This window comes from Hibiscus syriacus, unplaced genomic scaffold (assembly GCF_006381635.1).
Source record: "Hibiscus syriacus cultivar Baekdansim isolate YM2019G1 unplaced genomic scaffold, ASM638163v2 tig00112495_pilon, whole genome shotgun sequence".
Taxonomy (NCBI): Eukaryota; Viridiplantae; Streptophyta; class Magnoliopsida; order Malvales; family Malvaceae; genus Hibiscus; species Hibiscus syriacus.
Window position 1 is genome coordinate 540,628 of NW_024063345.1, and position 60,948 is coordinate 601,575.

At 32.8% G+C, this 60,948-nt stretch overlaps 4 protein-coding genes and 1 pseudogene across 5 annotated transcripts; 1 reads left to right on the forward strand and 4 right to left on the reverse strand.

The window, feature by feature from the left end:
• The first annotated feature begins 4,986 nt into the window (after nt 1–4,986).
• On the forward strand, nt 4,987–7,947 carry LOC120180414 (amino acid permease 3-like). The gene is made up of 7 exons (XM_039185741.1): nt 4,987–5,007; nt 5,902–6,037; nt 6,134–6,367; nt 6,450–6,543; nt 6,648–6,868; nt 6,978–7,117; nt 7,195–7,947. The coding sequence occupies exons 1-7, from the start codon at nt 5,002–5,004 to the stop codon at nt 7,846–7,848; spliced, it is 1,485 nt and encodes a 494-aa protein (XP_039041672.1). The 5' UTR covers nt 4,987–5,001; the 3' UTR covers nt 7,849–7,947.
• Nucleotides 7,948–9,990: 2,043 nt separating this feature from the next.
• On the reverse strand, nt 9,991–12,080 carry LOC120180393 (protein KRTCAP2 homolog). Its single transcript, XM_039185721.1, has 5 exons — nt 11,971–12,080; nt 11,537–11,695; nt 11,244–11,295; nt 10,737–10,803; nt 9,991–10,299 (listed from the first exon to the last, which is right to left on the reverse strand). Exons 2-5 carry the CDS (start codon nt 11,690–11,692, stop codon nt 10,227–10,229), a joined length of 348 nt encoding a protein of 115 aa, XP_039041652.1. The 5' UTR covers nt 11,693–11,695; nt 11,971–12,080; the 3' UTR covers nt 9,991–10,226.
• Nucleotides 12,081–35,411: 23,331 nt separating this feature from the next.
• On the reverse strand, nt 35,412–40,604 carry LOC120180357 (ankyrin-3-like). Of its 2 annotated transcripts, none has more exons than XM_039185698.1 (4): nt 40,171–40,604; nt 37,863–38,138; nt 37,362–37,499; nt 35,412–37,041 (listed from the first exon to the last, which is right to left on the reverse strand). In XM_039185698.1, the coding sequence occupies exons 1-4, from the start codon at nt 40,471–40,473 to the stop codon at nt 35,497–35,499; spliced, it is 2,262 nt and encodes a 753-aa protein (XP_039041629.1). In that variant the 5' UTR covers nt 40,474–40,604; the 3' UTR covers nt 35,412–35,496. The 2 variants fall into 2 exon arrangements, with proteins under 2 accessions (XP_039041629.1, XP_039041630.1); XM_039185699.1 differs by lacking the exon at nt 40,171–40,604 and adding an exon at nt 38,245–38,293.
• Nucleotides 40,605–51,327: 10,723 nt separating this feature from the next.
• LOC120180391 lies at nt 51,328–52,146 on the reverse strand (annotated as a pseudogene).
• Nucleotides 52,147–56,278: 4,132 nt separating this feature from the next.
• LOC120180383 (tetratricopeptide repeat protein 33-like) lies at nt 56,279–58,593 on the reverse strand. The gene is made up of 5 exons (XM_039185714.1): nt 58,331–58,593; nt 57,723–57,861; nt 57,493–57,524; nt 56,924–57,010; nt 56,279–56,491 (listed from the first exon to the last, which is right to left on the reverse strand). The coding sequence occupies exons 1-5, from the start codon at nt 58,562–58,564 to the stop codon at nt 56,357–56,359; spliced, it is 627 nt and encodes a 208-aa protein (XP_039041645.1). The 5' UTR covers nt 58,565–58,593; the 3' UTR covers nt 56,279–56,356.
• Between the last annotated feature and the right edge of the window lie 2,355 nt (nt 58,594–60,948).

Here is a 60,948-nt window from a genome sequence, read left to right on the forward strand (position 1 = left end):
CATCTTGATCGTACAAGAGGCTGTTAATTCTATGATGAACCTCAAGGGAAGGAAAGGTGCAATGATTGCCAAAATTGACCTACAAAAAGCCTACGACAATGTTAGTTGGGAATTTCTTAAGAAAACTCTTCAAGACTTTAATTTTCCTGAAAGACTGGTAGAGACGATAATGTTTTGCATTACTTCATATTCAATCGAACCGTTATGGAATGGGGAAATTACCAAAATTCTGAATCCTAAGCAAGGTCTCCGTCAAGGTGACCCGCTATCGCCATACTTGTTCATATTGTTTATGGAAAGACTTTCCCATATCATCATGAAGAAAGTAGAAAAGGGCTTATGGAAACCGTTTCAGTGCTCGAGGGGTGGAGTTAAACTAAGTCATTTATTTTTTTGCGGACGGTCTACTGTTGTTTGCTGAAGCGGACTCTAATCAATTGCAGTACATGAAAAACTGCCTTGACGAATTTGGCCGAGTAGCTGGAGTCGAGGTAAATCTCACGAAATCAAAACTTTTTACCTCACCTAATATTAGTTCTAATACAGCTTAATGTTTAAGTGACTTGTGTGGCATCCCCCTTACGGATAATTTGGGAACCTACTTGGGAGTCCCTATAATCCATAAAAGAGTCAATTCATAAACCTATGGCCCTCTTATTGAAAAAGTCATGAAAAGATTGGTAGGCTGGAAAGGACGAGTCCTATCTATGGCGTAAAGAAAAACGCTTATCCAAAGCGTCTCAAATGCTATTCTAATACACGATGCAAACTTCAGTGCTCCCAGTTTTGATCAGTAAGAAGCTTGACATAATCGATAGTAATTTTTTGTGGGGAGGTGACATAGAAAATGCTCACAATCATCTAGTTAGTTGGGACAAAGTATGTCGATCCAAAAAGATGGAAGGATTAGGCATTCGTAAAGCAAGATTAATGAACATCGCTCTTATGGCGAAGAACAACTGGAAACTTCTCACCAAACAAGAAAATCTCTGGTGCAAGGTGTCCGAAGGAAAGTATCTAAAACACAAGGAGTTCTTAGAGACAGAATCAAAAGGAAACAGCTCTTCCACCTGGAGGGGTCTACTACGCACGCGCAATTTAATTAAACAAGGTCGTAGATGGCATATTAAATCAGGTGCTCAAGCTAAGTTTTGGCAGGACTGGTGGGTAGGAAAAGATCCTCTGTAAAATATTTATCCTTTAATGGATAACCCGACCATAAATGAAGAGGTGGCTAGTTACATTGATGATGACAGATCTTGGAACATCCGAGGAATTCAACACTTGCTCTCTTATGAAACTAAAATGGAAATTGGAAGAGTTCTGATTCCGCAACTTTCTGATCCTCACGAACAAGATATTAACACTTGGGGTTTCTCCAAGGATAGCCAATTTACGGTTACTTCAGCCTACCAAATCATGTCGATCATGGAGATGGGTGGGCATCATGGGGAAAATCTAACGTGGGTATGGAGAACTAAAACCAGTGAAAGAATCAGATTTTTTATTTGGATGTCCTACCTCTACAAGCTTAATACAAATGCGGTTAGATGCAGAAAGAATATGACTCAGGATGCTAACTGAAAAGATTGCTGAGATGAAACAGAGTCAATAGACCACATTTTACGCTCGTGTGACGCATCAAAGTTCGTTTGGGAAGAGCTAAAAGTGAAGGAGCAGGACAACCAATTTAGTTCGATGGAGTTCAGGATTTGGCTGAAGAAAAATTGCCTTTCAAAGAAGGTCGGGTTGGAGGGATTGGAATGGAGTCATTTGTTTATGGCAATAATTTGGGGACTGTGGAAGAGTAGGAATGAAAGGATTTTTAAAGAAATGTGCATTGATCCTTTTAAAATTATAAATTATGCTAAACAGTTTGCAAGAGATTTAGAGAAGGCTATGTTAAAACCGCAAAGAAGGATAATGAACGATCCTTCTTGGGTCAAATAGAAAAAACCTCCTGCGGGATGATGGATTCTTAATACTGATGGTGTCTATAAATTGAATTCAGGTTTGGTTGATGCAGGTGGTCTGATTCGAGACATAATGGTGACTGAAAAGTGGGATTCATGTTGAGATTAGGGAGGGTCAATAGTTCGATCGCTGAAATTTGGGGGGCTCGACAGGGTCTCAATTTAGCTAAAAGTCTTGGTTTGAGAAACCTGATCCTTGAGATGGATGTTAAATGGATTGTGGACATCTTTAATGGAGAAAGAATGGATGATTTTCCAGAATTTGATATGGTTAACGACTGTTTAGAAATCATAAAGGAATGATGGGTGGTTGAAGTACGACATATTTGGCGAGAAGGAAACAAATGCGCTGATAAACTGGCGAACTTTGCGCTCATTCAAGAGGAAGATTCCTCCCTTTTACAATCGCCTCCAATTGAAATCAGAGCGATGTTGGGAGCTGACAAGAACGGAGCGAGCGAGTTAAGATTTTAGTTTCATATTTTCCATGTGTACCAAAAAAAGTATAAAGGATCATCTTTGAAAGTATTGTGATGTTCCAATTCCAAGTTTAGCTTCTCCAATTCGTTGATGACTCTTCCTTATACATAAATAAAACTTTTTTTTTAAAAGGTGTAATGACATTTTTTTATCCTCAAACTTTTAAAATTATTATGTTAGCTCTTAAATCTTTTATGTATCTTTTGGCCCTCAATTTTCTTGTTAGATTGAATTAAGTGACGAAAAAAAATAACATACCTGTTGATCTAATATCAATTAATTTATTTTATTTATCAACGTTGATTCAGTTAAATTATCTTATTGTGAAAAAATAAAAAGTATAGGTTTTTTAAAAGTATATATAAAAATATTTAAATTATTAAAAATTATAAAAAAAATATGAAAAACGTAAAAAGTAAAAGTTATTAAAAACCAGTTATTTGAAAAAAAGAAATAAAAGTTTAAGGGTCAAAAGAGAAAAAAGTTTAAAGGATAAAAGAACTTTTTATAAAAAGTTTGATGGCCGAAAATGCCATTAATCTTAAAAAATATATTTATAATTTTATATGAAAACTTAAATAATATACAAGTCCGTATTTTATTTTTAAATTTTACTTACTAAGGCTAATGCCATCAAACTTAATTAGATTAATTACAATAGTATATATAGTTTTGAGAGAATTCGTATTTTAATTTTAATTTTCAACAACTTTGCTCTTTATTCTAGGGGCGAAGCTGGACTAAAATTAAATATTAGGGGCTAAAGAATTTTTGTGTTTAAATTTAATTATTTATTATTTAAAGGGTTAAAAATGTAATTTTCTCATCTAACTAAGGGCTAATAGGGAATAGATTGAATTACCAAAATTTTGAAGGGACTGAAATTGAGTTAAACCATTTAACCAAGGGGCCGGGCCATTACCCCTTCCTGCCCGTGACTTCGCCCCTCCCTTATTCCACGTCATTCTCATTTATAGTTCCATCTCATCATTAAATGAAGAGAATTGTTCCAATAATGGCTAGGGTTTGAAATAAAAGTTATTCCATCTCATTTTCATTATTATGTTTTGGACGGATTTTTCCATTCAGAATTAGAACTTTATAACTTACATTTCTTAGAGTATATATATAAAAAGTAAATTAAATAGCTATATATAAAATAAAATATTTTATTTTATTTTTCCAATATATTTTATGTTTTTCTTTTAACTTTTAGAAAATAATTTATATTTTCTATTTTTTAGAAATTGAAAAAACACGTCTGGTAAATAAAAATAGAAAATATATTTTCTAAAATAAAAATATGTTTAGTTACATATTTTCTTAAATAAAAGTATTTATTAATATACTATGATCAAATTGATAATTTATTTTAGTTTCATATTGTTAAGTAAAGGATAACTATTTAAGCAAAAATGTCTACTTGGTGGGATGGTCAGAACTGGCAGCCTTTGCTTACATCAATTTCTCATGTTTATTTTGTCTGATATTTTAATAATCGGATTAGAGTTTAAATCTTAATATTGTTATCATTTAAAATTTATTTTATATATTTTTATTATAACTGAAAAATAATTAATTTATTAAATAATATTTTTTTTCTAAAATATTAATGAAACAGTTGATTAAAATTAATTCAATTTTAACTTGATTCTACAACCCTAAATAGTTTTTACTAATAAATCCAAGAGTTAATAAAAAATAGAAATGTGGGCCATATATCCATTAAAAAACACAGGGGAAGAGCATTCCTTGTAAAGAGCCTCGAAGTACATGGAATTGACAAGCATTTCCGCAAGAGGGAGGAGTTTCTCCAGAAAATGAAGGGTGTCCAATTTCACTTGGAAATATTTCCATTCTCTGGTAACCAAAAACAGGAATTAGATGCTGATTGTCCACCGTATTGGTATTTTTTTTTATACAAGGCACATTGAACCATGACCTATACTATGACCTTTACATTGCGTCGCCCCGATCACAATGGTGCATGGAATTAAGGAAATGTTGTAATGGGATTGTGTTCCAACATAGTTATGAAGAGGGCAAGCAGGTAGCGGATTGCATAGCCCATCTTCAACTGTGGCAGCGCTGGGTGGGGAATGAAGTTCTTGGCATTCTCCATTACCTGACATACGATGACTGCTGACTAACACTAGCCTTAGGATTATTACTGTGATTATAACCAAAGAAAGCATTTCATTGGACCGTCACTAATTAACAATAAATATTAAATTTGATTTTTTGGGATCATGAAAATGAAGAAAAGCAAGAACCTTATTCCCCTTCAATAAGGATGGAGGAGAAGCAATGACCAACAGAATTTGAATCAAAGGTGGTCCTTTAAAGACAATATTATATTAAACTATTAATTATTCTTACAAAAGCTCTTCCCTTCCACTATATAAGCAACCCAAATTTCATCACTGACACTCACACCCCAAATATTTAAAACAATTGTACAAATTTTCTTTTATATCTTCTTAGTTCTTCTGATAGGACTTGTTGGCATCTATCCTTTTAGAAGGGTGAGGGTTTCTAAGGCACACTAATGAAGGTATGAATACATTAATTAAGCTCATTTTGCTTTATCATATGGCGTTTAATTTTTTTTACTTTTTTTTGGATAATTAATTTTTTTACTTTATTCTCAAAGTAGTAATTAATTCCTATAAATCAGTTAATTATCATTTCATTTAGTTAATTAATTTGGTGATAATTAGTCAAAAGTATTAATTGTTGTTTAAAAAAAATTATTGAGTGATTTTAGTGATAAAATAAAATATTATTATTTTTAAAAATTTTAAATTTAAACAATTATATTTATGAAAGGTATATAATCAATAATTAAGAAATATACTTACTATAATGATGGAAGAAACTAAAAAGTGAGGTTATGTCTTATCGTTGAAATATGAAAAAAAATGAGAAGTGAAGCCTGTAGGAAAGTGCCATGCCATGCCTACTTTGTGGGGGCAAACCCAAAGATAGGCAAGAAATATTTGTGACATTTATTGGAGTTTTTAAAACATTGAAAGAAAGACAGATAAGCTAAGCTAATATGTTTGACCAAACCGAGTGGTCTCTGGGTCCAACAATTGAACACCTACTGGTGTATGTCATTTACACCACGTGCTTCTCTCTGCAACCCCTTTCTTTTTCCCATGGTAGCTTCTATATATAGGCTCCAACCCCATTGTTCTGTAACCCCAAATTCAATTCCCCATAGTTCTATCCATCTCACGGGAGAGACTTTATTGCTCTGAATCTTTGGAGGAAGTGTTCAAATCTCAGTTTCAGTGACTGCCATAACTAGACTTTGATGCATCAAACTTCAAAGACTCAACTTTAATTTATTTACAGCGTGCACAAACTCTGACAACCAAGTTTATAAGAAAAGAAAGCCTTAATTTTTTTTGGGTTTTTTTCCCCTTCCTTTTTCTTGGCAAAGATGGGAGACGATGGTGCTGGAAGAAACCACCTTTACAACAACCACCAAGTTTTCGACCTCTCCATTGATGTGCTTCCACATGTTCCACATGGTAGCTCGAAATGCTACGATGACGATGGCCGTCTCAAGCGATCCGGTACGATTCAACCAAAAGTTTACTTGGAAGTGTCTTCAACTTTTCTTTTTATATAACGGAAATCTTAATTTTTCACTGTTTTCGGCTTTTTGCCAGGTACCGTATGGACAGCAAGTGCTCATATTATTACTGCAGTCATTGGCTCTGGGGTCCTATCCCTGGCTTGGGCCACTGCTCAGCTTGGATGGGTTGCTGGTCCAATAGTGATGCTTATGTTTTCTTTTGTAACTTACTACACCTCCGCTCTTCTTGCTGCTTGTTACCGCTCCGGTGACCCTGTTGATGGCAAGAGAAACTATACTTACATGGATGCTGTCAGATCAAACCTTGGTAACTTTCAGTTCCATTACCAAATTGGGTTTTCTTCTTTGTTTTCATCCTTAACATCTTTGTTTTCTGCTGTTATTTGCAGGTGGGTTTAAAGTAAAGATATGTGGATGGGTTCAATACTTGAATCTTTTTGGAGTTGCCATCGGATACACAATTGCATCGTCAATTAGCATGATGTGAGTTCCCAACTTCATATCATGTTGATTTAATGCCAGAGGATGTTGGGTTTTTCTTGCATTTATTGAGGGCTAAAAGTTGTTTGTGTTTTGATATATAACAGGGCAATCAAAAGGTCGAATTGCTTCCATGCCAGTGGTAGTGGTGGCAAAAATCCATGCCATATGAATAGCAACCCTTACATGATTGCTTTTGGGGTTGCTGAAATCATTTTCTCTCAAATACCCGACTTTGATCAACTATGGTGGCTTTCCATTGTTGCTGCTGTCATGTCTTTCACTTACTCCACAATTGGCCTTGGCCTGGGTATTGCTAAAGTCGCAGGTATTAACAGCTCTACATACATGGGCACTTGAAAATCCTTGTTTCAGTTCTTCTTTGTTCTTTGAAACATAGCTTTTGTCTAACACATATAAGCTGTTTAATTTACCAGAAACTGGAAAAATCAGGGGAAGCCTGACAGGAATAAGTGTTGGAACTGTGACTCAAACCCAAAAAATATGGAGGAGTTTCCAGGCACTTGGAGACATAGCTTTTGCCTATTCTTACTCCCTTATACTCATTGAAATTCAGGTAAATATATTTATATATGTATATATAAGTCCATTTGAATTTGTTGAACTTAAAATGATATGGTGATTTTATTGCAGGACACCCTCAGGGCTCCACCCGCAGAATCAAAGACAATGAAAAAGGCAACAATGATAAGTGTTGCAGTGACAACTTTTTTTTATATGTTGTGTGGATGCATGGGATATGCTGCTTTTGGAGACTTGTCCTCTGGAAACCTTTTAACTGGTTTTGGATTCTATAACCCATTTTGGCTCCTTGACATTGCCAATGCTGCCATTGTGATTCACCTTGTTGGTGCATATCAAGTATACTGTCAACCCCTTTTCGCCTTCGTCGAGAAAACCGCGGCCGAGAAGTTTCCGGACATTGACTTCATTACCAAAGATATCAAGATCCCGATCCCGGGTTTCCGCCCTTATAATCTCAACTTGTTCCGGCTGGTTTGGAGGACAGTGTTCGTGATCATTACAACTGTGATCTCCATGCTACTTCCTTTCTTTAATGACATTGTTGGACTCCTCGGGGCACTTGGGTTTTGGCCATTAACGGTTTATTTCCCAGTTGAGATGTACATTTCACAGAAGAAGATACTAAAGTGGAGCACCAGATGGCTTTGCCTTCAAATCCTTAGCATTGCTTGCCTTATTATCACCATTGCAGCTGCCGCCGGTTCTATTGCCGGAGTTGTTCTAGATCTCAAGTCGTTTAAGCCCTTTTCGACGGCCTACTAGTTCAGTAGAATCGAACTGGTTTATGATCATTTATACCATTCGTGGACAGCGTTATAAAAAGGCAAGGGGAAAAAGTAATCTCCTAGGATAAAAAAGAAGGTTCATGTTCATATCAAGCTAGAATTTGCAGTTTTTAATTACCTTAAGTTCAACAAAAATGGAGGCCATTGGTCACCATTTCAACTTGTAACTTTCCATATCACTCGGTCCAAATGCAAAAAAAGAAAATTCGAACACAACATGAAGTCTTATGTGCTTGGAATGATTGAAACTTGAAAGAAAGACGACTTTTTTTCTTCTCCTGCGTTACTGCGAACTCCATTAACACTAACACCATTGGAAGTGCCCATTTCTGTTCAGCACAAAGTCTTTTCTGCATCTTACATATCTGATATGGCAAAAAAAGAAAGAAATAAAGATTAGAAAGATGAGTTACGGAGGTTTGAGTTTAATACAGTTAAATTAATTCATGTAATTACTCTTAAAAGGGTGCATAACATCTATGATATTTTATGTATTATTATTTAAAGGGTGATAATTAGTGGCCATGGCCAAAAGGATCAGATTCTGATTGTGACTATCCATAAACTGAACCAGGTGGTTAAAAGAAGCTCACTTTCAATGGCTCTCACATCTCCATAACAGATTGAACAGTTCAACCCTGGGAAAGCCACAGGTGTTGTTATTAAAATAAAAGGGCAAACTAGTAATTGAACTTTAAGGATGCATTCGAGTCAAATTGAGTTTATAAAAATTTGAGAGTAATCGAATCTAAATATATGCAAGGGGGAAAATATTGTTTTTAATATCCTTCAGGGAAATTTTAAATTTTTAATCAACCAAAAATTAACTTTGGGTAAGCGAAAATAGGTTACCCTTTCAAAAAGCAGCGGAAGACATTTTTATGTGAAATCAGAAGTAGAAGGAGAAAATAAAACAACAATAATATTTCGTTAAGAAAAAAATATATAAACCTTTATGTTGTATAAAAAAACATTTGGTGGTGGAAGTTAAGCGGCGATAGTGAGTGGTGAGGGGCGTAGGTGGACTGCCCCAGCCGCCGAGGGGAGCGGTAGGCCCTGCAACACTAATGGGTTGTTGGTGTGGTCATCTAAAATTTACAACCTTCATCTTTTTCTTTTATTTTCCTCCAGGTTTAGAGGGATTCCTTATTTACGGTGTCTTTAAAAATAATTAATTTTGGTGACATTAATAATTGGTAGTGATGATTAAAATCTAGGCATTTTAATTTAAAGGCAAATAGAAAATGAAAATTTTGAGTTATTTAACAATCATGAAATTGCTAAAATCATTAAATTATAATTTCATTAATAAAATAATATAAAATGTTTCTGTCTTCCTTTCCATTATTGATATAATCAATGTATTTACTTAAATAGTATGGACCGTTGGTATTCATTTTAATTATTTATTTATTATATACAAATTAGTTTTATAGATTCTGCATGTTCCATGTTTGTACCATCATTGGGAGGCTAAGGTAATTTTTGGTTCGACATTGATTGAAAATTCAGAATACCTTGAGCACAACTCTGCATGGCCAATTCAATCAAACCCCCCATTGTACCATTCAACTTCATAATCCGTATTTTTTCAGTCAGTACTTGCCGTTTTAATATTAAATCAATATTACATACATTAATTTTCTTTCCAATCAGGCTTTTAATTTGTTTCTATCTATTTCAATACAAGTCGGTTAATACAAAATTTAAATATTTTAAATTAATTTTTTAGTATTTTTTATAACTACTTCTAAAAATATAAATAATTTTCAAAGTTTGTATATGGATATAAATGTATGTAATTGAGGTATATTTGCGTACATAATGTAATTTATATATATATATATATTGATAAACTCAGCACTGATACACTAGAATACACTTGTACCAGAACAAAAACAGTATTTTTCACCTGAAAAGTATTGACTACCTTGATATGAAAATAAGAAAGAAGAATAAAGTTTGGGGATTGGAAACAAATGGAAATCAAAAGATGATTTGCAGTTCAAGACTTGAGTTCTTCTCTTGTAGCCATGGCTGCATTAAGTCATTTGCTTCCATACAAACAGGAATACACTCATACATTGTTTTTATTATATTAAAAAAAAACATAGCAAAATGGAGAGGAAAACAATAACTCTTCTCAAAATTCTTCATTCAGAGGAAATCAAGGGTGAGCTAATAACACGTGAACAACAGTGACCTCTAACGGAAAATTTCTATATTGAAATTACTGATGATCGTTGATTATATATAGTCCTAATAGCACAATGCCACAACCAAACAACCTTCTAATCAAATACTAACTTTTATTCTGAAAGGGAATGATCTTTAAACTCAGTGCCTCTTTGTTTTTTATTCAATTTTAGAAACAGTCACTCCTGAAATCTTGTTGATCTCATAAAGTAATCCAGCTGAGAACAAGAAACTGCATTGAACATGGAAATATAAAGTCAGCCATTAGTAATTTAGTACGAATATTGGTAAAACAAAATCCAGCTGAGAACAAGAACTTGCATTGAACATGAAATATAAAGGCAGTCATTTCCACAGGAGGGAACAAACTTATTAGGAAGCATACTTGACTCATTTTAACATTTTCCTTTAGCCATAAACCTAACATTTGTCAATAGCTTCAAATCCATCACCTGGCTCCACCAATCCATGACTCTATAAGATATATGTTCAAGTTCCAACAGTAACTACCAGTTTCTCTCTCGCATTGGGTTTATTCTCAACTGGTTTTGCTTTAACATATTATTCCATCCACATAATTTGAACTTACCAAATAATTCTGTTAATGGATTAAAATGTTTCTCATAAAGCATGAAGTAAAAAGATAATGAGTCACTTCCTTGACATTACCATGTCGTGATACACACACGGTGAACAGTGCTAGCAGCAATCAGTGCCACAGCTTCTGCTAATATGACTGCCAAAACAGAGAGAAATTTAAGTTTGTTGTGAAATCCAGCACAAAAGAAGCGATTGCATTGTAAAACTTGTTAGAATAACGAGCTAATACTAAGATTCTTAAATTCCATTTTCAATGAAAAATATCTTTCCATAAAGAAAAAAAGAATTCAATGTTGGGTTTTAATGAACTTCAGTGGCTATTACCAAAACAAGGAAATAATGGTTTTCAAATATCAAACCTTTGAGTTTCTTACTGCTGTTTAATTTCAGTAGTGAACCTCATGAGCCATGAATGCACTATGCATTCTATATTTTCACCAATGAAAGTTACATGACAGTATAAAATGTTAAAAGGCTTCTTCTCTCTGACGTTTATTAATAATATATCACAACAACTAATTTTAAAAAAAAACAAGCAGACAAAATTAATGAAAAGAAGGGTCTCTATATGCTTACCGGCACCCCAACCGGTCCTCATCCCATTTGCCTCCTGGAAATTCCCAATGAACTGAAAGGAGAGTAGGCAAGAAAAATACTGATTATAATGCTGAATCAAGCAATGTAAGGCCAAAAAAAGAATGGTATTCAGTTCTCAGAGCTCGGATTGCAATATGTTGGCGTTTACAACATTGACAAATACAATATATGATCAGATTAAAACCATAGTTGAGAGCATAAAGCCAGGGATGCAAAACTGGGTGATAAATAAATAGAATAAAGGAGCAGATTCAGGGCATCTGGAGACTCACTGTTAGTAACACAAGAAACAAGAGGGAGCTGATGAATCCACCAAGTATTGTGAAAAGCTCTGACGAAGCTAACTTCCCTGGATACATCTCTTGGAGTGAGAGAATCACAGTAAATAAAAGAAATGAATATAGCATCGAACTCCCTGATCCCGCCATGGCCTTTACATTGCATTCCAAAAAAAAAATCCCTTCAGAAATACTCTTAGAAAATAACTAAACAATCTATAAGCATGAGATATTGAAACGCGGAAATTAGATAAAACCTAGTGGAATAATGAAATAATCTAACGTCAAATTTCAGATCTCATCAAACAAAACTGTAATTCAGCTTGGCAATCAATAAAACCAGATCAAGAATTTAAAAAAGAAATCAAAGAAATGCTAATCATATAACTTTTTGAAGAAAAAAAACAAACGAAATTTCGAGGCCGTACCTTTTAAACCCTATTAACGCTCTGATCCTCTCTCCGCCGATGCGTAAAGATCTGAGAGAAAAGGGCGTTATCAGTTAAAAAGAAAAATGCAGTGAAAGCCAACTATTGGAAGGAAGGTGGTCAGAGGAAACAAAGGGCTAAATTGTTCAAACAGTTTTTAAGCATAAAACCATCGCTAAGGCCCAGATTGATAATAGGATCGTTTTTTTAATGCAAAAATAAACAACAAAATTATACTTTGACTTTTAGTGTCTATAAAATTTTTCATTAAGAAATATGCGTTTAAAATTTATTCCATTATAATTTTATGTGTCTAACATTTTTGTTATATTTTTAAGTGTTTACATAGTAATAATTGTTAAAAAATTGTTAAATAACACGTATAATAATTATTATATTTTAGTTTAATGTAAAATAAGTGTCCAAATTATAGCCTAAGTTAACTTTAGGTGCATAAAGATTTTTTCGTTAATATTGAGTGTCTTAACATTTTCAACATTATACTTTTAGGTGTCAAAGCTGAAACGATCATTAAATTTAGTCGTTATCTGACACGTGTCATGTTTTTATATATTTTTATAATTGTTACTTTTTAAAAAAAAAATATTATTTAATTTTTTTTAATTTCCCTCATCCCGCTTGCGTAACTCCCTCGTCTACGCAAAGAATTCTGCCTCCCTAGTTATATTTAGAACCCTTCCATCATCCTCATAAATCCCTTAGGTTAACTTTGGGTGAATGAAATTTGAGATTAGAGTTACGAATTTGAGTATTATGTTTTGATATTTAAGTTATGGATTCGAGTATTATGCTTTGAGATTTAAGTTTTGATTTATGAATTTAAGGGGATTGTGATGACAACAAAAGGGATAATGAGCAATGAAGGTCAGATGACGAGTAAGTGATCATTCAACAATGACAAAGGCAGTCTGTGATGACCAATGACAGTTGGTAGTGAGGTTAAAATAAAAGATTTTAACCAACGATAGCTGATAATGAGGTTGAAATAAAAGATTTTAAGGGTGTAAGTTAAAAAAAATAGAAAATTTTGTTTTTTTATATAAAAAATTGTTGAAAACATTTTGATGTTTCGATATAACAAACTAAGTATAAATGAATTTTAAAATTTTACAAAGATTTTATAAGTATATTCAATTCAATTAATCGAATATCAAATTATTACTCCAAGTCTTTCAAGATCAATTTCAAACCTTACTAAATGTGTAAAATTGTGTTTTATACTTAAACTATTTTTTAAACAATTTTCACAAAGTATTTTGAACCAAAATCAAGCCTAAAATCAATTTTTCAAAGTGATACACCGATGCACTCAAGGTTTTATGAAAACATCGAATGCATTTGATGCATCGATGCACCAGCCATGCATCGATGCACTCTGGCTATTTTGAAACATCGAATGCATTTTATGCATCGGTGCACTAAGTGCACCGATGCACAATGGGTATGCATCGATGCACTGACGCTCCCAACTGCTTTAATTAATTATTTTCACACTTAAACGGCTCTATTGACTCCACTAATCATCCCCAACGTTCAGAATCAATTGAAGGAGTATTTAAGCAAGTTTTGAAGCCATTGATCAACAAGAAATCATAGAGAAACAAGAGAGAAAGCATCAAACACTAAGTTTGTGCAATTCAAGCCAATTTTCCTTTCAATATTCATTTTGCTTTCAAGAACACCATTTGTGCTCATTTGTAATTATTTTTTAGTGTTATTTTATTGTTCTAGAATTGTGCAAACATCTTACCTTGTGAGAATTTCCTTGTAAGTTTGCAAATTTGTGTATTTCTCTTTGAAAAAGAGTGTGCTCAAGAATTGGGGTATAATTCTTGAGAGAATTGTAAGGTTACTCTTTGTCCTCAAAAGAAAGAACAAATTAGTGAATTTGTTGGAAAATCCTTAGTGTGGATAGCTAAGGTAGTGGACGTAGACTTTGGTTGAGAAAGTCGAACCACTCTAAATCGCTGTGCAATTACTTTCAATTTTCTTCAAAAGCTTCCACCAAATTTTTAATTACCAATTTACCCCCTCTTGGCCGATTCCATCGATTGATTAACTCAATAATTGGTATTAGAGCCTCACTCATTTGAAGGTTTAATCGCCTCTTGAGTCGATTGGAAAGAGTTACATCGATAATCAAGTCATCAATGACCTCCACTTCAAACGTCGACTTCGGTCTTGATTCGATGCCCGTCAATAAGCCTCATTTCTTCAATGGAGCTAACTATGCCTATTGGAAGAATAGGATGATGTATTTTATTCAAGCAAGTGACATGGGAGCATGGAATATTGTAGAAGACGGATATATCAAACCTCTCACTCATCCAAGGTTGTGGAGTGAATGAGAGACAAGAATGTTCCAGCTCAACTCCAAAGCCATCCATATCATATTTTGTGCTCTTGGACCAGATGAATATGGGAGAGTTTCATCTTGTACAACCGCCAAAGAAATATGGGATAAACTACAAGTCACCCATGAAAGAACCGATGAGGTAAAAGAATCTAAAATTAGTCTTCTAACACATAGCTATGAAAATTTCAGGATGAAACCAAATGAAGATATCAAAGCTATGACGAATAGATTCTCAACAATTGTCAATGGTCTCAAATTATATGGAGAGATCATTCCAAATGAAAAACTTATGAGGAAGTTAGTTTACTCACTTCCAAAATCGTGGCAATCCAAGAAGACGACATTTATCGAGGCTAAGAACCTAAAGTCCTTAACTCTTGAAGATCTAATTGGTTCCGTCCTCACTCATGAAATGATGCTTGAAGATGAGGTGGACATCGATAAGATTGACGAGACACCAAAGGAGAAGGAGAAGAAGAAAAATATTGGAGTTGCTCTCAAATCCACAAAAGATGAGAGTGATTCGGATGAAGATGACGATGACGAGGAAATGACATTGTTTGCCAAATGGTTCAGAAAAATGATGAGACCTTACCGAGGAAGAAAATTCAAACGAAATGAAGGCCTCAAAAATGAACCAAAAGAGAAGGACCCAATCATTTGCTATGAATGCAAAAAGCCGGGGCATGTCAAATATGATTACCTACAATTAAAGAGAAATGGTCAATCAAAGAATAAGCACAAGGCTCATGTGGCTACATGGAGCGATGAAGAAGGTTCCGATGAAGAGGAACAAGAAGTAGCAAACTTATGCTTGATTGATGGCATTCGGGGAAGATTCTAAGGTAACCTTTAACTCATTTGATTTAGATGATTTATCTTATGATGAGTTATTAGAGGAATATAATGGGTTGGTTTGGATTATGAGAAATTGTTTTTAAAATATAAAAATGATATTTCAAAATTGAAAAATGAAAATAAACTCATATCCAAAACCAACAACGATCTTGAAATTAAAATCAAAGATTTACAATTCAAATTAGAAGAGTTTGAAAAGAAAATTTCAGATTTGTTAAATTTACTTTCAAAGGTCAATGATGATCATCAAAAGAAAATTGATGATCTTAAAGCTTCTTTTGATAAAGTTGGAACAAAACATTTTGAAATTGGAGAAAATTCAAAATCCAACTTTGTTAGAAAAAGTTTTAAAAACTACAATCATAGAGGTCCCCGAAGAACCTCTAATGGAAAAATCGTTAAAAGTATATGGGTTCCTAAAGGACTCGTTACTACTAAAGATAAAGATATCCTACACAAATGGATACCTAAAGGGACTAGGATTTTGAAAACTAATGAATATGGACCCAAAGGAATTTGGGTACCAAAAATTAGAAATTAATCTATGTTTGTAGGAAAAGGAGCATTGCTACAAGGCACGGGAAACAAATTAAACTCATGGTACCTTGATAGTGGATGCTCAAGACACGTGACTGGGGACAAAAGCCGATTCATAGAGCTTAACGCCAAAAATGGAGGAGAAGTGACTTTTGGTGATAATTCAAAAGATCACATCGAAGGTATAGGTGTCATAGGTAATACCTCTTCCATACAAATTAAAAAATGTTTTATATGTGAATGGATTAAAGCATAATCTATTGAGTATTAGTCAATTATGTGATAAGGGATTCAATGTCATGTTTGAAACTAATTGTTGTAAAGTCATTGACATTGCATCTAATCAGATTATGCTTGTTGGTCATAGAATAGGAAACATTTACATGGTGCATTTAGATTCTATAGATATGACTAATTTATGCCTAGTTGCTAAGGATGAGCATGATAGTTGGTTATGGCATAGAAGACTAGGACATGCTAGTATGAGTGTTTTGCAACGGTTAATTCAAGGAGACTTAGTAAGATGGTTGCCTAAACTAAAATTTGATAATAATAAAATCTGTGATGCTTGTGCTAAAGGAAAACAAAAGCGAGTTTCTTTTAAATCCATTAATGATGTATCAACTAGTAGAGTATTACAATTGATCCATTTAGATCTTTTTGGACCATCTAGAACTACTAGCTTGGGTGGAAAACAATATGCATTTGTTTTGGTATATGACTATTCTATATATACTTGGGTTCTATTCTTAAGTACTAAAGATGAAGCATTAGAAAAATTCATCACGTTTTCAAAAGTAATCCAAAACGAAAAAGGTTACTCTATAACTAGTGTTAGGAGTGATCATGGAACTGAATTTGAAAATCTTAGATTTACTGACTTTTGTAATTCAAATGGTATTAGCCATAATTTTTCAGCACCTAGAACCCCCCAACAAAATGGAGTTGTTGAGAGGAAAAATCGAACTTTAAAAGAAATGGCTAGAACCATGCTTTGTGAAAACAATTTGCCAAAATATTTTTGGGCAGAAGCCACAAATACCACTTGTTATGTTGTAAATCGAGTAATGATTAGGCCAATTTTAAAGAAAACTCCATATGAAATTTTCAAAAATAAAAAGCCTAACATTAGCTATTTTCATCATTTTGGATGTAAATGTTTTGTTTTAAACAACGGTAAAGAAAACCTTGGTAAATTTGATACTAAAAGTGATGAAGGAATTTTTCTGGGATATTCCTTAAATTCTAAAGCTTATCGAGTATTTAATAAAAGAAATTTAGTTGTACAAGAGTCTATACATGTTGTTTTCGATGATAATCCCCTTCTGAGGAAGAATTCTTATTTGAATGATGATGTAGGTATTATAAATATAAATGACGCTGAACATGACATTGGAGAACCATCATCAAAGGAAGAAACGAAAGATGAGGAAACTCAAGATCCTCTCGAGAATCCAACCATTGAAGAAAGGGAAGTATCTTACCCAAGAGAGTACAACTATGTCAAGGATGGTGGGATTATAGGTTATCCATCCAAAGGGGTAACAACTCGATCTTCTCTTAGAAATATTTGTAATTATGTTGCATTTATTTCATGCATAAAGCCTAAGAATATTAAAGAAGCATTAAATGATGAACATTAGATTATGGTTATGCAAAAAGAGTTAAATCAATTTGAGAGAAGTAAAGTTTGGACTTTAGTTGAAAGGCCTAGTAATAAATCTACTGTAGGTACTAGATGGGTATTTAGGAATAAGCTTGATGAAAGTTGTAATATAGTGAGAAACAAGGCTAGACTTGTTGCTCAAGGCTACACTCAAGAAGAGGGCATGGACTATGATGAAACATATGCTCCCGTAGCTAGAATGGAAGCAATTAGAATGTTATTAACATTTGCATGTTTTCATGAATTTAAATTATATCAAATGGATGTTAAAAGTGAATTTTTAAATGGTTTTATAAAAGAAGTGTATGTGGAACAACCTCCAGGTTTTGAAGATTCAAAATTTCCAGATCATATTCTTAAATTGACAAAAGCGTTTTATGGTTTAAAACAAGCTCCTAGAGCTTGGTATGAAATATTGTCAAACTTTTTAATTAAAAAAGGTTTTTCAAAAAGGAAGGTTGACACTACATTGTTTTTAAAGCATAAAGATAAAGATTTATTAGTAGTTTAAATTTATGTTGATGATATAATATTTGGTTCTACTAATGATGTTCTTTGCCAAGAATTTTCTAAGCTAATGCAAGGTGAATTCGAGATGAGCATGATGTGGGGGCTCTCATTTTTCTTGGGACTCCAAATCAAGCAAAGAAAAGATGACATCTTCATCAATCAAGCTAAGTACGTCAAAGATATGCTCAAGAAGTTTGGATTAGAAAATGGAAAACCTCATGACACTTCAATGAGCTCATCAACAAAGCTTGACATAGATGAAGGAGGTAAATGTATGGATGTTAAATTATATAGATCCATTATTGGCTCTTTGCTTTATCTAACATCAAGTAGACCGGATATTATGTTTAGTGTTTGCTTATGTGCTAGATTTTAATCATTTCCTAAGGAATCACATTTACTAGCTGTTAAGAGAAACTTTAGATATCTTAAGGACACTCCTAGTTTAGGACTTTGGTATCCTAGAGACTCTAGCTTTACCTTGCATGCCTTTTCTGATGCGGATTATGGAGGATGCAAATTATATAGGAAAAGCACCTTCGGTACTTTCCAATTCCTTGGAAATATGTTAATTTCTTGGTTTTCAAAGAAACAAAATTATTTTGCATTATCTACCACTGAAGCGGAATACATTTCAGCTGGTAGTTGTTGTGCACAAGTTTTATGGATGAAACAATAACTTTTTTATTATGGAATTGAAGTAGGTACCATTCCTATCAAATGTGACAATACTAGTGTTATTTGTCTCACTAAAAATCCCATCCAACACTCTAGAACTAAGCACATTGAAATTAGACATCACTTCATTAGAGACCATGTTGCCAAGGAAGATGTAGTTCTAGAATTTGTTGATACTTTGCACCAATTAGCGGACATCTTTACAAAACCTTTAGACAAAGAAAGATTTTGGACACTTAGGAGAGAATTAGGTTTAACTAACCTATCTTCACTTAGTGTTTAAAATAATTTTAGCACTTTTAAGAAAAAATGAAAAATGCTTATAATAATATTTTTTGATTGCATTATTTGCTAATAGTTAGGGGGAGTTTATGTTCTTTGGTGAAAATTAACTTTATGTTCAAATGTAGTTTAAGGATTAATTTGATTGATTGAACATGATTAATTTTCAATATATGAGTTGCCAATACCACTAGAGCCAATCAATTTAGCATTTTGATTGTTTAAAATGGATTTTTAACATTTTTGTGCTTAATGCATCGATACACATAACAGTGTATCGATGCATCCTTGAATGTGCATCGATACACCATGAAGGTGGACTGATGCACGCCTTGAATGTGCATCGATGCACAAGGCCGTGAATCAATGCATTCGTCGGGTTTTTGGATAAAAACCCTAATTTTCTTCATCCTCTCAAAAACTCTTCAAAAACACTCCATTGCGTCGTTCGCCCCTTTCTCTCCCTAAATCTCTATTTGCTCAAAATCAACGAAAATTTGTCGGAATCTTCGAGCTTTTTATCTCTATATCCTGCTACTATCATTAAATCGTGCAACACAACATCTCATTCCTCTCAAATCTGAAATTTTCAAGGTAATGTTTCAAAAACCTTTATTTTATTGATTTTTTATCTTAGGACTAGTTTTAATTAGTTCTAGGATGAAAATTATATCGGGCATTGATTGTTTGATGATTAGAAACTAGATTTCACAACTAATTTCATCAAAAACTCACAAATTTTCGATAAATTTTTGAATTTTCAAAATTAAAAAAAAAATCGAAAATCTAAATTTAATTTTTAAATTTGATGTTTTTGATTTAATTATGTTGTTTTCATGAAAAACTATGCATGTTATAATTTTCAAACATTATTTTCTAAATAGTTTTTCAAAACTATGCCCATTAGGATTCGATTTAGAGAACCTTGATCTATTGTGGACTTAATTGAGTTTTGGGATTGATTATTGTGCATAAATGTAACACCCTTAACCCGTATATGTCTCAATATACTAGTCAAAGATGTCACATCAACTTGAAAACATTTACTGAACTAAAATTTTCGTAAAAATTTGTTTCTTTTGAAAACACTCTGGTTCTAACTTTAAAAATATATTTTAAAGTATATTTTAGCTTATAATTTATTTCTTTATTACAGGAAAATAAATTTATTATTTATTCAGTAATTTTACTAAACCATATCTTTTCGTAAAATCTTTTAAAACATAATAATGTAGTAAATTCTTGTCATACATAGATACCGATAAAACTAAATTAAGTAAAATAAACTAAAATAATTCTAGTTTATTATTACAAATTATTTAAAATAAATACGATAATTAGAAACTACTGACATAATCATACATGCCACTATAAGTCAAAAGAAACGTCATAGACATCTTACTGATACTGATGATATGTATGTCTTTCCAGAAAGATGCTCTGATAGCTCCTTACAGATCGTACTTATCCTTATTAGAACCTACGTATGAAAATCATCACGCGCTAAGTATAACTTAGTGAGGCAATAATAATCTAGGGTGAGTAAAATCTGAAATTTATCATAAACGTAAATAAAATAATTCAACTTAAAACATTAAACTGGCAAACCAACTTATCCAAGTCGATTTCTTCACTGAGACCTGAAATTTCTTTTTAAATCATGAACTCATGAAAATTCTGATAAATCATATCTAATAAAATAAGCACATCATGCTTTCTGTTAACTTAAAATCATTCACAACTTGCATATTCATTTTCATAGCCCAATGCATATTTATAAGAACATAAGATACGTGAGTAAGGTGCGCACTATGCACAACACGGTGCAAATCGTAACTGATATTGAGATATGATGCACTTCAGTGCCATCATAACCTGAATAAGCACCAACGGTGCTGGACATTGATACACGAATGTACCAAAGCTGATAGGATAACATTGATACACGAATGTACCAAAGCTGATATGATAACATTGATACAAGAATGTACCAAAGCTGATAATACTCAACTAATGGCATGCCAAGTGTACCCATAATTCTCATTATACATACAATGGGCTCATGTGTCATAATTAAATCCATAATCAAAATATCATGCTTGGGCAATTCATACCCTAAATCATTCATAAAACTGATATAAAATATTATGAAAATAATCTTTATAAATCATACTATAAATTGGAATGAGGTTGACTTATCGCAAGTCGTCCTCGATCAAAATAATTAAATAAATAATTGCACTCACCTTTGCCTCACTACAGAACTTGTATATAATAATCCTAGTCACGAGCTTTGTCCTTTCCTTTCGAATCGTTCGGATTGCTAGATTTAACGTAGTCTGACAATACCAAATTATAAAACAAAAATTGTTCGAACTACATATTAGTATCGTACTAATATAAGCTCGTTTTAACATTTGAAAATATATATAGTAAAATCGATAACTAAATCGATAACAACCATACTCATAACTCCATTATAACTTCAAACTTATCGAAACACTTATTCAATTCCATAAATAATTATTTTCAACATGATTCTTCAACTTTTACGAATTATAAAATCTAACCACATATTTTAAATTCTTTCTAGAATTCAACTTAACTTTTCCTTTAATTTCATAATAGCTCTTCACTATTATGATTATTTCCCATCAAATATATAAATTTCCAGCAACTAAAATAAAAGTTCAAATCAATAATTCAACACTCAAATGCTTACAATTTCATCCTAAACTTTCTTAGGCTTTTCAATTTCAACCTTACAACTTGATAAACTTGAAATTCAATCCCAACTTAATACTTAAACTCCAAAATCAGCACACTTTCCAGAATTTCCAGAATTATTCTAACTCACCCAAATGATACTTTTACATTTAAAAATTACTCTTCATCTTCTAATCCATTTCAACTTAAATTCTAAAATTTCCATATTCAGACAACTTGCACTATCTTTAAAGAATCAATATTCTGTGTTGATAGACACACTGGAATTTAATTCCGTTTCTTCCATTGAAAACTAGACTCGAATACGAATCTATCCATATAAAGAACTCTTTCTAATTCATTCTGTACAATTTATAGTGAATTTTTAAAGTTGATCAACAGAATCTGTTTTGTGCAGAATATACTGTCCGTTTTTCTGACCTTTCCTCAGTTAAAAATTCATATCTTTCTGTATACACATTGAAATTGATCTCCGTTTGTTTTAAACAAAACTATATTGATATAAGAACATAATATATAAAAATCATCTCCAAATAATTTTTATAGAATTTCTGGTGAATTTTCAAACTTACTGCCAGATTCCAAAATCTAAACTGTTTTCATTAATTTGCATCCTTGGTTCTTCTTCAATTCTTACAACACTTCTAATATCAAGAATTGATCTTTAATCATAAAAATCACACTTCCTCTTCATCCACCATAAATACCCATTTTCACATTTAAGCATGAAACCAAGAAATAATTATACCATCTTGTAGAGAAAATAGGATAGAACAATTTCCTATTTCACAATTTAATCCCAAAACTCACCAAATTTGATCAAAAATAGAAGAAAACAAATTGACTCACCTTGTCTATGGGTTTCAGCAGCTAGCTGGAGAAGAGAGAAGAGTTTCACGATGGTTCTCCAAAAATATCTCTAATTATTAACCTTTAAAACTAATTAAATGAATTTTTTTATTCCTTTTTGAACCAAATACCAAAATTGCCCTTAATAAATCTTGAAAATTACCAAATGCCATTGTATTATCTTCTATTAAAATATTCCTTGGTCAAAGATGATACAACTTGACTTTGACTTTCGAAATTGACCATGCAATTTTTAAAAATTGCATTTTAGTCACTAAAATTCCATTTGTTTGGTCAAATCTGAAAAATTGCACTGTTCTGAGCCAAATTTCTCTGATCGAAAATATGAAAATAATATTTCCAACCATTTTCTAACATCCTTCAAAATTTTGTAAAATTTCAGCTCGATCCGAATATCTGATTTCAATACTGAAATTTACTGCTTTATATCTTTTATCAAAATTCTCGTACCAAAAATATGATCCCCACTAAAATCTCTGTTTTAATCCAAAATTTTCATTTACAGGCATAAAATATATAACTTTTAAATTACAACCTTCAGTCCCTACACTTTTCAAAGTTTATACTTTAGCCACTAAACTTTCAAAACTTACATTTTAGTCACTGGTCAAATTTTGGGGTATTACAATTCCTCCTCCCTTAAATAAAATTCGTCCTCGAATTTTCCATATGTATTTACATACCTGAATTAAATAGATGAGGAAACGTTTTCTTCATGTCTTCTTCTCGTTCCCAAGTTGATTCCTCAACTTTATGGTTTCGCCAAAGTACTTTTACTAATGGAATCGTCTTATTTCTTAGTTCTTTGGCTTCATGTGCTAAAATCTTTACTGGCTCCTCTTCGTATGATACATCTGGCTGAATCTCAATTTCCTCCCGTGTAATTACATGTGAAGGATCTGATCGATATCTTCGAAGCATTGATACATGAAATACATTATGAATCTTGTCCATCTCTGGAGGTAACGCCAACTGATAAGCTACTGGTCCAACTCTCTTTACAATCTCGTATGGTCCGATAAATCTTGGACTCAATTTCCCTTTTCGTCCAAATCTTAGAATCTTTTTCCAAGGTGACACCTTAAGAAATACCTTATCACCCACTTGATATTCAATCTCTTTTCTTTTTAAATCAGCATAAGATTTCTGTCTATCTGCTGCTATTTTGAGATTATCTTGGATTACTTTCACTTTGTCTTCCACCTCCTTAATTAGATCTGGACCAATTACATCTCGATCTTTTAATTCGTACCAATTCAGTGGTGTTCGACATTTTCTTCCATACAATGCTTCAAAAGGAGCCATTTTGATACTTGATTGATAACTGTTATTATAAGCAAACTCTGCTAAAGGTAAATACTTTTCCCACGATCCTTTAAAATCAATAACACACGCCCTTAGCATATCTTCAAGTATCTGAATAGTTCTTTCAGATTGACCATCTGTCTGAGGATGATAAGATGTGCTGAAATTTAGTCTGGTTCCCAATGTCTCATGCAAGGACTTCCAAAATCTCGAAGTGAATCTCGGATCTCTATCGGAAACTATCGAAATGGGTACTCCATGTAGTCGTACTATTTCTCTGATATATAACTCAGCATACTTGTTCATAGAATAATCTTCTCGAACTGGGATAAAGTGTGATGTCTTTGTCAATCTATCCACTATCACCCATATCGAATCTTTCTTATTAGGTGTCAAAGGTAAACCTGTCACAAAATCCATGGTAACTTGTTCCCATTTCCATTGAGGAATTGAGATAGGTTGCAACAACCCCGAAGGTACTTGGTGTTCTGCTTTTACCTGCTGACAGGTTAGACATTTAGAAACAAACTCAGTGATAGCTCTTTTCATACCTACCCACCAATACCGACTCTTTAAATCTTGATACATTTTGTTTCCTCCTGGATGCATAGTCAAAGGACTATAATGAGCTTCAGAAAGAAGATCTTTCTTCAGTTCTTCGTCATCGGGTATGCAAATTCGATTATGATAATACAAACATCCATCAGGCTTAATTTCAAAATCTATCAGTTCCCCTTTCTTTGCTTGCTCCATTCTATCTAAACACTTCTTATCTTTATTCTGAAGATCCTTGATACGATCCAATAGGGCAGGTCTCAATCTCAATTCTGCAATTAATGCACCATCATCTTCCATTGATAGTCGTGCATCTAACGCTCTCATAACAGCAAAGGTTTTTCGGCTAAGTGCGTCAGCTACCACATTAGCCTTCCTAGGATGATAATCAATAATCACATCATAGTCTTTGAGAAGCTCAACCCATCTCCTTTGTCTTAGATTTAACTCTTTCTGAGTGAGTAAATATTTTAAACTCTTATGATCTGTATAAATATAGCATCGCTCACCATATAAATAGTGGCGCCATATCTTCAGAGCAAACACTACATCTGCTAGTTCCAAATCATGTGTCGGATAATTTCGTTCGTGCGTCTTTAACTGCCTTGAAGCATAGGCTACCACTTTACCTTCTTGCATTAAAACACATCCCAAACCATTATGGGACGCATCACTGTATATTATATAATTTTTTCCTGACTCTGGCTGTACTAGTACCGGTGCCTTAGTCAGAATCTCTTTAAGCTTCTCAAAACTTTCTTGACACTTTTTATTCCAGACGAATGGTACATCCTTTCGAAGTAGTTTGGTAAGGGGAGATGCAATTATTGAAAAATTCTTCACAAATCTCCGATAATATCCAGCTAACCCCAAGAAACTTCGGACTTCCGAAACATTTTTCGTAGGTTTCCACTCCACTATAGCTTGTACCTTCTTGGGATCTACTCTAATTCCTTCTGCTGAAATCACATGACCCAGAAAGGCAACCTCTGACAGCCAAAATTCACATTTTGATAATTTAGCATATAACTTTTTATCTCTCAACGTCTGTAGTACGATACGGAGATGTGTGTCGTGCTCTTCCATAGTTTTAGAATACACCAAAATATCATCAATAAACACAACCACAAATTGATCTAAATACAACTGAAAGACTCGATTCATCAAATCCATAAATGCTGCTGGAGCATTGGTTAGTCCAAACGGCATCACAACAAACTCATAATGACCATATCGAGTTCTGAAAGCCGTCTTTGGAATATCTTCCTCTTTTATCTTTAGCTGATGATACCCTGATCGAAGATCAATTTTCGAAAATACTGAAGCACCCTTGAGCTGATCAAACAGATCATCGATCCTCGGAAGAGGGTATTTATTCTTCACCGTCACCTTATTCAGTTTACGATAATCTATACATAATCGCATTGAGCCATCTTTCTTTTTAACAAAAAGTACTGGTGCACCCCAAGGAGATACACTCGGTCTAATAAAACCTCGATCTAATAGCTCCTGTAATTGCGCTTTTAGTTCTCTGAGTTCCGTTGGAGCCATCCTATATGGAGCCATTGAAATAGGAGATGTACCCGGGAAAACTTCAATTTTAAACTCCACTTCTCGATCAGGAGGTAATCCGGGTAAATTATCAGGAAATACATCTGAAAATTCTTGAACTGTCGGAATATTCTCTAATCGAATTTCAGATGTCTGGGTATCGAGCACATTTGCTAAGAAAGCTGTGCAACCTTTTTCCATCATTTTCATTGCCGTAAATGCTGATATTACATTAGGTAAAGACCCCACTTTTTCTCCAATTACTATTATCTCGGTACCCTCTGCATCCTTTATAAATAATCGCTTCATGCGACAATCTACCCAACCATAATGCCGAGATAACCAATCCATGCCCAATATAATCTCAAACTCATCAAACGGTAACTCCAAAAGATTCGCAGGGAATATAACCCCTTGAATCTTTAGCGGACAATTTCTGCTAATCCTTGTGACTCTAGCACTATGACCCAGTGGATTTATAGCTATCATATCACTATTGATGGGTTCTAACGGAATATTCTTATTTTTAACTAATTTCGAACTAACATAGGAACGCGTTGAACCCGGATCAATCAAAACAAATGCAGGCTCATCATAAAGATAGAAAGTACCTGCTATGATCTCTGGATCGTCACGATCCTCATTAGTCTTGATGTTGTAAATTCTCGCTGGAGCACGAACATCAGGCTGAGAGGTTGTCTCTGAATATCCCCTCCATCTACCTCTACCTCGACCACCTCTCGGAGGCATTGTCACTGATCGCTCTGTTTGAACAGATCTCTCTCCTGCCATTAGACAGTCTCTGATATAATGACCTGGGTCTCCACAACGAAAACAAACTCCTGATCCCGCTCTACATTCACCAGAATGATACTTTCCACACCGTGAACATAATGGGTGTTGTCCTTGAGACTGAGCTGATCTGCCAACTCCTGTAGTCATTGTTTGTACCTGACGCCCTTTTTCCTTAGCCTCATATCCTCTTCGACTAGGTGTACCAACTTCGGATTTACTCTGGTGCTGATAACCTGAATCTCGACCTCTTTTAGATTGAGATGAGAATGATGCTCCTGATCTTTTAGATTGTCGTCTCCGCTCTATCAGAAAATTCTCATTTTGCACCATTTCTAAATCTTTTGCTTTGTTCACCACTTCTTGAAAAGTGGTTAAGTTCGCAACCAACAAAAGTTCTCTGAGTCTGGGACGGAGACCTCGAATAAATTTCTGACATATATCTCTCTCGGTGAAAACCATCTCTGAGGCATATCGAGCAAGTTTATTAAACTCACATTCATACTCGTAAACAGATTTACCACCCTAGATCAGATTAAAGAAATCATGCTTCATCTGAGTAATAAATTGCTCTCCGATATATTTATTCTGAAATGCTTCTAAGAAAAACTGCCATGTGATCTGATATGGAGGAACACGTATCGTCACGTTCGTCCACCATATACGAGCCTGACCTCGTAACAATGAAACTACTCCCCCCAATCTCTCATCCTCCATACAATGAAGACTGTCCAATATTATTTTTATATCATTCAGCCACATGTCTGCCACTACTGGGCCTTCATTTGCTTCACCTTTAAATTCTGTAGCTCCTAAACTTTTTAGTTCTTTCGGAACCGATATTCTTGGAACTGGAGGAGGAGGTGGAGGCGGAGGAAGAGGAGGTGCTGCTGCCAGCTGATATCGAGCCAGTATAGCCTCTAGAGCTTGTAAGAAAGTTCCCTGATCTGGTGCGGGTACTCCTTGATGTACATGCTCTCCCTGACGTTGGGGTACGTGCTCTACCTCGTTACTACTCCCACTATCGGTTCCCTCGGGAACATCTTGTTCGGTGGCCTGTCTTATGCCTTCCGAACCCGACATCTAAACAAAAGCACAAATTTACGTTAGTAAGGAGCAGCATTATAAATAAAATCATCATACCATATCATACCAGTAATTTCGACATCCTAGTGGCATGTGTATATTTTCGATATATTATAGGCTCGGTTTTGGCCGAGAATCGGCTAAATCTGTAGCTCTGATACCAATAAATGTAACACCCTTAACCCGTATATGTCTCAATATACTAGTCAAAGATGTCACATCAACTTGAAAACATTTACTGAACTAAAATTTTCGTAAAAATTTGTTTCTTTTGAAAACACTCTGGTTCTAACTTTAAAAATATATTTTAAAGTATATTTCAACTTATAATTTATTTCTTTATTACAGGAAAATAAATTTATTATTTATTCAGTAATTTTACTAAACCATATCTTTTCGTAAAATCTTTTAAAACATAATAATGTAGTAAATTCTTGTCATACATAGATACCGATAAAACTAAATTAAGTAAAATAAACTAAAATATTTCTAGTTTATTATTACAAATTATTTAAAATAAATACGATAATTAGAAACTACTGACATAATTATACATGCCACTATAAGTCAAAAGAAACGTCATAGACATCTTACTGATACTGATGATATGTATGTCTTTCCAGAAAGATGCTCCGATAGCTCCTTACAGATCGTACTTATCCTTATTAGAACCTACGCATGAAAATCATCACGCGCTAAGTATAACTTAGTGAGGCAATAATAATCTAGAGTGAGTAAAATCTGAAATTTATCATAAACGTAAATAAAATAATTCAACTTAAAACATTAAACTGGCAAACCAACTTATCCAAGTCGATTTCTTCACTGAGACCTGAAATTTCTTTTTAAATCATGAACTCATGAAAATTCTGATAAATCATATCTAATAAAATAAGCACATCATGCTTTCTGTTAACTGAAAATCATTCACAACTTGCATATTCATTTTCATAGCCCAATGCATATTTATAAGAACATAAGATACGTGAGTAAGGTGCGCACTATGCACAACACGGTGCAAATCGTAACTGATATTGAGATATGATGCACTTCAGTGCCATCATAACCTGAATAAGCACCAACGGTGCTGGACATTGATACACGAATGTACCAAAGCTGATAGGATAACATTGATACACGAATGTACCAAAGCTGATATGATAACATTGATACAAGAATGTACCAAAGCTGATAATACTCAACTAATGGCATGCCAAGTGTACCCATAATTCTCATTATACATACAATGGGCTCATGTGTCATAATTAAATCCATAATCAAAATATCATGCTTGGGCAGTTCATACCCTAAATCATTCATAAAACTGATATAAAATATTATGAAAATAATCTTTATAAATCATACTATAAATTGGAATGAGGTTGACTTATCGCAAGTCGTCCTCGATCAAAATAATTAAATAAATAATTGCACTCACCTTTGCCTCACTACAGAACTTGTATATAATAATCCTAGTCACGAGCTTTGTCCTTTCCTTTCGAATCGTTCGGATTGCTAGATTTAACGTAGTCTGACAATACCAAATTATAAAACAAAAATTGTTCGAACTACATATTAGTATCGTACTAATATAAGCTCGTTTTAACATTTGAAAATATATATAGTAAAATCGATAACTAAATCGATAACAACCATACTCATAACTCCATTATAACTTCAAACTTATCGAAACACTTATTCAATTCCATAAATAATTATTTTCAACATGATTCTTCAACTTTTACGAATTATAAAATCTAACCACATATTTTAAATTCTTTCTAGAATTCAACTTAATTTTTCCTTTAATTTCATAATAGCTCTTCACTATTATGATTATTTCCCATCAAATATATAAAATTTCCAGCAACTAAAATAAAAGTTCAAATCAATAATTCAACACTCAAATGCTTACAATTTCATCCTAAACTTTCTTAGGCTTTTCAATTTCAACCTTACAACTTGATAAACTTGAAATTCAATCCCAACTTAATACTTAAACTCCAAAATCAGCACACTTTCCAGAATTTCCAGAATTATTCTAACTCACCCAAATGATACTTTTACATTTAAAAATTACTCTTCATCTTCTAATCCATTTCAACTTAAATTCTAAAATTTCCATATTCAGACAACTTGCACTATCTTTAAAGAATCAGTATTCTGTGTTGATATACACACTGGAATTTAATTCCGTTTCTTCCATTGAAAACTATACTCGAATACGAATCTATCCATATAAAGAACTCTTTCTAATTCATTCTGTACAATTTATAGTGAATTTTTAAAGTTGATCAACAGAATCTGTTGATATCCGTTTGTTTTAAACAAAACTAGATTGATATAAGAACATAATATATAAAAATAATCTCCAAATAATTTTTATAGAATTTCTGGTGAATTTTCAAACTTACTGCCAGATTCCAAAATCTAAACTGTTTTCATTAATTTGCATCCTTGGTTCTTCTTCAATTCTTACAACACTTCTAATATCAAGAATTGATCTTTAATCATAAAAATCACACTTCCTCTTCATCCACCATAAATACCCATTTTCACATTTAAGCATGAAACCAAGAAATAATTATACCATCTTGTAGAGAAAATAGGATAGAACAATTTCCTATTTCACAATTTAATCCCAAAACTCACCAAATTTGATCAAAAATAGAAGAAAACAAATTTACTCACCTTGTCTATGGGTTTCAGCAGCTAGCTGGAGAAGAGAGAAGAGTTTCACGATGGTTCTCCAAAAATATCTCTAATTATTAACCTTTAAAACTAATTAAATGAATTTTTTTATTCCTTTTTGAACAAAATACCAAAATTGCCCTTAATAAATCTTGAAAATTACCAAATGCCATTGTATTATCTTCTATTAAAATATTCCTTGGTCAAAGATGATACAACTTGACTTTGACTTTCGAAATTGACCATGCAATTTTTAAAAATTGCATTTTAGTCACTAAAATTCCATTTGTTTGGTCAAATCTGAAAAATTGCACTGTTCTGAGCCAAATTTCTCTGATCGAAAATATGAAAATAATATTTCCAACTATTTTCTAACATCCTTCAAATTTTTGTAAAATTTCAGCTCGATCCGAATATCTGATTTCAATACTGAAATTTACTGCTTTATATCTTTTATCAAAATTCTCATACCAAAAATAAGATCCCCACTAAAATCTCTGTTTTAATCCAAAATTTTCATTTACAGGCATAAAATATATAACTTTTAAATTACAACCTTCAGTCCCTACACTTTTCAAAGTTTATACTTTAGCCACTAAACTTTCAAAACTTACATTTTAGTCACTGGTCAAATTTTGGGGTATTACAATACATGTGTTTCAAATTACAGGTTTCATTCCTTATTCTGATTCCTTAAACCATGTCAAATCCAAAACCCCCTAGGACTTCTTCTAGTCGTTCTACCCGACCTCCAAATCCCGTTCCTCCTCTACCTAATAGTCTTATAGGATCCTGTTTTAATATTCCTGAACATCGTAGAGACGGATTTTACTCTAGGTACAGAAATTCTTTCCAATCCTATAGAATCCGGGAAGAGCTTATTCCTTCTCTTCAAGCCATGATAGATATTGACTTTGAATACCTTCCGATTCTTAAAACTTGGAAGTTTGATAAAATGCTTCATCTCAAACATATAGTCTATCAACAGTTAGTCCGCATTTTCTACTCTAATGCGGTATGCATTCAAAACCAAACTCAATGTGGGACTATAGCAATTAGATCCTATCTTTTAGGCCAATATATTAATATTGACCCTGAGACTATAACTTTTCGTTTTGGGCTAGATGATGATGGGTAATATAATGAGAATGAAACTGTGGAATATCCCTATTTCAAAACTCTATTGTTAGTACTCTACGATCTCATCACGATCGTTTTCTTCATTTGATGATCTCTTGATGGTTTAGACCATCCGGAGGTAGGTACTCCACTCTTCGTACTAGGGATTTATGGTGTATGCACTGTATCAAGAATAAGATCAAAATAAATCTGCCCCACACTATATTTAGTCAACTAGTGGATATCATAAACATTGTTCCTTCAAAACATGTTGAAACATTGATTTATGGATGTCTTCTTAGTAACATTTTTATCAAACTCGGTCTAAACATCTCTCTCGATAATCCTATCCCTCTCCAAAATCAAATCAATCTCACTTCGTTGAAGAAAGCGGATTGGAAACAAGATGAGGAAACCGGTCTTTGGGTCTTTCGACCCGGTAAGCAAACTCTGGGAGCGAGTTCTTCATGATCTGCTCCTAGCTCCTCTCGTGCTCCTCCTCCTCCTCCGGCTGCTGACAATGATCCCGAGTTTCAACAACTTATACAAGATATCGACGATCACGTACCAGACGATGAGCCTGCACCGGAACCAGCACGACAAGAAGATCAAATGCCACCATATTTTCGATCTTTCTTAGAGTCGTTTGATCTGAGGTTTGCTTCCATGGAGTCTCAGATTACTGAGTTTCAGCGGGAGATGTGTGAACGTATGGACTCGCTCACTCTTGAGGTTTGCCTCCCGATCCTCCGATGGAGTAGATTTGGTTCCTTGTTATGCTTTCTTGTTTTTTTAAAACTTGGATTGATTTTGATGTTTCTGAATTATTTATTTCAAATGTTTGAATTTTTTATGGTTTGGAGGATTGGATTTTGAACTTAATATATATAATTGGTTTGGTTGATTTCTCTCTCTTTTTTTGCATCATTAGAAATATATGACCAATAATGTCATTTCACATTTGATTATGGAACTAATGGCTAATCTCTCTTTTGATTGTGATCTTAGCAACTTAAGCTATATTTACTTATAATCAATTGGCTATGCTTTTCAAAACCTTGTTTAAAACGTTTTAGAGTCTTTTTTATTTAACAAAAAGGGGGAATTATAAAAGGGGAGAAGTGTTATAGTAAGGGGGAGTAATTTTTCAAAATTGATTTCAAAAATGATTTTTCTTAAACAAATCTTAAAAATACACAAATGTTTTGTTATATCAAAAAAGGAGAGATTGTTGAAAGCATTTTGATGTTTCGATATAACAAACTAAGTATAAATGAATTTTAAGATTTTATAAGTATATTCGATTCAATTAATCGAATATCAAATCATTACTCCAAGTCTTTCAAGATCAATTTCAAACTTTACTAAATGTTTAAAATTGTATTTTATACTTAAACTATTTTTTAAAACAATTTTCACAAAGAATTTTGAACCAAAATCAAGCCTAAAATCAATTTTTCAAAGTGATGCACCGATGCACCAATCCATGCATCATGAAATAAATTGAAACATCGAATGCATTTCATGCATCGATGCACCAGCCATGCATCGATGCACTCTGGCTATTTTGAAACATCGAATGCATTTTATGCATCGATGCACTATTAGTGCACCGATGCACTAAGGGTCCAACGGTCAAAATATTTGAATTTTACACTTGATGCACCGATGCACCATGGGTATGCATCGATGCACTGACGCTCCCAACTGCTTTAATTAATTGTTTTCACACTTAAACGGCTCTATTGACTCCACTAATCATCCCCAACGTTCAGAATCAATTGAAGGAGTATTTAAGCAAGTTCTGAAGCCATTGATCAACAAGAAATCATAGAGAAACAAGAGAGAAAGCATCAAACACCAAGTTTGTGCAATTCAAGCCAATTTTCCTTTCAATATTCATTTTGCTTTCAAGAACACCATTTGTGCTCATTTGTAATTATTTTTTAGTGTTCTTTTCTTGTTCTAGAATTGTGCAAACATCTTACCTTGTGAGGATTTCCTTGTAAGTTTGCAAATTTGTGTATTTCTCTTTGAAAAAGAGTGTGCTCAAGAATTGGGGTATAATTCTTGAGGGAATTGTAAGATTACTCTTTGTCCTCAAAAGAAAGAACAAATTAGTGAATTAGTTGGAAAATCCTTAGTGTGGATAGCTAAGGTAGTGGACGTAGACTTTGGTTGAGAAAGTCGAACCACTCTAAATCGCTGTGCAATTACTTTCAATTTTCTTCAAAAGCTTCCACCAAATTTTTAATTGCCAATTCACCCCCTCTTGGTCGATTTCATCGATCGATTAACTCAACAAAAATCAATAATATTATTAAGTATTCTAAAAATGAAAATTTAAAAAAAATATATAGACATGACACATGCTACTTAAGGATTTTGTTAACTGCGTATGCACGTAAAAATGTGATGTCATAAACATTATATATCTATTTTTAAAGAAAAAATCTTTAGATGCTTAAAATTAATTTAGGTTATAATTTGGATACTTATTTTTGCATTAAACTTTTTTTGATGATTCTTCTATAAAAGAAGAAAATGTCAATTAAAAACTTTTAACCGCATACTTTGAAGATTGTTGATAAAAATAACATTATTTGAGTAAAAATACATTACGTAGAAATTGATATCAAAAATGCTTTTTTTAAACTCGCCTTTATTAACATGATATATGTTTTAGCGAAATCTTTAATATATGTTATCTAAGATTAAAATATAAAAAATGAGAACAATATAACAAAACTATCTCAAAAGAAGTATACATATTTTATTTAAAATAATATATATATATATATATATATGAGCACAAGTAAAAAATGACAATGGTTGACATACATAAATTTTATTTTTAATCATTCAATGAGTATACATTTTATATTTAAATATTTGTAAAAATTCACATATAGGTAAAGTGAAAATTGAAATTTTCATTATAAAAAAATTATTGATTATAGGTTACCAAAAGACAATTATTGAACTTGGTTACACTCTTAATCAATGACAGTAAATGGCAGCTAACACAAGTATAGTAGAGTGGACAAACCTAAAGAGACCCAAAAAAAAACCAAAATGTGTTCTTGCCTCAAAACTACAGCGGAAGACCATGGTACTTGGTCATAGCACGAAGTCGATCACATTAATGTTGATGAAGGAAAGCGTCAGAAAGAAACCTGCAAGAGAAAATAAAAATAAAAACAAAGAAAAATAGAAGAAAGGAATGTGAATGAATGTAGCAACAAACGGGTGTGTGAAAGAAGACAGTCAATGACAGACGGGTGAGAAGGAAGGCGAAAAAAGTGACAAACAGAGGCCGAAGATATATATATAAAGGAATAAAAAAGTTAACAAAAAAATGTGAAAAATAAAGGGTTGGAAGAAGCAATGAAAAAAAGGTGGGTAACGACTCGACTAAAGTAAAATAGAGAATCATCAGTGACCGACGACTAACCTAAGACTAATATCATTATCGATGGTACTAAAAGAAAAGAGGGAAAGATTGGAGTTGGAGGTGCTAAAGAGAAGAAAATTAGAGATTTGTTTACTCAAAAAGTTATAAACAGAGACACAAATTCTAATGAAAGAAACGTAGTGGGAATTGGATACAGTTCAATGAGTTAATTTACTAATACATTATCTGATGTATTTCACTGACTTGACTGAAATTTAAGCTTGAAATTCGTAACTACTTTGCGAGCAGTAAACACGGATGAAATTCGCAACTGGAGTCGCAGTCGTGGACTCGAAATTCCAAACAGTTTAAGCTTTATTCATCTTTAGATGAAAAAGCATTTACTAGCTGATATCAAAAACCTATACAACGAAATACGATCAATTCCAACTACTTTAAAGCACGAAATGCAAGTCCCCAAGCATCTATCTATACAATCATCTAAAACCCAAACTTCCTAACCCATCTCTACCTATCTTTCTGGCTACCAAAATTAGCCTCTCCTGTTATAAGCTTTATTCCTCTCACCCACAGCTCCGCCGTTTCTGACCCGCCTTCGCACATGAAATGAACCTCTTTGTTCTTGTTAGTCACCACTCGGAATAATCCAGGTTCGTTCGCATCACCCTTGTTGTGCCTGTTCCTTCCAAAGGTTGCACTTGGTCCCAATTCTGCCTCCCGGCATATCACATTTCGTCGACTTGACTTTCCCCACTGCAGTAGTCCGGAATTCCGCACCATTTTCATGTCTTTCCCGTGAGGGTTTCCTTTTCCTCCCTTGGTATGCTTCATGACACGGGCGCCACCGAGAACAAGGTTGCGAGCAAGCTCATCTAGAATCACACGTTCCGCGTCATTTCTTAAGGGAATGGTTTTTTGAGCAAGAGATAGAGCGGTTTCTCCTTTAGCATTCTTGAAATCACAATTTGCCCCGTGTGAGATTAGGAGCTCACACATGGGACCATGACCTTCCCTAGCTGCTAACATAAGTGGAGTGCATCCATCTCCATCGGGGACATTTACATCATAACCCCTGCTCGTCAATAACGTAACAGCATCCAGATCTCCGTAGCGCGCTGCACAATGCAAAGCATAGAAGCCTCCAGCATTTCGGTTGCCTTTTTCTAGTGCCAATTCAAGCATCACCTTCTCGAACAGATCTCGGTTCTGGTTCAGTTCAGACAATGTAATTGCAGTCTCACCAGATCTATTTAGCAGCTTAACATCAGCTCCAGCATAAGCTAGCAGCCGGAATGCTTCAACATGACCTTTCAAGGCGGCAATCATGATTGCCGAGAAACCATTCTCATTCTGATAATCAAGATCAACTTCACTTGCAATCAGCACTTTTAGAGCCTCAACGTCACCAGTTTCAGCAACAAACAGCAACGGAGAGAAAATTGATAAATTGCTCGACTTTGGGATCCTTCGAACCTTGATTATGTCCAGCACTGCTTGCTGGAAACCAAGGAACCACCGGTTTGAACCGGCAATCAAACTAGCGGACTGACCAGAGACGTTAATTAAGCCAAAGTCCGCACCAGCTCCAGTCAACACTCTGAGACATTCTGCATGCTTGTACTTTGCACAAATCATCAAAGCTGTGTCACCGGAGTCGGTCTTGGAGTTTATATCACAACCCGAATCAATGAGGATTTGAAGGGTTTCTGACAAGCCAAAACGAGCAGCCAAGTGTATTGGCCGGAACTCGATTTTCAAGGTTTTAAATAGGCATTCTGGGTCTGCGCCACAGCTTAAAAGCACTTTGACAGCTCCCGTACTTCCACAAAGGATAGCATGGTGCAGGAGAGTTCTTCCGTAATGACGTGTCTCAAGGGAGAAGTGCTGAAGGAGCATGCGCAAGATGGCACCACTATCTTCAAAATATTCTACAGCACACCAGCTTATTGCATAAGGCTCAGCCAGTCCTGCACCCACTCGGAACTCTTCACCTGTAGTAGTGTCCCATGACCATGCTCCAAGACTTACTTTAATGTCAGTTGGAATCCCAGCCTGTTAATGAGCCAAAGTGGTTTATAAGACGAGAAGAAATAATAATAACAAAAGTATTATTATTCAAAGCATGTTACTAATTCTTTGATGCAACTATTTAAACTATCTTAGGTGATTTATCGGTGAAATAATATCTTGAGGGAACCTAAGTACCATAAAGAATACCAGATCCAGATTTGATGCAACTGTTACTACAATATTCTAGTTATTTAGAATCTAGTCATAAAAAAAATGCTTTGAGATTAAGCTTGTACATCCAAAAGACATTTAATGTCTATTTTTACATTTTTTAAGAGTTTTGAGAAATTTGTGTTGATCACCTGTAGAAGCAAGCAAACAACTGCAACCTGCCGACTAACCACAGCAGCAACAAGTGCATTGCAGTCAACATTTGTATATAAAGAAGGTTTAGACGACTGAAGCAACTGTCTATGACTTGCATTTGCATCGACACCGCACTGTTATTGAGTAGGAGATTATTAAATTATCATGATGAATATAATACAAACAACTAAATATTCAGAACTACATCAACATCTTAAAATATAATGGTCCAGGAGGACCAACTAAATAACAGCAGCATGCAATTATTGGCTAAATCAGCAACAAGTGCAGCAAGGTCAAGCACCCAACTTAGTATAAGGCATTGGAGTGGAAGCAGACAAAAAGCTAATAGCAGCAAAAAGAGAGAATTACAAGACATTCTAATGGTTAAAACTATTGAAGTGCCCCGCTGTGTTATATTACAGTGGATTTTAGAGCTTTACTCGTACATACTGCTACTAAGTGGTGCATAAGATTAGTGGGTATGATAGCTTTACCTTCATTAGAGTGTCCACCACTTCCACAAATCCCCTGCAGCAGGCTGTGACGAGAGCATGAATAGCAACATGTGGCCGAATTAGATCAGACCCCATGAGCAGTTCGGCAAGCCTTGCTTGTCCATGGCAGCTTGCCTCCAGAAGAGCTTCTTCGCAAGCTGGCTGAGACGCCCCAGCTTTAAGCAAGATTTTCAGAATCTCAAGGTGACCTTCTCTGACTGCTACTGTTGTCGCAAAGCCCTTGAAGAGTTTCTGATTCACATCAGCTCCTACGCTCTGTTATATAAAAAAAAATACACTTTTAGCACATTGACGGTTTAAGTTGGTAGAAGGAATTTAAACAGACATCTTTTTGCAGTTATTTTTACAATCATCCTCATACTTTGACCGAAAAATAGAGACAACATTGCATAATACTCGGTGAATTTTCTTTTCTTACTCCCCTTTTCTTAAAATTTCACAGTGGTCCGTAAGAAGAAAATAAACAACTAAAATTATATGCATATTGGAATGTTCAATAGATGAAAGAAATCACACAGCTACAAAAGGACAAAAACAGCAACAACAATTATTGATAGATGGAGAAGTGGAGAACGTTCTTCAAGAGATGCATGATGATTTCAACCAAAAATGGGAATGGGGGATGCATCATATATGCTTGTAATGTTTCGTACTTCAAACTCAGGCCAACGGTCGGTCACAACTCAGTATGGGGCTTGCAGAGCATGTTTCTCTAGAATAAATGTGTTAGGCAATAAACTACGCGTATCTTCAATTTGCTTTACAACTTATAATCGTGTTATCCAACAAGAAAATATCTACTGGATTTGCTTTAGAAAAGAAAAACTATGTTTTTTAGTAAAACAGGTAAGGGCAAGTGAAATATCAGACATATGATTCAAGTAGGACATTAACAGCTTGAGATTATTTAATTATATATATTTATATTTATATTCATATTTCCCTATCATTAACTATGCTTTCTTGACACAACTATTCCATCAAAATCATGAGAAAATATCATCTAATTTATCCAAAACAAAGGCTGAGAATAATTAAGTTTTGTCGAAGCAACCTAAAATGATCCACCCCTAAAATAGCAGCTCCCCAGAGACGAATACGACATAGGGTCTTTTTACATGAACGAAAAAGAAACTAAGCCTTTTAACCATAAACGACAAGACAGCCATAATGTTACAAAGATTTCCCTTCAATGCATTTATTTTTCAAAAGTAAATGTGAAAGACATGGGTAGAACAAACATTTACTCCTCTATTTATATGTTACAGTAAGAAAAACAGTAAATTTGGTGTTTCATTTCAAGAAATAGTTTAAGGAGGTGCCTAAAACAGGATTCTTGGTAGAGATTCAAAGCAAAAATAAATGAAATTACTACACTGAATTAAAGAAGCGTACTTAACTCTATATAAATTTTAGAAAAATATGTGACCAAATTATACCGATTTTTCATTTATATGCTTAAACTATTTCCAGGTTAATCCAATGTTACCATTTTAAAATCCATATGTCACATTTATATTTTTTCGGAATTTTTATTTAATTTTTTTTTTAAAAGGGGGAAAGTAATAAGCACGGGGAAGACATATTGAAACTTTGAACATATGAACAACTTTTAAGTGAAAGAGAATATTAGTTTTTAATTGAAAATTAAAAAAATAAAATAAAATTCAAGAAACGTAAGGACCATGAAACTCAGTAATTAAAGACAGGAAGTTACAAGCAATTTTTAATTGAAAATACTTTTAGCATTTCGAAAAATTAGAAAATCACCAAAATACTCTGTTGAAATTTGAATTTGAAAAAGTCGGTTTCAAAGTGAGCATATTTAACCTCCGCAATTTTTTTAACCCGTAGCCAAACAGATCAGTAACTACTAAAGAAAGCACGAGTGGAACGCTTCAAAACCACCAAAGCAGTGGATAAATTTGAAAATCCTTTTGACTTTTACTTAATTCTATTCAATGCGTTAAAAATGGAGATTTGAAAGCAACGATCTGACTCTGCAGGCCTAAAACGTTGATTTTCAGTGACAAGATACTGATTTCCAAAACATTCAGAAACTAAACTGAAAACAAAATTGAAATTATTCTAAAAGTTAATTAAAAATCAATACAAGCAATTCAAAATTAAACTCTTAGAAACAAAATGCAGAGGAGCTTAAAACGAAATGACAAATCAAGTTGATAACCAAAACGAAGAAAAACCGCTGTAAAAACGCGATGTGAATGGAACAGTTCGAAAAACACAACAGAAAAAAGGAAATACCGAAAGTTTTGGATTGCATTACCAACAGTTTTTTCACGAGAGCGACATTCCCGACGTGAACAGCGAGGAAAAGAGCAGTAACGTCAGTCGTAAACTCCTCATACTCGACGCGGACCTCACTCGGCGCCTCTTCTCTCAAAACGACTTCGGCCTTCCTCGTTTTCAAGTAAATAGCTCCGATGAAGTTGACATCGACGAACGGATCGGCGATGCATTCGAGAGAGGACCTCAGATCGCCGGATAAAGAAGCTTCGAGCAGACGCTGAGAAACTTCGGCCTCGTAATAGACGGGAACCACCTGTCTGCTGCCGGAAAACACCGTCATAGTTTACACGTGGCGGTTTCTAGAAGATAGCACACAGAAGCCGATGTGACACTAGGTGAGAGATGGCATGCGAAAGACGCGCGAGGCTCGACGGATGAGAAGAAGAAGCTCAAACAATTAAAAAAAAAGGAAAAAAATTGAAAGAAGTGAGCGCCAGAGAGTGAGGCGAAGAAGGTTGCTTATTTATTAGGGAAAAGAAGTTTTTCTTTTACTTTTTTACCACGGTTATGCTTAAAATGGTAAGAGATCTTGTAAAATTTGAGGGGGAGATTGTGAGGTCGGCCCAGGATTTTGTATACAGTGGCTTCAGAATATCAAGTAAATAAATCGTGGATTCGAGATCTCAAATCAGAACCGTTGATAGGAATTATGTTTTCTCTCTACCGTCTTGATTTGCCGTAATATATAAATCAGAAATTTAAATTCTTTTTTATTTTTTATTAAATACTTAAATTATCAGTTTTTTACCCAAATATTATTCATAACAATTTATTTTCTATTCTGACCTTCATTTTCGGTTTTTTTATTGATATTTTTCTGGTAATGTAATACAAAAATACGTCTTACAAGAAACGTCTTTGGAAAGTGTTTTTCATAAAGAAGTGTCTTCTATCATGATCGAATGAAGTGTGATTTTCATAGAAAATGTCTTTGTATTGAAAAATTAAAAAAATTAAGGAACAAATAAATTAAAATAAGACTTAAATAAAAAATCAAAATATGTATACTAATTTTGATGTATCATTATAAAAATAATGATATTGATAAACAATACAAATGAAAAAATTATATTATCTAGTTTTGTATTATTTATTAAATGAGTTCTATGTGATAATGATACTTGTTTTGTGTGAAATTTTTTCGTATTAATCGCAATTTAATAGAATTGTTATAGTTAATATTTTCATCATCTTGATCAATATTAAGTTTAATATTGTTGATATCAATTTGTGTTATCGACTTCAATAATGATGAATGACCTTTGTAGAATAAGGTGTATGATCAATAATCTCACCCCCTTAATGAAAACTACAAAAAAGTAAAAAAAAAATGGTATCGTTGATTGGACTGGATGCAATGACAGTGATAATGAAGAATGAAAATTACTTAATATTATAAATAAATATTTCAAGAATATGATCCTCATTCTATCAGTTGAAATAAGTATTAAAAATTATAATAGTAAAAAAATATATAATTAATAAAAATAACTATTAAGTAAAATTTACCAAAATTTCCTTATCGTATATGATTGACGAGTCCCCATGTATTTTGCATCTAATTAAAGTATTTTTTTACTTTTTAATAGTAGAATATATAAAATAATTACAAGCTACATATATATTGAAAAAAAATTACAGACATATTAAATATTATATACAAATTTTTATTAAATACAAAAAAATATTAAACTACCAAATATTATATACAAATAATATTAAATAAATAATTAATTAATTAATTAATAAAAATAAGATTATATATGAAATGTATATTAACTAAAAATCTAATAATTATTTAATTTATACTATATGCAACATATTATATACATACAATATTAATTGAATATAATTAATTAAATAAATAAATATTATTATTAAAATTTACATAAATTCCGAACGACTTCTCGATCGTTTGTATAAAATAAAGAGGACGGAGATAAGATTTTTTATTTATTAAGAATTTCCCTTTTCTTTTTCAGGTGCAGTTTCACATGGGAGGAGTTTCAAGATGACTGAGGGAGGTAAAGAGGATGAAAAGGGCGGGTGGAAAGATGTTTGTAGCCTTCTCGAGACTAATTAAATTTTAAATCAATTTTTCTAAAAGATGTTCTTTTAGGAAGTTTTTTTCATCAGGATTATCGACAGATATTGTCACATTGGTGAAAAATGCTATTTAAATAATTTAGATTCAAATAAATATATCTGTAGGACGTGTATTATCAATAAATTTAAAATATCTAAATAGATACCATATTATAATTATCACATACTATTTAAAAATTATTTAAAATTAAAATTAATAAAATATAAATAAATAAAACATTAAATGTATTATTATATCAATTTAAAAGATATCATATCAACAATTCACATAATATTTTAATGAGAGAAAAAAATAGTAATTGAGTGATTAATAGAATAGTTTATAAAAAAGCCAATTTTGTTTTTAAAATCTAACGTAAAGAGTTAAGTATTGGATTCATTCATATTTATCTTCTAATTTAAGAGTTTAAAAATAATAATTAAAATAATTCAGCGTGAACTTGATCCAACTTTGTAATATAATATTTATTTATTTCTATATGTTAGATTATAACATGAAACTTTACGAGGGGTGTGAGTAGAGTGGAACAAGAGACAGAACAATCTTTATTGACTTATTGGTCATTGGATTCTTCTACTAAATTTATAATTCCTTCATTATTGTCCTCTTTAGCCCATCACCATTGTGAGAGCATATCCATCGAAAATAAATCTCACAATCAGTGCATATTATATATATATATATATATATCCATCGAAAATATTTTTCTTTAAAAATTCGTCAACTATAGTCGATTTTTTATATATATATTTATATATCTATAGATGAATCCATTTAAAATAAATTGAAAATATTTACGACATTGTTTTACTTAAATATTATTTTTATTTTTAAATTAAAAAATAATTAAAATTAGACTAATAAAAATAATAATTAGATAATTTAAAAATATTTGAAACTTTTTAAAAATACTTAAAATAATTCAACATTTGTACTATAAATATATAAAAAAATTAATTTATATTATAATTAATATTTTTATGAATATATATGTAATTAATTACAATTATAATTTACTTTAAATGCTTTTATTGACCAAAATGCACCAATCAAGTAGGTTTGCCTGGTGGTTAGGCGTGAAGCCATTCAACCACCAGACCAGAGATTGATTCTTATTGTAGTTAGTTAAGTAAGTAGAGAGTGTTGATATTAACTAATAGTTTCTATTTCAATCAAAAGTATTTTAACACAAAATAAAATTTTAGAGTTAAATTACTTTTAAAAAATAAGGACAAAAATGATTATTTATCAAACGATAGAAGGTATTTTTATCATTTCTGTCAAAATAAAAAAATTTAGAAGGCCATGCATAGGGCTACAAACAAACGAGTCAAGTCGAGCTCAAGTATTGTTGAGTTTCACTCGACTCAAAAACTTCAAAATTGAGTTCGACTCAGCTCGAAAACTCGTGACCCTAAAATTTTTAAGCTCGAACTCGAAACCATGAATTGAAGCTCGGAAAAGCTCGAAATAAAAAGAAAATCTTAAATTTAACTCGGTTTAAGCTTAAACTCGAACATGAACCTTAAGTACATAGAAATCTTATACTATTTTTTTCAAAAAAAAAAATCAACACACAAATGTTAATATTATAAATAATTTAATATTTTAGAAAATAACATTTTAATATATTGTTTTTTCAAGTTGCTATCGAGTTTTTCAAATCGAGTATCAGTAGGTTGTTTCGGCTTGTTAAGAACACGTGTCTAGTTCAAACCCAAAATGAGTTCATTCGAGTTGAGTATTTATAAAGTTTTGATTGAATCGTTCTTGAGTAGCTCACCATATGTTTTATCTTATTTACAGTCCTAGTCATTCCTCCTCCAAATACCAAGATATAATTATTAAATTCCGTAATACCATTAAAGATGAAATAACAAAACTTTTATATTAAATATTTATTGTTGTTGTATTTCAATGTATTGAATAATATTTTAAAATAGTAATACATTTTATATAATTCCTATATACTAATAATTGCTGTAATACATATTTAATGATTATTTTTATATTATATTGTTGTCCACGTATAATGGTACAATGCCAAAATTACTAAATTAATTGTTAAAATGAAACTTAAAAACACCAATGAGAGAATAATATGTAACCAGCAGCATGTCATGCTCATGCAACGTGCTTTCAACACATGGCTGTCGGTTTTTTCTTAGTGTTCACATCTTTTTTTATCTTAACGGTATTTTAATATTTCTCAATACAACAGTGACTATGAAATTATAAATTTATCCATCAAATCATTAAATTATTAAAATAATTTTAATTAAGTAACAAGTAAAATATTATATAAATTTATATAATTATACCAGGAATTAAAATTAAGGTTATAGTCATATTCTCAATTGTGTTACTTTTATCGCGATTACGACATAATATATATTAGTGCGGTCACTATAAATATTGAAATAAATCATGAAGTTTTTAAAGGATTTGATCTTTTAAAAATAAGATAATTCTTTTTCAAAAAATAAAATAACATAATAATAACGAGAATAGCAGCCTGTTATTTCTGTAATCGATCATTACTTGTTAAATTATGATTGTGGTTCACCGCTGTTGATATAATTTCACTTCATATAATTATTTTATGTAATAATAATTTTGAACACCACCACTATCATTAAATAACAACTGCTATTTCACTATCCAACGACTATTTGAGTCCTTGGATTATACTTTTTATTTATTTACACATAATCGTTTTCATTATCCTTTGTCTCACCGTCACCATCACTCTTAACACATCACAAAAGGTAAAATGGCTGAGAAAATATTATGGGAAAAAATTTCCAGAATAAACCAACTAGGGGATTATTTCCCTATTTAGGGTGAATTATACATTAACCAGTCGAAGACGTCACTTGTTCCACGCTTCTTTAAAAGGTCTCGGGAGTGCACAACGTCTCCAAGCATAGGGAGTCTCTAGGATTACACATCATCTTCAGGAAATGGGAGGAAGTCTCCATTATTGCATGACGTCAGGCAGATTAAGAGAAGAGAGCAATTGGAAGAGGGGAGCATTTAGGAAGTGTAACATCCCAAAATAAGGACTAGTGACTTAAATGTAAGTTTTGGAAATTTGAAGTCTAATTTCGAAAGATTGGAAAGTTCAGAGACTTAATTAGGAATATTTTGAGGATTATTTGGTAAATATGTACGGAGATAAAGGTAAATTGGTCTTTGTAAAGAAAGATTTTTATTATCTCTTTATAAAAGAGATAACCATGTGTAAATGGGAAAGAAAAGTCTGGAGAGATGGGGTTCAGTTTCTTCTTCTTCTCGTGTCTTCATGTATAAGGTGAGTTGAATTTAATTTGCTTGTTTCTTCAATTTTATGGTTTCGTTTTATTCTTGAGTGATAAGAAAGACTAAGGGAAGATTTATGGTGACTTAAAACTCCAAAATGAACAAGTTATAAGAGATTAAGTAAAAGGAGATTTTAAGTGAATTATTGAAATAGAAGGAGTTAACAGATTTTGAAGTTGAATTTGACTTGTCAAGGGTCTAATTAAGAAGTTATAAGCAACATAATTGGAATTAAAACATATTGCAAAGTTGGTATAATTCTTGAGTTACATATGAGGGATAGAATTTTGAGATTAAAGATGGTTTATATGGATATAAATTGGTTTAAGCATGTGTATATGAGTTAAGAACATGAAAGGGGATGAAAGATGAAGCATTTGAGTGGATTTTCGTGCACGAAATGGAATTCTGGGCTAGTGTGCATCGATACACATTCAATATGTATCGATGCATCAAGGGCAAATTCCATAAATAATTCAATGTGCATCGATGCACAGGAAGTGCATCGATACACCCCTTAAAAATGGAAACATCGAATGCCATGAGTGTACCGATGCACAATTAGTGCATCGATGCACCCCCTTGAAATTGAAATATCGAATGTAATTAGTGCATCGATACACTACAGAGTGTACCGCTGCACTTCAAAGGAAAAATATAAGTAGATCTTTCTTATAGCTTAAGAAATCAAGGATCGAATCATAGTATTTAGAATGCTAATATGTATACATGATTGTGTAGATATCGATTGAGAGCAAGTTCCGTAATGATTGGAAGGTTATAATTGATCAATAAGAGAAAGTAAGCCATAGGAGTAATTAATAGCAAGTGAGGCACATGTGAGTGCATATTAGTTAGTTTATGGTGCTAAATGGAAACAAGACTTGCGACAAGTCTATTTCCTATGTTAGAATATATGATTATACGTATATGAATGACATGAATTGTATGTATGTATGCATGATTATATGTGTTAACATGCTTTTGTATGTAATGATATGAGAAGTATGTGCTATGTGATGTATATATATGAACATATATGAAACTGAACTATGGGACTGCATGAGAAAGATATGAGCCATATGACATGTGATATGATATGAGATATATGGTTACACATACATGTGGTATGTGACAGAAGAGAAAGAACAATGGATATGAAATGTTATAAATGATAATGCTCATGTTATGTAATATGAGAGCTAGTGGTATAGTTGGCATGCCAAGAGTCGAAGGTTTACCTATGTTCTACGGAACATATGGACGAATTACCTATGTCTTTCGGGACATATGGACAGTATACCTATGTTCTAAGGAGCATATGGACATTTTACCTAGGTTCTTCGGGACCTATGGACAGTTTTCGAGGTTCTTTATGACCTCTGGATAGGTCATTCGAGACATTTATACGAGCTGTGGTGATAGCATAGTGGTGCACAACCTCAATGTACTCACATACATTAAGTTTTCACATGTGTACATGAGCTAATAAGAGATAACATTGAATATAATGTATGTGATGTATATATGTGTTTTGTGATATGAATTATATGATATGATATATGTGTGTTAGTGATTATTGTATATGTTATACGATATATGATATGAACATAATGAATCATATAAACAAGAGAATAGACATATGAATGGATATATGTTTGGGTATGATGTGATAACAGTAATTGTTCATGCATGATTACAAGTTATAGTTTACATTATATGTTTATTGCCTCACTAAGTCATAGACTTAGCGTGTAAGTGATTTACACGTAGGTTTCAAGAAAAGTAAAGAGCAATGTGGAGCAAGACATGTCAGTTATCCTTACTGAAGGTCAGATCAGAAGAGAACTGAATAATATGTATTTTAATATATAAAGTTATAGTTGGCATGTATTCAAAAGAATATATTGTATAAGCTCTGAATAGTTCTGTAAACGTTTTGAATAAGTTATATGTTATAAAAGTTTTAAATTACTCACTATTTTATACAAGTAAATGTTTTGAAATGTCAATGTGACACATCGGATTCGTATCCGGGTCAGGTAAGAGTTGGGGGTGTTACAGGAAGAGTGTTTGAGAAAATTTTGAACAAATTTTTCTTTCATAATAAGTATTATTCGAAAAACTTATATAAAATTTCTCTATTTTACATCGTATTATTTAATTAAAAATATTGTTTTTAATATGTTATATTCTTTTGCAGGTAAAAGAGTGAGTAATAACTTTCGAAAGAATCTTTTAAAATAAAGTTGTCGGAAGAAATTCTCAAGTAAGTGTGAAAATATTTTATTTAAAATATTTTACGATTTATTGTTATGTAAATATTAATTTCATAATATTTTTAGTTATATTTTACCTTACAAATATTACGAATATCGTTAGTATAATATTCTTAGTTTCATAATATCAGTTTCATAACTCTGTTTTACCTCATATTATTTAATTAAAATATTATAATTTTAACGGTATTAATTTAGTATTTTAGTATAAATTTTAAAATAATTAGATTATTATTAGTAGTTATAAAAAATATTGTTAATAAATTTAATCATAAGTCAGCTCATGTGATGATAAACGTAGTTAAATAATGATGAAAATTTCAAAATTTATTAATAAATTTAATAGTATTTATTATAATTAATAATATTTTTAGTAACTATTTTATTTTAATTTTAATCATAACTTTAATTTAATATATATAACACTCTTAGTTATATTTTAACTTACGAATCATTATTATAATTTTAACGGTATTAATTTAGTATTTGTAGTAAAAATGTTAAAATAATTAGATCATTATTAGTAGTTATAAAAAATATTGTTAATAAATTTAATCATAATTTAGCTCACGTGACGATGAATGTATTTAAATAATGACAAAAAATTAGAAATTTAATAATAGCTTTAATAGTATTTATTATAATTAATAATATTTTTAGTAATTATTTTAAAGTTACACCAAAATTGATATTTTATCAAAATATGGAACTAACAACCAATTATTTTCAATATATATATTATGGATGGATATAGATCAGGTTTTGTTTCATTCGAACTCAACCTGAATATAACATCCCCTACTGTCATCCGACTCGATTTGAGTTCAAAAAATCTCTATTCAACCCAAAATTTTATCTAATTTTTAGGAAAAAAACTCGATATGACCGATATAAGTATATATATAATTTTTATTTTTATTAGGTAACATAGAAACCTAATTGAAAAAATAAAAAAAAAATGTCTTATAGCAATTACCTTAAATATATAAAGGTTAATTATGCTATTAATCTAAGTCATGTGTTTTTCGCCTTAAATTCAACTTGATTTGACCTAAACTTTTAAAAATTTGATCTTGTAAAATCGAGTTAAATCAAAATCTATAATACTCGAGGCAAATATCTATCTCTAATTCAAATATAAAAGCATGCTCTTAAAGATTATAATATACAATTAGAAGTTTTAGCATTAGTTTGTAACTGGTTTAATTTTAGGAGAGCAGTAGACCTACAATATATATTTGGAAAATTAAAAATATAATAGATTACACTAATAGTCTCTAAATTTTAGAGCATTTGCAATTTTGTTATTAGAACTTTTAAAACTTATATTATATTTTATTAAATTTTTAATTCGTTTTCATTACAATCACCATCCTCTACTATCGAGTGTATAAAGGGTGCCACATCAACTGCCATTAATGTCAGGTGACGACAGTGATCATATTGAAAATAAATTAAAAACTTAGTGACTTTAATAAAAATTGTAAAAGTTTGATAATCCAAATTCAATAGCACAAAAACTTGAGGGAGTGTAGTTTACCCTTAAAAATAATACATTTTCATTTTTTTTTTCTAACAAACAGTGAGAAAAGGAATAAAGTTTACTGCCGAAGTCCAGAATATTTAGTAGTCAATACGAGTAATCAACAAGCAACCCGTCGCTTGACTCACTGAATCTTCCAAATGACCTGGGTTTGACCAGCAATATTTTTCTTATTTTCTTTTTGGTTCTTCACTTTAGTCATCTGATGTGGCTATGAACCACTGGCGCACTGTCATTTGATTGCTTTTGTATCAGCTGCGATATCGACATGTGCCAGATAAAGTGGTGATATCACTGTGTGAGTTTATGGTAATAGGTGGGGTCCTGAAGGCTGAGATTGATGATATCACAGTACAGCTGGATGTTTTGAATCCTTACTACCGAATAGTATCCCATGGGATCATCTTGGCCCCACTTAACTGCACACGATATTGTGGTTTTGTACTGGTATGGAGGTTAGTCTATATTCTTGCCACGTGGAAAATCACTTATTCCATGTTTGTGTTATTAGATAAGAGTTCGTAAGATAGTTATCTGGTACACCATCACCACTACTAACTAATAATTTTTTAAAGAAAAATATTGGTTAAAAAACCATCTACACTTAACAATAATTATAGTTAATATATATTTTACATATTTTTGTCAACTACTTTTGAATTAGTCATATGATAAGAACATTAGTCATTTAAGTTGTCTAGAATCCATATTTGTATGGGATATGATAGTTCTTTTTCTTGTTAGATTAAGCCGTCTCTCCATGGAGGTTCGACATATGAAATCTAAAACAAATGGATGATCCTATGATATGAAATCATTTTTTTTGGATGTGATGGGTATCTTCCAACTGTAACTATATATGGCTATTGATTTTCATGCACGTAAAAAAATGGAAGAGGTCAAAATTTAAATTTTATTTGAAATTTTTAAATTTTGATTAAATTAATTTTATGTTTTTATTTAAATTTAAATATAATTATTTATAATGTACACGATATTAGATGGTTTCAATTAAATAATTTTATTTAATCATAATAATATAAGTTGTATTTATTCACTTTGATTTTCACGTGTTAATAATATTTATAATGTTATTTAATAAATCATATATCTTTTAAATTATATGATATATTTATAATGTTATATGTTTTTCACAAAGAATTGATGTGAGAATCTTCTAAATTATTTAAAATATACATTTCCGGCGATAATGTCTTATGCGGCGGCCAATTCAGTGGCGAAAATTCTATCCGACCTCAACATCAACGTCGGAGATTGGCCTCCTAATCTTGTCAAGAATCCCCACCCCCTTTGTTAGGAAACTGGTTAAGCATGATATTCAAGAAACATTGAATACTTCTCATTCATTCCAGTAAACGGATTACATTGCTTTATAGCAGTTAACAGAAGCTTAGTTCTAGTCTAGAAGCTTTGTAACTACCTTAACTGACTACTAACAGCTCTAACAACTCTTAACTGACCTTAGCTACTTAGCTCTAATATTCCCTCTACTTTCTCCTCCTCCTTCAACAAAGTAACACGCACATCTTAGCCCTGAACAATTGAAAAGATGAACAATTGAATCGAAAGTGCGGATGCTTCCTTCCGTTCACTTGAATCGAAAGTGACGATGCTTCCTTTCGTTCTTCTTGAATCGAAAGTGCCGATGCTTCCTTCCGTTCATTTTGAATCGAAAGTGCTGATGCTTCCTTTCGTTCTTCTTATTCACCTTCATTTCTTTCTTCTTCACCCTCTTTTACAAGGTTCTTTGACATATTTTTTTTATGGACTCTTGGCTGTGAAGTCCCATGACACTTTGAGATAAAAGCAACAAAATGAATACAAAAATAAACTTCTGTTTACACACACAAAAGAATTATACTACTATGCTACTTCAGTGGCCAGCTCCTCATTCGCTTTTCGTAAGTGCCGAAGAATTGCATCAGTACTCCATCAACTTTGATAAGCTCTGTTGCAGCTTTAGGATCAGGTCCCTTGATAAGGTTTGACAATGCCCAAGCTGTTGTTCTCACAGTTGATTGGCAACATCATGTTTGCAAGAGGTGGCAAAGCACCTTGAGATAGCAGAACATTTCGCAACTCCTCACCTTCACCAGCAACATTGCCTAATGCCCAGGCACACTGCTTGGCAACATGCAAGTAACTCTTTTCTCCAAGGTGTGCAATGTGGAATGGTAATGCAGGCATCAAAGCTTTTGTTTCTTTCGGTTTTCCTGCTGCAAAATTTGTAAGACACCAAGCTGCCTCGAGCAATTGTTCATCCGGAGATCCAAACGAAAGGCATTGCACAAGCAGGGGAATGGCTCCAGCTTTAAGAGCAGCTTCAACCGGAGAGAACTCAGATTTTGACAATAATCGCCTTAACTCACGTAGTGAATTTACCCTCTTCTGCATTGCACCTTTCCCCTGGTAAGCAGCAGCGTATTTTAACTCCTCCACAGCTGTAGAAGTTTGGGCATCTAAAAGAAACCCTGCTTTATCAGTTATCATATCATTTCCCTCGACGAGAACATCGCCGTCACCAGTGGCTCCCACTCTACACAACCGTTTCGCTCGGACCAACGATTCTCTCCTCTCTTTCCCCACCGTCACCGCCTTTTCCCGCTGTCTTTGAGCCGCTACGTTCCCAACTGATGATTTAATGGGATCTCTTCGATGGGAAGTGGAGGAATCATCGGCCATTCAGAACTACTGAACAACCACCTTCTACGCCAACAAGCACGATGAACTAACAAGAACGCCCGTAGCAAGAAAACAGAAGGCTCCAGGAACTTATGGCGATTGATACCATGTGAGAAAGCAGCCATGGAAGTTGAGACGATGGTATGAGTTGAAGAATGAAGATACAGGAAAATAAGGAAGTGAAAGAGGAAAGCACTGAAGATATTTTTATTGTAAATGACTTGTATGAATTACAAACTAAATTTAGGTATTTTATAGCCCAAATATAACAACCTAATAACAACTCAAAACAGATTTAACAAACTAATAACTAATTACAACTTATTTCTAACACCCTTCATCCGAATCAGGTTTTGCATGTCCTAAATTCCTTATCTTTTTTTTTAGAAGAGATACACGTGTACGCGTGTATGTATTCTATGTTTTTTTTTGGCAGATATAGTTGCCGAAGACGTTGGTGGGTTTGGGGCAGAACCATTTGTTTCAGCGTTGGCCGGAGCCTGGCATTGAGTATGAGCAAAAGAAAGCCTTTTTTGCTCAGGTCTCTGTTATTATTTTTTAAGAACCATGGAATTTTAGTGTATCTTAATATGGTTTAATTTTTTTCATTTAAAAAATATTTTTTTTTTGAATAAAAAGAGAAAACCTAAAATTGAGAACTAAAAGGCATTAGCTGGCATTGCACTGTCATTGCTTCTATATTGTTACATGCGTCCTTAACTTTCACCGAAGGATTGTCGAAGATAAGAAAATCAGAATGTCGAGACCAAGCCAACCTCGCCAGTCCATCTGCCACTTGGTACCATTCCCTAGGACCATAGTTGAATTGAAGACACCAATCACGTTGAACAAGAGCCTGTAAATGTGGAACCATCACAGCCATATTTCCCATTCCAGTCTCACGGTGGAGAACGAAGATTGCTTCTTTGCTGTCGGTTTCAACGATAAGCTTCTGAATATTCCTTATCCAAGCCATTTGAAGACCGATACAAATGCCTCATAACTCGGCATCAAGCATCGAACAAAATTCAATGCTCTTTGAAAATCCTGTAATCCAATTACTGGAGTGATTTCGAATGGTCTCTCCACAAGCTGCCCAACCCGTTGAGCTTTGTCTCGCCCCATCGGTATTCAGCTTCAACCAACTCTCCCGTTGGAGCAGCCCAGCGAATGTTTCTGCCTACATGTGGAACACTTATGATCCTCTCTGAATTCCTTTTGACAAGGGCTCGAACCGCTTCCCTTGTGAGACGAACACTTCGCTTGCGATAAAATCCATATCAAAGATCAATTTATTCCGACGCATCCAAAAACACCACACCACCGAGCCTAACAAGATATCCCAATCCTCAGCATTTATTGGGAAGTAATGTGGCTGTCTCAGATTCTTATCAATCCAGGACACTATATCGTCACTCATAAAAACATCAAATAGATTCGGTTTGACTAACTCTGTTGCCATAGTCATTGGACAGTCGCATAAAAAATGAGAGCTGCTTTTAAAAAATATTTTAATAGTTGATATTGGAATTTTATTTCTTTTTAGTAAGTGTAATTAAATTGTGGATGATAAGAAAAAAAATTAAAGGAATGAAATGAGTGTTTTTCGTGTTAATTCGACTAAAATTTTGATAATTCGTTGCTTCATACTCTATTCATTTTTATACATTTATTATACCGCTTTGAAATTTTTATAGAGTTTAATCATTGTCATATTTAAATACTTGTATTAAATTTAATATCAAATTATAATAATCTTTTAATAAACAATTTAATGATGTAAGGAAAGACATGTAATGTTTCACCTGGGAACACAATGTAGACCAAACGCATCTTATTTATACTGGTGTATTTGACAGAGAAATATAAAACAACAAATGTGGTGAACATTTTTGGTTGTAGTCGTCTCAATTCAGTTTTCTCACCTATTGCACTTTATATTATTTTCCATTTCCTTTTCAGATATGACAAATCTTTTTAAAAATATATATATATATATATATATATATATATATAATTTTTAAAATTTTAAAGAAATAAATTTATAAAATTATAAGGAAGTAAAAATATATTATTAATAAAATAAAAAAAATTTAAAATTTTCACGAGTTATCCCCTAGATCCTGTCCCTAGTCAAACTAATATATATATATATATATATATATATATTTATTTCCATATGAAACTTCTTGCAAGCTTCATTACTTATCTTCTCAATAAAGTGATTTCTCACACAAACTACTTTCTTTCACCTATTTTCATACACAATGCCAATGTATTTTTATAGACAAATAGATTGATATAAATCCTCCTTGGTTATGGTGATAGTACCTGAAGAAACAGGAAATCTCAAAGCTTCACCAGTTGATATTAATGGTGGTGGTGGTTACTTTCTCTTATAAAACATGTCTCCGGCCCTAAACAAGAACGACCTGCAGCGGATATTGGAGAAGCTCGACATGAACTGGGATTGTGGGATGAAAAGAGTGTGAAAGATTGCAGACGCATGATTTGGTTCCACGACACCAACTTTGACGGCTTGATGGATTTTGAAGAATTGAAAAACATCCGTTTCTTCTCAGTTTCCAGCTATGATGAGAATAAAGGTTCGTTAATGATACTAATCCATAAATCTCCAGGTTGTAGTTTTTGTAACCACAATCTTATGTTACATCCATGTATGGATGTGTCAAAAATACAGCTGTTGATGGTAAAGATTCTTTTCTCCTAAACCATTTGGTTGTTGCTACACTGTCAATAGAAAATGTATTAGTATTTTAGTAGTTTTTTTTGGCGAACAGAGAATTGAAGAAAATAACTAAAAAATATATAACAATACCAATTTGGGTCAGCAATTAGTCTAACAGTTTTCAATTATACATCAGCAAATAATTAGCTCTACCTCTTGCGCTTTTCAATTAATCTAATACAAGCGTAAAATTTTTAATCTTTATTATTTTGTGTAGACCACTAATAAATCCATTGTAGTCTAGTTGGTTAGGATACTCGGCATTCACCAGCGTTACCCGGGTTCAAGTCCCGGCAACGGAAAATAAGATTTAAACCATTGCAAAGTCTTTTTATTTGTTCTTCTCTTTCTTGAGCCATATTCTTGCTACAATCAAATGGAATCGGACCCCCTCCATGATTCATACAAATGGATGGTGTTATACCTGGGGCATGGATGCCGTGGGTGGGACAAATGTTTGCCTTAAAAAAACTTGATAAAACGACACCACCGGACCCATATTTGCGGTGCTGGAAGGATGATAAAATATTGCAGGGCCAAAGTCCCGCATTATATGGCGCTTAAAATTAAGGTTGTTGATGGTCCGTTAATATATATATTTGTAATTTAAAATCTTACGTGCATATTTATATTTTGTACTTTAAATTATGTTTGACTTAATGTACTCCTAAGTCCTAAGGTAAACATGATAACTAAAAAAATAGGAAACAAATTTTATATTTAATTTTATTATTTTAAAATTATAATTCATTAATTATAATTTATTAACTGTTAATTAAAGATTAACCAATTATCAAAATTCATAATTGTAACGGTAACCAACAATTTTAGCTGTTTGGTTAACTGAAACCGTTAAACATTAACAGATTAATTAACTTGTAAAATGTAACGATTATACCAGTAACGGATTAATTTGAACACCCCTACCTAAAACAAAGGTTTTCCAGGAAGAGCTTCGTCGGACGTCAACGAGGAAATTAGGAATTCCGCCTTGCCTAGGATTGTTTTAAGAACATAGGCCGAAAGAAATACATACAAGAGTAGAATTGCTTTAGAGCATGCGTATTTTAATGATTTACACCATGAACTTCTCTTCCTTTTTTCGTTTTCGATCTTTTTTTCATTTCATTGTCTTTCGTAAAGATATAGCTGACAAAGTGATGTCCTAACAATGCCTAATATTTTTATACATGCTCTGGGAGAATTTATCTGTACATGGTTTAAACTTTTAAAGGGTTCCTAGAAGCTTGAAACATCACACCCCATTTGCATAAACGTTCAGAAACTATAGTATTGTACGATATTATGGCTACAAAGATTTTTGTCAGAGCCGAACTCTTAAGCAATTCCAAAAATTTTCAATTGTTGTCTCATGGTAAATTGATGACTCCATCTTGGTGTTATATCCGGTAACTCTTAACATCAATCCTCCTGTGAGTAACAAATGCACTTCGTCTAAAATCAGGAAGATTCGGTGCTATCACCTACCATATAACGATTTTTATCGGTACTCAGGCCTGATGAATGAAGCTGCTTTCTTCTCTTTATAAGATGTAATGCAGTTTTCTTGTCATTTTGTGCCTCCACAGAATCAGGCTGCGAAAAATGATACGGATTTAGTAAACCAGACCACTGCAATCTAAATAGACTTATTGGAATGAAGTCTCCCTCTTAAATACTAGGACTATAATAATGGTGAGAGATATAACTAGGAAATGACTATTAAGTATAAATAGATTTCACAAAGGACTCGTGGCAAAAACTCAATATTTTGATAAACAGATTCGTTAATCTACGTCAGATTGACAATTCAAAGAGGACAATAATTTGCAAAATAGTTCAGTTGCAGGCTTTTCCAGAGAAATACCCTCTTGCCTAGGATAAGAGTACAAGGCTCAAGACCAGTTTAACCAGAAAGACATTGGACTTCAAAAATATAAGGAGTAGCTTGAAGATCTGATAAAGCACGCCTCCTCAAAATACAAGGCCAGGACAGGCAACACAGAATGATAAGTATCGAGAATGTACCTTGATAGCTAATGCTCTGTCAAAACTCTCAATGGCATTATCAGGCTCTCCAAAGTTTAATTGTGCTCTACCAAGAGTGACCCATGCCTGAAAAAACAAATACAACCTCATATGTAACAAAAGGGTGCTTTGGCTTAAAATGAAGGCTACAATAACAGAAAGGTATTTTGTCTAAACATTTGCTTTAAAGAAGCTATTAACAAAGAAAACATTCAATTGCAATATCTCAGCATCAGCTAACTACCACCATACATAGAGCAGGCATTGAAAATCTAGGGAAAACAGCCGCCCATGTGGAAAGTCGATCACTTCTATGGATTGATATATAAATTCCTTTGCTCATCATTAGCTAAATTTGTGCTTTCTGGTCATCATCAGTTGATGATAGACTACAAAGTACAATGTGTAAAACAACAGGAAAGAGCTCAAATTTTGCATGTATCCAAATCGTTTGAGAAATATGAGCCTCATGTTTATGGAACACAATTATAATGGGGGTATGATGTTTCTCAAGGTATGTAAAAAAGCTTATTATTTGACGCTGCATTCAGGTTACAAGCTTGACATACCTCAGCCCATGATGGTTCCAATTCAGTTGCCCCTGCCAAGTGGAATCCACAGATAAGCAGACAAAAGTTTTGAACTAGTATATTCGCAACACAAACAAACCATAGCACATTATATATCAAACACAGAAGCATGTTCCGCAACTTCTAATCTTATTTAAGGAGCTTTAAATCAAGAAGCATTTGGACAATGTCACTGAGAAACAACCAAGTCGAAAGGAACCGAGACGTACAAGATGCTGCCTTCAATGCACTCCATGCATCCCCAAGTTCAAGTAGAACTTGTGCCTTCTGTTCAAACAAAACTGCATTTCTAGGCATCAAATTAAGAGCCGCCTCCCACTTCCCAAGTGCTTCCCGGTATTTCCCATCCTTCAAAAGAGACGAGCTATGAGAATAAATACATCATACCAAGTATGGTAAAATAAAAACATAAGTACCATTCAAAGCCCTAGTAAATATATCATTTAAGAAAATCTAAGCTCAACAAGTTTTTCTTCCCACTTTTTCCCCTCCTTTTCCCCTGTTAGATTGTTACGACTCCTATAGGTAGCCTTAAAACAAATCCAATTTGGATTATTTCCTCTCGCATCATTTTTTTTATAAGATTTCCTCTCGCATCATTATAATCGAGTCAAATCAAAGTTGGAAAAAACACCATGAAAAAGGGTCCGAAAAATTTAATAATCAGCCAATAAACAAGTAAACTCGTCAAATAACATAAGTAAAGGTTTTTAATGGAATTCCCAAATTTACAATTCAATCAAAGATTGTGCCTTTTTTCTAAACCCAAAATCAATTAATTGAGAACGGGACAGAAAGTAAGTAAAAAAAGAAAAACCTCAGCAAGCTTGTTGCCTTGGGCTTGGAAAGATTGGGCAAGTTGTTTAAAGTCAGAATCCAACGCATCAGCAGAGGATTTCTCCTGATTTTGAGAAGGAGCGGGTTCTTGATTCTGGAACTGCGTATTATCAGCGGAGGGTTGTTGTCGATCAAAGGGAAGGTTTGGGTAGCTTGCGATAGCTTCTATGGAGCGCTTCTTGTTGTTCTTCTTCCTGTTCCATGTTAGCTTCATCCTGCTTCTGCAACACTTATTTTCTTTTCTTTTTGTTACATTTTTTATTTTAACAAGTTTTAAAGTTCAAAATTTTGAATTTTAAAATCAATAAGTTTATTTTTACTTTTCAATTATATTAATTTTATCATCGAAGTAAATAAGCTGTCCATTATGCATTTGAGAATAAAAAAAATAAATAAAAGAAAGGAATAAACTATAAAATTCAATTTATTATTATACTTAGTATTTTAATGAAATTATTTTCATAAAACTACCGTACGTCATCTTTAATATACGGCTAAGGAAAGAAAATACTGGTTTTATTATTATTTTTTAAACAAAATCGATAAAAAATTATTTAAAATATTATTATTTCTACCTAAAACGTTAATTTTTTCAACATTTCCGGTAACAAAACCGATAGAAAAAATAATGTTTTAGGTAGCGTTTTATCAGATATGTTAACAAAACCGGTAAAGCGCCCAATAATAATAAAATTTATAAAAATCATAATATTTCTAATAATTTTTTTATCAATTTTATTAAAAAATAATAATAAAATCAATAACATTTTTTATTAACCATATATTAAAACTGTCGTACGTACAGTGAGACTTTCAAACTAAGAATTGTTTTTTTGGGAGTACTAGGTCAGAGATTGTATGGAGTACTCGATACTTTCATTGGGATCACTTTGCAAGCTGCTTCTAATAATGAAGTTAAAATATGACGTGGCTTCTGTACTTTGATAAAGTTGAATCTTAATTTATTTTAAATTTAAAGATTTTATTACAAATTGTTATTATTTTTGTAAATAAAATCCGATATTAATTATTGTACATCAAAAACTGAAATATTAAAGTACATGAATGTAGAGTGTGCTTTCTGCTGCACACCTGAAACAGTGCATGCATGTAGACCTGACCTAAATATTACGCTGCCTATCTATTACATATTTCTCCCGACTAATTAATGCGTTCACAAGTGTGGGGTTCAACTAATGGGTGAAACAATACTAATATAGAAGGAATGTAGAATGAAAGTTTTAAATATAGTCGGTTAATATAAGATTAAAAAAACTTGTTAAATATATAATTCTTTAGATTATATTTAATAATATTTAAGTTAAAATTAAAAATATTATTGACAACTGTCGTTTCGGATGTCAAAATAATTCTTTATTCTCAATTAATAAATAAATGAAATACGTAGTATAGAGAAATAATGGTTGAATTCTCAGGGACTTAGAAAATCACAATTTATTGTTTGAACGGTTCTAACCAGACGAAAATAGTAAAAAAATGGGGTTTGTAGTATGAGATTAAAATGATAAAAATAAATAAAAACAATGTAAATAAAAATAAGAGTATATAAATTGTGAATAAATACGGTAAAAGTAGCTTTAAGCTTCGCTTTGATTCAATTTCCTTTAGATCATTGAATAAGATTTTCTCTTCGGGATTCATGTCGGTTAATTTGTCTATAAGGGCTATCTTTGTGACTCTATCTTGTATACCGAATACCCAAGGCAATCTTTGATTCCGGCTTCGGTAATTGATTCTAACAACATCTATTGTCGTAGATCAAATACCATTTAAGTTCGTGGCGACCGACTCAGATTGTTGTTTCTATAACCGTCAATTCCGATCTCAATTCCCTCTTGGCGAAGCTATCTCGCCAAGTGTGTTCCTAGGAAGTCGAATTGCTTTCTATAAGCCGAATCTTCCTCCCACACGTTTAATCGCAACAACCTCTTGACCAAAGTCAATCTTTGATTTTGAAAACTGTTTTGATTTTGAAAAATAAGCGTAGAGATTGAGAGAGATATTCCGAAGATATTAAGAGACCGTATCAATTCTCCCGTTGGAATTGAATCATCGCGACATCTCTCGGCTTATGAAAAGTTTAGCTAAGCATGACAAAAGTCATACTTAGCATAAAAATAAAACTTGAAAATAAAGAAAAATAAAAAAAACTTGAAAAGGAAAAGAGAAATCTTTTATAAAAACTAGAGAGAAAAGAATAATGTATTCCAAATGATCTGTTTAGGATTACCCTAAGTGGGTATTTATAGCCTCTCAAAGCCTAAAGGATAAACAAAGAAAATAATAAAATAATACAAAAGATAATTATTTTTAAATTTAAATTCAAATTTAAACTAGTCTCCTAATGCAACTCTGCTCGTCAATCTTCCAGAAGGCGTGCGACGAAGTCTTCTAGAAACCGCCGCTAACTGGACCTTCTAGAAACTGCCGCTGACTGGACCTTCTAGAAACTGCCACGTCAGACCGCGTCGTGCCTAGAGTCGTGCCCATGTCTCCAGTCGTGACCAAATAATAAAAAAAATGCAGAATTCGCTCGTTTTGTCACAAATTCTAGAAAGCAAGGACCTGTACAAAAAC

Excerpts from the sequence above, each read along its gene's own strand:
- LOC120180414 (XM_039185741.1), top strand. Across the intron at positions 6,544-6,647 it reads GCATCGTCAATTAGCATGAT|GGCAATCAAAAGGTCGAATT; the intron begins GTGAGTTCCCAA and ends GATATATAACAG. Across the intron at positions 7,118-7,194 it reads TTATACTCATTGAAATTCAG|GACACCCTCAGGGCTCCACC; the intron begins GTAAATATATTT and ends ATTTTATTGCAG.
- LOC120180393 (XM_039185721.1), bottom strand. The coding sequence starts at position 11,692 with ATGGCGGGATCAGGGAGTTCGATGCTATATTCATTTCTTTTATTTACT. Across the intron at positions 11,296-11,536 it reads TGTTTCTTGTGTTACTAACA|TTCATTGGGAATTTCCAGGA; the intron begins GTGAGTCTCCAG and ends CTCTCCTTTCAG. Across the intron at positions 10,804-11,243 it reads GAGGACCGGTTGGGGTGCCG|TCATATTAGCAGAAGCTGTG; the intron begins GTAAGCATATAG and ends CTGTTTTGGCAG.
- LOC120180357 (XM_039185698.1), bottom strand. The coding sequence starts at position 40,473 with ATGACGGTGTTTTCCGGCAGCAGACAGGTGGTTCCCGTCTATTACGAG. Across the intron at positions 38,139-40,170 it reads CTCTCGTGAAAAAACTGTTG|AGCGTAGGAGCTGATGTGAA; the intron begins GTAATGCAATCC and ends TTTATATAACAG. Across the intron at positions 37,042-37,361 it reads TTGTTTGCTTGCTTCTACAG|GCTGGGATTCCAACTGACAT; the intron begins GTGATCAACACA and ends GCTCATTAACAG.
- LOC120180383 (XM_039185714.1), bottom strand. The coding sequence starts at position 58,564 with ATGAAGCTAACATGGAACAGGAAGAAGAACAACAAGAAGCGCTCCATA. Across the intron at positions 57,862-58,330 it reads AAGGCAACAAGCTTGCTGAG|GATGGGAAATACCGGGAAGC; the intron begins GTTTTTCTTTTT and ends TCTCTTTTGAAG. Across the intron at positions 56,492-56,923 it reads ACAGAGCATTAGCTATCAAG|CCTGATTCTGTGGAGGCACA; the intron begins GTACATTCTCGA and ends CATTTTTCGCAG.